At 34.9% G+C, this 72,089-nt stretch overlaps 3 protein-coding genes across 3 annotated transcripts in view; all 3 read left to right on the plus strand.

The window, feature by feature from the left end:
- Positions 1-19,791: 19,791 nt before the first annotated feature.
- LOC127867150 (uncharacterized) lies at positions 19,792-44,416 on the plus strand. Its single transcript, XM_052408197.1, has 5 exons — positions 19,792-19,887; positions 40,216-40,383; positions 40,718-40,868; positions 42,281-42,409; positions 42,599-44,416. Exons 2-5 carry the CDS (start codon positions 40,242-40,244, stop codon positions 42,720-42,722), a joined length of 546 nt encoding a protein of 181 aa, XP_052264157.1. The 5' UTR covers positions 19,792-19,887; positions 40,216-40,241; the 3' UTR covers positions 42,723-44,416.
- LOC127869745 (uncharacterized) lies at positions 30,976-39,569 on the plus strand. Its single transcript, XM_052412404.1, has 6 exons — positions 30,976-31,021; positions 33,375-33,628; positions 35,733-35,906; positions 36,176-36,286; positions 36,844-36,930; positions 38,006-39,569. The coding sequence occupies exons 1-6, from the start codon at positions 30,976-30,978 to the stop codon at positions 38,336-38,338; spliced, it is 1,005 nt and encodes a 334-aa protein (XP_052268364.1). The 3' UTR covers positions 38,339-39,569.
- Positions 44,417-54,098: 9,682 nt separating the features above from the next.
- The window catches only part of LOC127869746 (probable serine/threonine-protein kinase pats1), a 24,107-nt gene continuing 6,116 nt past the window's right edge, over positions 54,099-72,089 (plus strand). Inside the window, exons 1-4 of the mRNA XM_052412406.1 lie at positions 54,099-54,113; positions 54,296-54,478; positions 67,939-68,017; positions 69,558-69,715. Of these exons, the coding sequence (XP_052268366.1) occupies positions 54,099-54,113; positions 54,296-54,478; positions 67,939-68,017; positions 69,558-69,715 (435 nt within the window). The remainder of the gene's footprint in view (positions 54,114-54,295; positions 54,479-67,938; positions 68,018-69,557; positions 69,716-72,089) is intronic.

The raw sequence follows: 72,089 nt of genomic DNA on the forward strand, positions 1-72,089 counted from the left end.
GACATATTGTTTTTGCCCTGTCTGTTGGTCTGTTGGTTGGTTGGTCTGTTGGTTGGTTGGTTGGTTTGCGCCAACTTTAACATTTTGCAATAACTTTTGCTATATTGAATATATCAACTTGATATTTGGCATGCATGTGTATCTCATGGAGCTGCACATTTTGAGTGGAGAAAGGTCAAGGTCATCCTTCAAGGTCAGAGGTCAAATATATGTGGCCAAAATCGCTCATTTTATGAATACTTTTGCAATATTGAAGATAGCAACTTGATATTTGGCATGCATGTGTATCTCATGGAGCTGCACATTTTGAGTGGTGAAAGGTCAAGGTCATCCTTCAAGGTCAGAGGTCAAATATATGTGGCCCAAAATCGCTTATTTTATGAATACTTTTTTTTCTTGTAATTGACAGCAAAAATTCGTTAAATGTCTATATTATAGTTGAACAAGTGCGGTGTTTTCAAATTTCGTCGGAATGTAATGCGACCTTCTCGCGGTAGATGTTAATAGCACGCACATGCGAAGAAATCCCTTACTGAACCCCGAATTATCTCTGTGCTTGAGGTCTTCGTTCGTCTACTGCAATAGATCAGGTTTCAATTATTTGTATTACATTCTTTAATGTTCAATGAGAAAGTTATGAATGTCGCCGTACTCGATCATCGGCCACTTGGTGGGGTAATTTTTCCAACATCCAGCTTGCAATTTGTACGGACATTCATTAAGCCCTATTAGCTTTATTTTCATATCGGGCTTTCGAAGTGCAATCTAACCCTTCATAATAGTCAAAGACATTTTAAACACCAATAAGAACAAATTTAATTACCAATCAACTTCCCAATAGGAAGACAATTGGTGAAATGTCAGCAGAGGTTGCTCAATCAGCGTAGTCAATCGTGCGTTACTAGGGCATTTTTTCACCGTCGCTAAGGAATCGCCTCTGCTCTGACGTCACTGCGATATCCCCAATTCTCTACCTAGAATATTCATCATATTAAAATATCCAAGATGGCTAACAATCGGTTTTGCTTGGGCATGCGCATTGCAAGCCTATTTGGTTTGGTCCCGCCTTTTTCTCCATATATGGTCATTTGATCTTGTGGACGGCCGTGGACCATCCACCTACAGCATTCTATACATAAATGGTGACGTCACTACGTTATTGTCACCTCTATACTTAGACGCATCACGCACCTTCATTTGGAGGCATTTATGACTACGACACAAAGAAGTCCGCGGATGAATGAAGAATTTGCTTTATAAGTAAACTTTCATGTTATGATTTAAAAGTTAAGTATAATTTTGTTCAGTCTTACGGTCTTATGTTAGAAGCAATTAAAATTTTCGTAAGTTTTCAACAATTTCGCTCTTTATTCATTTTTATAAACTGTACTTTCACTTTCGGTTGTATAACAACATGTGTCCTTTATTGACGAAAGTTTGCAATAAAATAGCGTTTTCAAAACCGCTTAAAAAGTTTCAGAAGGTGTATCTGATGCGTGTTATGAATAGACACAATATCATAGCTATATTGTCGACTAGTATGGGAACAATTTGGTATTTCAAGTGGCTCCATTTGCATTGCAAGAGAAGTTCAAATTGACTTGTTCAGTTTGTTAAATCGAGGGCTTAACGGAAAACTGCAGTATCTCCTTCTTTATTTAATATGAGTTACAACAGTCATCCGTTAACCCCTCGAAATTTTGACACCCTAATTATATATTTTTTAAAAGTGCCTGAGATATTTTTTTCTTTAAATAAACGAGATCAATGAAAATTTTAGTAAAAGCACAGCATTGATGTTCTATGATGGTCATTTTTTAGTGGAATAGTATGTTACAATAAAACAATTATAACTATTGTATTAATGAATTTAGATTAGGTGTCATCTTTAAATGGGGTAGTTATTCATTATATGAGATTAGCACATTATATAGTTGAAAAATAAATAACACTTAAATGACTTACCATATTAAAATAAAGTAGCATAGAATATGTTGCAGGTCATAAAATGTAAAACTGAAATTGAAGAAGCTTTACAAATCTTTTACACTGACAACACTGTTGGTTTTCCAAAAAAAATCCTTCCTATCTACCTGCCCTAGTTTTTTGGGGCAAATTTAAATATTATTAATATCATTGAATTAAATTATAAAAATATCAATATGTTTTGATTACATTAGCTTATTTTATTATTAATAATAAATACTTTGCAAGGAAAGTCCAATTCTGTTTTAATTAGTCTTAATTAGGTACTAGTAAAATTGAAAATATCAGTGACATCCAACACTTGGCTTATATGCGTATGAATGCATATTTTCTTTGACAGTTACATAGTACCCTATGTAATTGGATTAAAAACAACAAATAACTATAGTTCCACAACCCAGCCCATGTTGACTCAAGCTGAATAAATCAACAATTGATCCTATTTAATTATATAAAAAACAACATGTGTAAGATTTTGAGAATATCCCATGTATTCCCCTAGTATTCCTCTAGTACACCAACATGCGGGTCTTACTAATGATTTACATGCACTCCTTAAACAGTTTAACAAAAATAATGAATGATTAATCCAAAGAAAACAACAAACAAGCTGCTTCATATAAAAATATTACATAAGCAAAATAATCATTTTATAATAAATCAAGATTATACTTCAACCAAACCATTATAAATTTATTGTGGGGTGGGGGGGGGGGTAATGTAAGCACTAAAACTAAAATGGGGGAAATGTCTGGGGAGGGAACATCTTAGGGGGGGGGCATCCGGAATTCCTGCTAAGAGCGACAGTGTTGTTAATGTGTCTTTAGAAGAAATAACTGAAGGAAAGTACTCATTGGTGTATGCCCATCCAGAAGCATTTCTGAGCATATCAATTGGAACAGCAATATTGAGTGCATTTGAAAGAGATATAACTGTTTCATGGATTGCTTTTGATGAAGCCCACAAGTCATGGTCCTTTAATGGTAGCTTTCTTATTAGGGAATTTTATACTTATTTTTTACTCTACAATCTAGCTCTTTTGTCATAAAATGAGAAGTTTTATTATCCAACAGGTTTTGTGTTTGAACCTCACAAATTTTATAATACCAAAGTCCCATCATATAATCATCATCACAATCAGCAGCAGCATTATCATATCATCATCATCATCGTTAGCAGCAGCATCATTGTGTTGTATTATCAGAATTAAAAACAAATACAAACACAGCCATTACAACTCTTACTACTACTGCTACTAATTAATTAATTATCTACTACTACAACAAGAACAGCAACTACTACTACTGATCTTACTTCTACTACCACTAGTCTACTACTACTACTAATACTACTACTACTACAACTGCTACTACTTCTACTGCTACTACTACTACTACTACTACCACCACCACCACCACAACCACCACCACTACTACTACTACTACTACTACTACTTGGTACACCAGAACGTGTTGTCCATGGAGACGATAATGAGAACTTCTAGAGTATTGATTGAACCCACGCCCAGCGGACATCATTCTCTATACCATAGCGACCATGAATTAATATTTGACGCCATGTACAACATAATTCACCTTATTACAAAAAACATGGAATTCACAAAATGACTTAAAATGCTTTAAAATAAATGCAAATTTGAAATTTGAAACAAAACAACCTAAGCAATACATAATAAGAAACACTACATTATTGAAACACTGATACCATGAACATTTTAGGGTGTAACACCTTATGTACATGTACCAGACCTTTTATGTACTACCGGTACTTTGAAACTTTATGTACCACCTACATAAAATATAGGTGTTATTGTCCATTTATTCATAGCAGTCCTAATGAATTAAGGTCATTCTCTAAACATGATTAAAGTCTAAAGAAGGAAATAATTTGATTTTTTTACAGTTTGAACATTATGGTCATTCTCTCTACTCTTCAAAGTATCACATTTCAATTATACAATATAATACAAACATTTTAGACTTTATAATCCTTAGTCAGGATAAGATAAGAGACAAATGAATTTTTATAATTTACTTCAATTTCAGGTAAGACTAATAAATCATTTATTAAGTACTACATGTACTTGGGCTAATAAATTAAACTTAGACACTAAGTGACACTTAGACAATCTGACAAAATATAAAATCTATGGCCAATATATAAGTCTTAATTCATAAATACTATCACACAAAATACATTTTATCAATAACACACATTCATATTAAATTAGTTATCTCTTTATATTATAAATATGGTACATAAAGTGTCAGATAGTGGTACATAAAGTGTCGGTACATAAACGGACTGGTACGTAATGTGTGACATTCAACATTTTAAAAATCAGTTAACAATATATGGACTTCATTGTTTTGCATATACGCAATCAAAGCATATTTATTAAAAATTAAAACACACTGTTCATGGCTGTATCTTTTTATTTATACATGCATAAACTATTCTGGTTATTAATACATTTTTAAAATTATATATAAACAAGAGCACCACATTATGGGTGCCAAGCTAGGCTGCGGTGCAGTTTTGAATAAATGAAATTTATTAAAAGAATTTTTAGAGGTTAGTGACCTTGACCTTTGACCGAGTGACCCCAAAATAGGTGTGGTGTGTAGAAATCATCACGGTGCATATACATGTGAGGTTTCAATGTTATAGGTGGAAGCACTTTGATTTTAGAGCCGATGTAAAGATTTTAGCACGACGCGGACATCTGACGACGAGCTATGACAATACCTAGGGTTTTCCCCGAGCTAAAATTGAGCGCCATTAGTCCAAATTTTTGACGCTCTTAAATATTAAGCTACTTTTTATATGGGTAATATTTGGAGCAAAGAATTTAGCCCATATAAAAAGTATCTCTAAATTCTTTGCGCGACTTATAAATAAGACTAGAGCGCCATATAAATTAAATGGAAAACATACAACATTATGTCAAGAAGAATAAAGCTGTGTAGTGTTTTCACCCGGTTAGCTATTCGTGGGTTTTAATGCAATTATCACAACCGCTAGCAAAGATAATATACTAGACTACTCACATGGGCATCGACTGGAATCCACGTCTGGACGGCACCAATCGTCCTCGTCGTCTTCGAGGGAACTTGTCGGCTTCACGCGTCGGCTCGTCGGGTACACTTGTCGGCTCGTCCACGTCACGAAATGGCACTATACATGTACTTCTGGGAATACACTTCCAGGCAAACACGTACTTAAACACACAGTCACCGGCTTACATACACAGTCACAGACTCACTTATATCTTCTGGGAATGGCCTTCCAGGTAAATACGTGTTGAACGCACATAAAATACAATATAATACAATACACACAGGCTCACAGCTAGACACTGGCTTACATACACAGGCTAAACCCCCTGGAACTACTTACGTACTCAGGGTTACACGCACAGGTTCACAATTACAGGCTCACAGTTACCGACACACATATACAATACAATACCATATAATACAATATAAACTATACGCAGGCTCACTATTTCACACACAATACTCACATAGGGACATAGGCACATAAACACATCTACTCACCTCAACGTCCCGTGCACAAGAGACCGTACAAACTCGTGCTGCCCAGCATGCACTATATCGATTTGTCGCTGGTTCCCAGTCACGAGGTATGTGCGCGTTTTGTAGGCCGGGCACCGGCACAACACTCCTCCCACTTTTCTCCTTTTGGGACGACGCCACACAGCGAAGGAATCGTACCGGAGCTACCGATGAAGTAATAGTGCCCCTCGCGTAAGCACCTTGACCTAACACCTCAAAGTCAGGTCTGCATGCCGGCCAGCTTTCGTCCGACCTCTCTTTCTGCGCAACGTCTGCAATATACAACAACTAAAATTAATTCATCTCCATTAAATGTCAATAACAATGTCAATTTTAAGTTTTTTGATAACCATGTATTTTTAGTAAATATATGGACATGATTGTGTTCAAAATATTATAATTGTTGCAATAATTAAGTAACGCATCAAAAAAAAAAATCAATCTTAAAACGAGTTACATGTTCTTAGCTTAAAGATCTAGCATCTTTTTTGTTTTTGTTTTCTAGCCACAGGAATTTGAAGCTGGTTCGGTGGCTGTGGTATAGTGTATGGGGTGTCTGCTAACTGGTTTAGTCACTGGGACTGGGAGGTCTCTGTTTTGATCCCTTAAGTGGGAGCATTCTTAAGATAACCCTAAAAACATACTATGGCGTACCATTTGGGTTGAAAGTCAAGAAGACCTACAAGGTAAAAAGAGAAATGTACGTCGAAGTACAATAATTGTACGTCGGCATACACATATAAAATACACTTCGTAGTATATATTTGTACGTCAAAGTACAATTTGTACTTCTACATACATGTTTGTACTTCGACGTACACATTTTCTTAACAGCCAATCAAAACATTTGTCTCTTGAGCCGCTTTTCCTTCAGATTTATTCATAATAAATGTTTAAAATCTCTTTTAATTGAGGACAAAATGAATAAAAATATCAGAATGGCAAAAAAAACACATAGAAATTTCAAGTATTTAATGCCTTGAAATAGATTACATACACATTTTAAGAAGATTAAACTGTTACCTTTTTAAAATAAAATTATTCAGCATATTGTGAGTATTTATTGATCATGCGGGGCGGAGTATCACGACTGTCCAGCGCATTACTGTGTAGGAAATTACCAACGGTAACCAAACAGTTGCCAAACATTAACGGGATAAATAATGTATAATAACCTCCCCGTTGGTCGTATTTTGTGATAACCATAACGTGCATAAGTCAGAGGTTAATTCCGCCACGCCAGGTCAATAAATACGCACAATATCTATGAGTTAGCAGTTGAGTTAGCGCATAATTTGGTATAAATTATAATAATAATAATGTTTAATAAATGCGCACAATATGTATGAGTAAGCGCTCGATAGTCGCATAATTTTGTATAAATAATAATAGCAATATAGTTAAAAATTTAGCTATGTTTATTTTTAAAGCATGGGAAATAAGAAATACTTATAATACGTATTATGATTAGGGTAGGACTTTTGTATATACTTATGCACAGCCTCTTGCTGTATATTGTCTTATAAAATATCCAATACTTTGCTTTACATTGTACCGATGTATTTTTGATGTCTATGATTCGAATGACCTGTGACTTTGTGTTTTTGCTTATTGTATTTGATATTTCATGTATACTCATGGGCATATTGCCTACTGTGCGCACAATATAGCGATTGTGTTTTCAAGTCTCAAAAAAAAAGAGACGGGAAAACAGAACTTGTGTTTTCCGCTCCAAAAAAAGGGACGTGAAAACAGAACTTTTGTTTTCCCGTCGCCCAAAAAAGGATAACGCCTGAAAACAGACTTATTTTGTGTTTCCCCGACTTAATTTTTTTTGGCGACGGGAGGGCATAACTTGTGTTTTACCGATTTTTTTTTTGGAGCGGTGATGTCACCTTAGTGCCACCGTAAAAAAGCAGCCGTTGGCAGCCATTTTAAACATCAGCTAATATTTTCTGACTTACGCAACACCAGTTACCTAAGTACGGAAGGGTATATGGTACACACAAATAATATGGTCGTGCCGGATTAATTTATATCGACTTACTGTGAAATAACATGGTATGTCGACATAGTTATGTAGCTTTTTCCTACTTAATTTTACCCGCCATAACGAAATTAAGTTAAAGTCTCGACATAAATGTTTCCGACTTTTCCCGAAAAAATATTTGGTCGACATGATATAAGTCGACAAATCAACATAATTTTTGGCGTCATGCTCTTATGAAAATGACTTGCCATTATAGTTTTAGTCGACACGATGAGTTATTTTTAACAGCACGACACCTTTTTCATATCATGCCGTCATCGAATGTTGACATCATCACAGCATCAGGGTGTACTATATACGCTTCCATACCTAAGAACGATCTACCCCATGCTTAAATATGTTTAAATCTTCCTTGTATAAAACATTACAAAATACAGTCAAATAGGAAGAATAGAGTCCACCGCTGCTTTTAACAAATCAGTATGCGATTTTATGTTCATCTGGGATACTTGGTTGTTATTATCACAAGGACAATTTTCGGGAAAGGTAGGAACATTGTTCTGTAACATTTTGTGGTAGACCGATGTTGCATTATTTATGTTTGAATCTTTTGTTAATGTAAATTATTAATTTAATATAATAAGATCCACACAAAATATGCACTTAAATATTATAATAAATACTTGAATGTATATCGATAATGAAGCCGAATAGATATACGTTTATTCGCAAATGTATATATTATAAGCCACTTATATGAAACTATAGCAGGTTTTAGTAATATTTTCCGTTCATACTCATAGAAATAATGAATAATGTATTGGAATAATGGACATGGTATAAAGCGCAATATATTTTATATAAACCCGCGTTGTATATAAAACTGAATTGATGCACATATAAGTCGCATGCATGGAATTTATAATTATCATGGATAAATGTAGTTTAACTTGTACGAAAAAGTAACAAACGTACATTTATGTACAAGTAATTGCATATCTAAGTAATAGTAAAAACATATTTATCACTTATGTTTTCATACGAATACAAAATAAGTAACGCTTTATAAAAAATTTCCGACATTAAAATTTAATAGAGATTAACGTCCCTCCTGTAAGCAGCTATAGCGAATGATTGTATACGTCGAGATCTATGACGGCAAAACTATTAAAGGTCTGTTCATTTAGCTTTGGATCATAGGTAAAATATATTTGCAATTGTTTTGCATACTGTAATAATACATATTATTATTTTACAAATAAATACAATGATGCGCTGAATTTATATGGGATTGCAGAAAATTGCTATTTTCGATTTCAACTATCCTAAATTCATTAATAATTAATACATATTAATATACATATTTTTTTATATTAATTGTTGGCTCTGTGACCATTTCGCAGGGGCCTACTGCTGACGGATATACAGGGTATACATGGGTCATTTGATAGCGAGGCTGAGTAATTTGGAAATATAGGAGGCAACTTTTAGTTGTACCTGTCGGTCGTACTGGCATCTAGACGTACCGTGCGTGTGTTTGTGTGTGTGTGGGAGGGAAGGGGTCGGTAATAAAATCCATTATCGTTCAATCCAATCATTTGTTCATTCGTTCTTTCATAACAGAAAAACAATATAAAAAAACCGGTTATCTCTAATCGAACAAAATCCAGATTTAGTTTCCCTATTACTGACCCTTTCAAAAGTCTGTTTGTGCTCCTGTTAACGTGTTACCGAAACCATAAATATTCCGGCTGCAGATAACATTTTGATTTCTCATTCTGACTTCTCATCTTGAAATCTCTCCGAAATCATTTAACAGCGTTTACTTCGCGGTTACACAACGTGCACACGAATTTGGATTTTCAGAAAACATTATATTCCGCCCTTAATTTTCATATTGAGGCCGCACCCAGGCATTTGTAATAACATAACTATGTTGTTATGTAAGGTTAATGGGCTGTAGTTACATATAACATATCCTATACCGCGATATCAGGGCAAAACACACACGAACTAGTAAGAAGATGCGTAATTCGCACATAATACCGCATTGGAAGGATCCAAACTGATATTTATTTGTTTTATGATACAACCTTTGAAGTCAAAGTATAATGTCTTATGTTTTAATTCCCCCCCCCCCCAAAAAAAAAACAACGAAAAAATATTATGATTCGTCATTTACATCAGCCTATAAACCTATGGTTTAAGACCTATGGTCTTAAAACATGATTCTCGAAACAACAGAATGATAAATCGTAATTAAAATACAAATTGAACTTACCTTATACCTATTTCTGTCGCAAGTAAAATTTTGTTGACGATGTTTACTAAATATCAAATACAGTCGAACAAAGACTAGTCAAGGGGGTTTGTAAAATGTTCGTGCGTGTAGTATTTCGTAGTTGCGCATCTTTCGAAGTTCCGCATCTTTTAGATTTTAAAATAATCGTGTAACATTACGGTATGTCGTAATAATACTACTCTTAAAAAGTTGTTTTTTAAACATATAATATATGTTTTTATAGAAAGAACCCTGAGTAAATAAAGAACATCACACAAATGTGTTATTTACACGTTAATTATTAATTATGTGGACAAATAACCCATATACATTTAGGTCCAAATATACAGATATTACACGGAGCAGTGATTGCACACAATTTTACGCAGAAAAAATCTTTATTTAGGAACATTTAAATTGAAGCTTGTTCGTACTAAATTACTTTTTGGAATTTAACGTCTTCATTCATCACGGAACATTAATACGAGATTTGACTTTTGCTCTTCGTTGAAATGCTGCGGCATAACCAATTGCATGAACTGTTAAGTTATTGTGATGCTTTGTTTCGCAATTTGCGTGTTCACAACGTTTTTTGATAAGTAAAGTGCTTAGCTAATTACTTCTTTCTTTATGGCTTATACTATTTCATTAGTATAAGTGATAATAAACAGGCTTGTTGTTTACCAATCTTTTGTCAATGATCGATTATTCAATACATGTATTGTAAAGCAAATAACCAATTAGGTTTGTTGGGAATATTTGTATTGGAAATGTAAAGAAGTGTAATACATTCGTTAAATCGCATCTTCCGTTCTATAAAGGTTATCGTTAAATCTCATGTTGTTGTTTTAAAGTTTATTCTATAAAGAATTACAACCATTTCTGTGAAAGGAGACAGACAGCCCTTATTTTCATCGCGTTTCGACTTTCCAATCTGATGTTTTTTAATATCAGAAGTATTATGCAGTCATAACTCATTAGTTCGGTTTTTAATTAGCGGTTTCGTTGAGACTTCTGATGGTTATTTTTAACAGATCAATGTATAGTTCAGTTCAGCTTTTATCATTAAAACTGACGAGTCAAAATTTAAACCTAAACTTTGCTGCAATCGTACAGTAAGCCGAGATAAGTACTAAATAAACCAACCTAAATACCCGGAAGTCCTAGTTTATCAGAATATAATTGGTTATAGCAACTTCATTTAATTTTTGGAGATATCCCAAGTTCAATGGACGAGATAAATCAATTGTAATCGGTTTATTCCTTCAATCGTCTTAACATTTACTTTTAATGTGATTTTGCAAATACAACGTAGGAAAAAGACGGTTAATCCATCCATACAGTAGTACCATATAACGAAACTAATTCAACATGTTTATGTTTTTGCCAACGATTTTATCAATCGCGCCTTGAAATCCTCCATTCTAAAATATCTTAGAGTCATGTGTACCCGAAAACTATGTTTATTATCAGTTACACCATTTTGGTCGGGGAAACAATAGCCTAATGACATACATCTGTTCTGTAAGTGCGTTATAAGATATGAGAATATACAATGTGCCATGATGCAAATGAATGTTGGATCCCCTTATAAGCATTAGGCACGGAAAGCAAGTTATTTAGTCTCATCTTTGGCATAGAACTCACTACTGATCCTTCTTTGCTTACAGTATTGAAATTCAAAATCACTATTTTCTTTCTCAATTGTTAAAAAATGACCGCACATTGCATCGCTTTTAGCAAAATTTGACCAAATACGTTGAAAATAATTACAATAAATATTTTTGTATTCAACGCTTTGATTAAATGCATTCAGTAAATTAAAAAGTGAGATTGGTTCAAAATACCCAGTGCAGTTTGAGATATGTCCACTTCTCACCACCGTCTTCACAGAACCTATCCGAAATGAGTCACGCGTCACGCTTCGTATATATTTTTTTATCTAGTCTGCATATGGTATGATATGGAAATGCTTTCATATAAACATGCGTTATACATACGGAATATTACGCTAATCAAATGTTCAACGTGTTTGTATCAGTCGAGTGGCTTGTGTGATGAAGTATCTCACGAGAGGCGGAGTAACACTTTACTTAAGTAATATTCCTTTATTATATACAACTTTGAATCATTTAAGTTTAAAAAAACAACAGTTTAAGCGTTCATAATTAACCAAGAATGCTCTTATAATTTTCTGCGTTCAAAGTGACGTCATTAAAAGTAGTCCGGCTAGTATGGTAATACGGAATTGGAAAACTAGCGAGTAGCATAATACGGAAATTATTTCTGTGCAGTTGTATTTAACCGATTGATGCAACTCGTATTATTTGGGGAACATAAAGCAGGTATATAATAAATGTTTAAATCTAGTTTATACTTCATGTTTATCCAGCTTCATGCGTGTTTTCTGTATAAAAAAACGCGCGCGCACATACAAAACATATACAGAGTAAAGCGTATACAAGCAGTAGCATAACACTTGATTTAGGTACCATAGACCCGCGTAATGCAAAAATGTGTCTAATGCTATATACGACCTGCGTAGCCCCAGACCATCCGGCCCTGTCCGCTATACAGTCGCACACGGTTTCGCGGTCTCATTTACGAACAAGGTAGCTCCAGGCCAGACTGGCCGAATATGGCATAAGCTGGTCTGAGATACGCTGGTCACATATAGATGAGACCCATTTTCGCATGAAGCGGGTCAATTTATACCCAGCTGATGAACACTCTCCACTAATTTTGCATAAACTATCAGCCAGTATTGTCCTATTTTACAGAAGAGGTTGTTAAATGCCTTACAACCAGAACAGAAAGAATCAAGTTGTCATGCCCCAAAGGACTAGTTCTCTATTCACCTTCCATTATTGCGGGTGTCAGTGCGCATGCGCAAGGTTGCAAACGCGAAGAGAATGATTGCACGGGCGTTCCTCTTGCCCTCGAAAAGCACGTGCAATCGTGCTACTGGCGAAGTTCATGCGAGGTAACTCTCCGACGAGACTATACGCTTAAGTGCGACGGTGTGGATAGAAATATAACGTATGTGGTGTTTGGGAACATGTACTGTGTTTCCAAAGGTAAGCATTGCATAAGATAAAATTCATTTTCATAGACATTTTGGGTTTCACCTGAAAAGTGTTATGTAGTATGTCTACAGTACATTGTAGTGTTTTCACCCGGTTAGCTATTCGTGGGTTTTAATGCAATTATCACAACCGCTAGCAAAGATAATATACTAGACTACTCACATGGGCATCGACTGGAATCCACGTCTGGACGGCACCAATCGTCCTCGTCGTCTTCGAGGGAACTTGTCGGCTTCACGCGTCGGCTCGTCGGGTACACTTGTCGGCTCGTCCACGTCACGAAATGGCACTATACATGTACTTCTGGGAATACACTTCCAGGCAAACACGTACTTAAACACACAGTCACCGGCTTACATACACAGTCACAGACTCACTTATATCTTCTGGGAATGGCCTTCCAGGTAAATACGTGTTGAACGCACATAAAATACAATATAATACAATACACACAGGCTCACAGCTAGACACTGGCTTACATACACAGGCTAAACCCCCTGGAACTACTTACGTACTCAGGGTTACATGCACAGGTTCACAATTACAGGCTCACAGTTACCGACACACATATACAATACAATACCATATAATACAATATAAACTATACGCAGGCTCACTATTTCACACACAATACTCACATAGGGACATAGGCACATAAACACATCTACTCACCTCAACGTCCCGTGCACAAGAGACCGTACAAACTCGTGCTGCCCAGCATGCACTATATCGATTTGTCGCTGGTTCCCAGTCACGAGGTATGTGCGCGTTTTGTAGGCCGGGCACCGGCACAACAGCTGTAAAAATCTCACCTGCTTGTCTTTGATGTTGCAATTAGCACATTCAGCATTTTCAGTATCTACTAAATAAATATATGAAAGTGCCAAATGTCCAAGATACCATGACGTCCTCCTTAAAATGTTAGATCCTTTGAACTCCATTTATTTTATCCCTGATTAATCCTCTCACACATGAGGCCTTCATGTAAGATTCCTTGTAATGTTCACAGCGTTTATTTTAAATCGTTTACGTTCTCAAATTTCAGCAGGTATTTAATTATAAATATTAATGATTTTGATTTATTTACTATTTCGAAGATACAGTCTTGCAACGTGTTTAGTTAGTCTAAGTTACGTGTTTAGTGATTCTTACAAACAATAGACTGACATGAAAAGTGGCTCCTTTTGAAGCATAAACTGCATCCATGTATATATTACAGCTGGTCCGGTTTGATGGGGCCTGTTTTTGATAATAATTAATTACCATTTTTCACTTCCGTGTTTATTATGTTTACCAACGCCATGATGGAAAAAAGTCCGTTTCCCACAATGCTTAGCGCGGTACTCGGATGTTTCGCCACCAAGACGTTTCCGCCCTCGTCGTTTCGCACCTGGTCGTTTCGCCCCCAATTAGCGCAATGTTCAAATGTAGAATGTTTTGTCACATATCATTATTGTGTAGTTTGTTCATCGATGGTATTTAAATAAAATGTGTAACAGTTTAGTTGGTGATAATAATATATTCATCAAAGAAAGTATCCTGAATCAATAAGTATTGCTTTATTGTAATATATAATAATTACGACTCATTCAGTTTATAATTGTGATTTGCTGTATATCCTTATTGTGTATAATGTATACTCGAATAAACGAAATGATCTGTAATATTCACAAAAGAAGTTAATGGTAAAAAGGTAATGAAATGATAAGTTTTAGAACAATATCAGTGAAATGCAACAATTTGGTAAAAAAAAAACACTCTTTAGGGGTGAAGGAATATAGTATCGCTAATCAGATATGGTTTAAATGATTTTAGAACTCCGGAACTCCTCATGTTTTTTTTAACAGATTTTTGTTTATTTACCTATGAAAAAACTAGAACATATTTATGTACTGCAATTTCATATTTAATAAATAATAATTTAAGTCGTAAGACATTATTAAACATATTAAATGCGTTAAATTCCTTTGATTAACTTGACACCTTACGCACAAATTGGTGCTTGGACAACAATCAATTAATGACACACGCTTTCAATTGTCAATCAAACAATGCAGTGCTCCCACAATTGGTATTTGATTAACAGTCTGAACAAGTGTCATAAGCATGCCACTCAATGCGGGCATCTTATCTTTGAGAACAATATACCGCTAATCCGATGTAAAATAGATAACGATCGGCATATGGAGTGGCGGTTCTGAAATATTCCTTTTATGAATGTCTAATATATTAAGTGTATTGACAAATATATGATTTAAATATGTTAATTTTCAAATGCACATTTGTTCGTCAACAAGACCAATGCGGGGAATCACGTGGTCAGATTTGAGAAAAAATGGCCGCCGACGCCTCGATTCGATGGAGAAATTTAGTCTTTTGACGGTTCAGGAAATCGCGAAATATTCTATGAGTTATCTCCACACTCAGACCAACCAGCGGAAAACGGCTGATACTCGCTGAAACCGCTTCCGGCTGGCCCTATGATAGTCGTTATCCGATTATGAACAAGTAAGTAATAAGGTAGATGTACCTGTTTGAAGACTCAATTTCTCCATCGAATCGAGGCATCGGCTGCCATTTTTTTCTCAAATCTGACCACGTGATTCGCCGCATTGAAGACTTTTGCGAAAAATATACGAATAGATAATTGACTTATATGAAATTTTGAAGGTGTCTCAACCGATGCATTATAAATCATTTTGATATAAAACTGTTCAATCATACAAAAATGCAAATGAAACTGTGTTTACGAAGCATATTACAACCGTTTCTTTCATATTTCTGTCTTCCTAATTATTGAGTAATAGCGTATTATTAATTATTAAAATGAAAGGACAAATAAACTCGTCTTTCTATGTACTTTATTTACTTATAAAACGATATACATTTGAAAGGACAAATAAACTTGTTTTTCTATGTACTTGATTTACTTACATTTTTGCATTTCAAACCATCTACTTATCGCGAATGGTAGACTTGGTGAAGATAAAAAGTATGGGCATTTTACGTTTGTTAACGCCAATGGCAAAAGTGTCATTGATTATGCCATTTTGTCTGAATATTTGTTCAACGAGGTCATACATTTTCGAATCGGCGAGCGAACGGAGTCATGTCATGTCATTTCCCGCTAGAAATCAAATTTAAAAGTAAAGTAGAAAAAACCAATGATATGCCGAACCCCAGGAAGAACCGCAAAACATATTGTTTTGAGCAAAACAACTTAAGTTTTTTCATGGGTTCGCTACAAGATACGTTTACAATCGAGTTTATGTCTCGGACACTCAGCTTTATAAATGACAATTCCAATAATATCAATAGTATCGTTAGTCATATTGTTGGTATCTTTCAACAATGTTCATCTGTTTGCCTCAAAGAATCAAAAGACAAAGTATCCACGCTCCGACCACAATGGTTTGACAACAAATGTCGCGATTATAAACGGGCGAAACTTTCGTGTTTGCATAATTTTCGCGTTAACTCGTCGGAAACTAATTTGAATAAATACGTTCAGTCGAAAAAAGAATTCAAGGATTGTTGTAACCATAAGAAACGTCTTTTTTATAAGACCAAGCTTGATGACTTATGCGCAAATATCAATAACCCTAAATCCTTTTGGAAGAAACTCAAGAATCTGTCCGGAACAAATAATAACGAAAATTCAATTTGCTCTGACGACTGGAAATTGCATTTTGAAACGCTGTTTACGGCAAATGCGAACGCTGACAATATACCGTCTGACCATAATATTACCAGTCACTTGTCCGAAGTAGAAGAAGAACTATTCAATGGTGAAATTACCGATGAAGAAATTATATTAAGTATAAAAGCTCTTCATGAATCCAAGTGCCCAGGTCAAGATGAAATTCCCCCTGCATTCTTTAAATATTCGCATACATTTATTTTACCAATAGTAGTGCATTTATTTAACCGAATATTTAATACAGGCTATTTTCCATCGGACTGGAGCTCCGCTATAATAGTTCCAATACATAAAAAGGGTGATCCTAACTCGCCTCAAAACTATCGAGGCATTTCATTGTTGGATATATTTGGTAAATTCTTTACTAGTGTGATTAATAGACGATTAACGTTCTTTGCTAACGCGTTTGCTAAAATACACGAGAGTCAATCCGGATTTCGAGTTGGTTATTCGACAATAGATAACGCGTTCGTACTTCAAACGCTTATTTCAAAAATATTGTCCAAAAAACGCGGGAAACTTTACGTAGGTTTTATTGATTTTAAAACTGCTTATGACTCAGTAGACCGCAACGTTCTATGGCAAATCTTACAAGAAGCTAACATACAGGGTAAACTTTTTAATATACTAAAAGCTATGTACGAAAACGTCAAGGCTCGTGTCCGATGCAGTAACGGGTACACGGACTACATTGATTGCAAAATCGGTCTAAAACAAGGGTGTTTGGTCTCACCACAATTATTTTCCTTTTTTATCAACGAATTGGTACAAGAACTATTAAATAGCGGCGTGAGGGGGATACAAATTGCACCAAATGATGCTGAAATTCTACTGCTTATGTTTGCAGACGATGTTGCTCTTTTAGCTGATACAGTTTTGGGTTTACAGCGCAAACTCGATTCATTGCAACAATTCTGCACAAGAACAGGATTACAGGTGAACATACCGAAATCAAAAATTATGGTCTTCAGAAAGGGGGGAAAACTAGCTAGGAATGAACAATGGAGTTATGCGGGTTCTTTAATTGACGTTGTGCAGTCCTTTACCTACGTTGGTGTCTGCTTCTTTTCTTCTCTTTCATTAACTAAAATGGCTAATGAAAATGCAACTAAGGGGAAACGTGCCTTGAATGGCATATTATCGTCCCTGTATAAATATGGTCAACTATCTAATTCAGTCTTTTTTAAACTGTTCGACAGCAAAATAAGTCCTGTTTTATTACATGGCAGCGAAATTTGGGGTTATCAAGAATTACCATGTATCGAATCGGTCCACCGACACGCCTGTAAAAGGTACCTTTGTGTCGGTGAAAAAACATCAAATATCACGAGTCTCGGAGATTGTGGCCGATACCCTATTGTTATAACGTCACAAATTCGATGTCTAAAATATTGGCTAAAAATAATAGGCATGCCCGACACCAGATACGTAAAAAAATGCTACAATTTCTTATTGAACACAAACATAAATCTCTTCTTTAATTGGGCCAATGAAATTAAGGACTTACTAAGCAAAAATGGATTTCAGTACATTTGGATGAACCAGCATGTCTCAAACCCACTCAAATTTATAAATGAATTTAGAGAACGGGCTAAGTCCCAATACTTACAGAACTGGTGGAGTATAGTACATACATCTCCCAAATTGGAACTTTACAAACATATTAAGTCCCAATACGAACATGAAGCATACCTAGACATCCTATCTGTGCGCAAATTTAGGCGCAGTTTTGCACAACTTCGTTCCGGAACTCTTCCGATAGAAATTGAAACTGGCAGATATCGCGGTATAACTAGAGAACAACGGTTTTGCCCAATTTGCAATACTGGTGAAGTAGAAAACGAATTACATTTCATATTGAAGTGCCCTGTATTGCATGACATCCGAAAAACATATATACAACGTAAATTTTTCATAAACCCAAGTATACTCAAATTGGGCATACTGTTGTCAAGTAAAAATGAACAGACAATAAAACAAACTGCTCCTTACATCGTTAACGCCCTTGAAACGCGAACATTAATTCTTGAGCTTTGATATAGCCTAGTTATGTGGGTTACCACAAGACTTGGCTCTGTGTTAAATAATTGTAAAAGTGTACTTATGTTTAAAATGTTGTTCCTACCGACAAAGTCCTATATTTTGTTTCGATAGGGCCTACTACTCGGTATACCATTTATGTCAATTTATTATAGGCCCTACCCATATAACCTAAATTCCGCTATACATGTTTTAGAATACTATTCGAAAGTCTCTTTTATTGTGTAGGTTATATGCAGGGACTATATACGTTGTATATTTACTTTATAACATGTTTATATTTATATGTATGATATATTTAATTATATATATATGTGTATATGTATGTATATGTATATGTTTGTGAATGTATGTGTATATCTATATATAATATACATTTCCGCTCTACTAAATGCAAATGTTGTACAATCTTTAAGCATGTTATTGTAAGAATCGTTTACCACTCGCTTATATGCTTACATGTTATGCCAACCAATTGTGCACACACCATTGTTTTGCATGGATTGTAATATATATGTGTCAGGGGCCGGAGGCCTATATCACAAATAAACAAACTTGAAACTTGAAACTATAAAACGATATACGTTTACTTATTATAAAAAAAAGTTATAATATAATCCAGCGATATAGTGTATGGATAATCTGATAAACAATACTTCCGTAATTGCACTGGTATTAATTTCTCTTGAGGAATACAAAGCCACTGTGAAGTCAGGATGCTAGCTTGACTTCGTATGCAGCCCTTATTCAAAGGAACAGACATGTAGAACAGAGGCCACCGATATTGATGCCGACTACGGACTTTTCTTCATGTTGCTTGTACGCTGTTATGCTTTCATTGTCGTTAAGTACTGAATGATCGTATGTGTTCATCACGTTGTTTAACACTGTTATCTAACGTTATTTTATGTCAAATAAATGAATAAATAGATTAGAAAATTATTTCTTTTTTTGTCGCTTCTCTAGACTATAAGTTAAATTATTGACGTGATAAATATCCTCTTATTCAAATTAAAATTGGGGGCGAAACGACGAGGGCGGAAACGTCTTGGGGGCGAAAAAACTAGGATGCGAAAATACTTGGGCGCGAAACGTCTGGAATCCCTTAGCGCGCATTCACACAGGTCAGTAAGACCGGTGTGACACAATGCCACCTACAGTAAATGGAATCGGATAACGAAATTCACGGTCTACCAAACATAAACGTAAGACTTTTAAATTATATTACTACGCAAAGGCACCACAATTGCTAACGACCGATGTAATATTAATTAGCGGATTTTTACCGGCGGCCCGATTTTTACATAATATGTTAAATATATAATAATTACCCCACCCACTTGCTTCAACTTAAAGTGATATTATTATGGGCATCTTACAGTGTCTATCGCAACCGTTGTTTATTTTTTGATGTTTTCACTTCATATACACTTATATTTGTTAATGCAGCATCAACATACCAAAACAATATCCCGGAAAGAGAAAAATAATACATTTGAATATCAAGTTATCAACCGTACTTTCGTTTTGACAACTGACGACAGAAAGGGCGACGCGAATTACCCAAATCTACCCACATCTACATCAATCTTTGTAAAAATAATTATTTTGCATCATGTTTGTGTGATGGGCACTATTGTTTTATGTTATGCTTCATCTTTACTCGAGACAATATGTAATTTCCTAATAAAATTGCTTTAATAAATATAGGTTACACACCACTTACTAATTGATTTCGATTCTGGCCATTATGGTTTATTTATTTTGGTCATAAATGTTATCGATGTAGTATATGTTACTGTCCTTTAGATCAAACTTGTTTCACATTTTTAGCGAGGCTGTTTTCGGAGAAAACCCGAGCTATTGTCATAGCCAGCTCGTCGTCCGCCGTCTGCCGTCCGCCGTAGGCGTCGTGCTAAAACCTTAACATTGGCCATAACTTTTGAAAATAGCACCTTGATATTTGGCATGCATGTGTATCTCATGGAGCTTCACATTTTGAGTGGTAAAATTTCAAGGTGAACATCATCCTTCAAGTTCAAGGGTGCAAAAAACAAAGTCACGGGAAGTTTAAATGGACATAGTTATCTGACCCGCCCACGTATATATTTTTAACCAGGTTTTCCGAAGGAAAAAACTGGTTATTAGATTGGCGAATGCGGGCGGGCGGGCTGGCTGGCGGGCGGGCGGAACAAGCTTGTCCGGGCCATAACTATGTTGTTCATTGTCATATTTTAAAATCATTTGGCACATTTGTTCACCATCATTGGACGGTGTGTCGCGCGAAATAATTACATCGATATCTCCAAGGTCAAGGTCACACTTTGAGTTCAAAGGTCAAAATTGGCAATAAATGAGCTTGTCTGGGCCATAACTATGTCATTCATTGTGAGATTTTACAATTATTTGGCACATTTGTTCACCATCATGGGACGGTGTGTCGCACGAAAGAATCACGTCAATATCTCCAATGTCAAGGTCACCACAACTTAAAATAGATTTATTTTGAAACAAACTTACAAAGGGGGTTAATTTAGTTTGTTCATTTCAAAAGTTCAGTTTGAGTTGTCTCCCTTAATCAGATTTTTTTTCACAATGAAAACCTGGTTTTGTGACAATTTTGTCCCTTGTTGTTAAATAAATCAAAGCGGCGCAGTAGGCGACATTGTGTTTCTGACAAACACATTGTGGTAAAAGGTCAAGGTCATCCTTTACGGTCTACGGTAAAAAATACAGATTAAGGGAAGTAATAAGCTTTAAAAAGGGAGAAAATTATTCAATATTGAACATAGCCACTTTATATATTTGGCATGCATGTGTATCTCATGGAGCTGCACATTTTGAGTGGTGAATCTAGTATTCTACAGTCACGGTAGTGGCTTTAAATTATTTGCTACTAAAAAAGAGATTTGTTACAGACAATTATTTTCAAGGGAAGTAATTTATATAATTATAAATCTCATATTATATATATTTCCTTACCAAAAATTGAAGTTCTTTTCACAGTTACTGTACAGATTTATTATTTTGATTATTTATAACCCAAATTATTGATTTGTCAAAGTTTTTGTTTATGATATAATTATACAGGGTTTTTTTTCCACTCTTGGGAAGATAGCCCATGGCTTTGGAATTGGGAATTGTATCGGCATTTTCATGAAATTGGGAAAATAAATTCATTAGCCTTTTTTTCCACATGAAAAGTCCACTGATTAGGGAAATACTAAATTTGATATATCTCTTTATAATCATTCAAATTAAAAGAACAAAATCATATAATACTTTTTTAGATGTAATTGAATTGAAATTGAGATAAAATACACATAAGACTTCTTAAAAAAAAAAAAAAAAAAAAAAAAATTTTTTTTTTTTTTTTTTGGAAATTGGGAATTTTTTGCCACATTTTGGGAAAAAAGTATACTTTTTGGGATTGGGAACATAGCCGAATTTCGGCTATAAAATCGGGCCAAAAAAAACCCTGTTATAATTTCTTTGATGTTCATTACATACCTGTGGACTTATGTCCATAGATACATGATCTCTGGCTATGATCTCTTTTAAATAGGGATGGCATCGAATACCAATATCGGTATTCGAATGTTCGCAAATTCATTCAATCGAATATTCGAATATTCGCATAAAACGGCTGGTTTTTTTAATGCTTCATCTTTACTGACCAGGGCAACAGATAAGGATCGTTGTATCGTTTTTTTGAATTGAAATAAAAAATCGATCGTTCAATAAACGATTACGAAATTGGAAAACGAATTGCAATAGAATTATATATTATTTGTCGTTATATTTTACCGATTCCCTACGTACTGTGTTCGATTTGAATTAGTATATTTTTTACCTTTAGTGCGGTCGTAACATTATCGAAAAGTATTTATGAACACCGGTTCAGAATGGTGTCTACATAAAAAAATTCTTCCGTCGAAAAAAGTATGCGAAAATGTCAGCATCTAAACGCGGAAGTGCTAAGACAATGTTATAAGCGGCGTGGGCGCCTAATATGTTTCAATTTGTAACGCGAAACGAACCGTCGGGTAAATACGTTGTACAGAGTGTTTAATCGGAATTATTATCACAGGTTGTGACAGAAAAGAAAAAATTAAGTGCAAAACACTTCTCTGAAACTGAAACACAGCCTGACAGGATTGTTAAAAAACCTCATCATATATGCTTTGTCTATAGACAATTATATGAATTTATAAATATAAACAAACAAACATTGACAATATAAATACATAATTACTTTAGTTAATTTATTGCAATAAGAATTGCTACAAATTGTCATAGCCGAAAATTAAAGAGCTCATCTCATCGGAAAATAAAGGTAAGTTTGGTTATCAACTGTAAAAAACTTTTTGACAAATTGATATGAGGGAAAAAACTAATTGTTTCAAAAAGCTTGCAGTGAAAAATAATTCACATGAAATTTTATCTGTTGCCCTTCTCGTGACAGTATGTTATTTCCCAATAAAAAATACTTTAAATCAAAACATGTTAAAAATAAGCACAATTGATTCTCCCTCTGCTTTTCAAGGCAGATGTCACTTTACTTATGACATGTAACATAAGGGCTTTGTACCTTCTAGCTTTTATATCAGCAAAACACAAATGAATAAATCACTGTGTAATGCTCAATAAAAGCTAGGCAGCATTAAGATGATTTTTTTTCTTGTTACTTAAGTTGTTATTAATTATGTTGTTGTTTATAGTCCAAAGCACAGTGCCCGATGATTAAGGCCAGAATTTTTTTATTAAAATGATTTTCGGACCCGCCGACTCCAATTTTTGACGAAACCAAAAAAAAAAAAATAAAACTTAAAATCTTTTTTTTTCGGATGCCAAAAGGTGGCTTTTAAACACGAAACGCTTGCCGGGTTTTAGAAAAAGTTAAAATGAGTTATAAATCATCATAATAAACCCAGTTTTAATTACCCACATTAATACGCGAACCTCCTTTATCGTGTACATGTGCTGGAATTTACCAACAGCTACGCCATCATTGTTTGTGCAAGAAGTTGATGAACGCTCAGGGGTTTTTTTTAGAGAAAGGGGAAGACGCTGGACGCTGGGTGAAAGGGGAAAAAAGAGTGCGAAAGAGACATATTAGGGGAAAAAATAAAAACTGTTCATTTCAATGTCTATAACTCATCAAAAGAGGCTTGTCTCCGTCCTTTTTGTTCTAAAACACATTTAACACGTATTCAAGTCAAAGTCCTTAATTAAGTTGCAGGTGTAGATCTAATTATGGGAAATGTTTTCAACTACATTTCTGTACTGGGGCCGGGGGACGATGTCAATGTTGTGATTTCAATTTCATGATGAATGGGTTGACTATCTTGATCTGCTACCGTATTGGAAGGGAAAGGAGCGGCAGCTGCCGATTGTCTACTTTCACTTTCACAATGTTCGATGTTGATTACCTCAAAATCCTGCTGGGTTATAACGGTTTTCGATGATTCTTTCTCGATGCGTTCAGTATCTTCAGAGTCCGAATGTTTTATTTTGTTTTTGTAAGAACGCCAATTGTGAGACATTTTTTTCTGTTTTCACGTTTATATCTTGGCTTGCACATAGCCCGGATGAAAATTCGACTGGTTTCCGGTAATTTATTGACGAGACACCCTTCTTGCGCAAGACCGGTATCCAGTAAAATAGTCACATGATTATTACGATTAGTTGCCCAGTTTACATGACGTAATTTAAGAACTATATTTAGAATAACTGGGATTCCCAGATTTTTTGTGTTCGTCTGGAGAGAGAGAAAGATCGTTGTACATGGTGTAAATTGGATAATTGTCGAATGCCCAAAGGATAAATAAACATTTCTTTGAGAGAAAATATTATATTTTGGTGAAAAATGATATTTTTGGTGGGGAAATTGTATTTTGAGGGGAAAAATTCTGGTAGGGGAAGACGCCGAATATCGGCATCACTTTCTTAGTAAAAAAAAACCCTGACGCTACAACGCTTTCATCAGCAAAGTCTGCTAATTTCCCAATAATTATGCAACCGTCAAATAAAATCCTGAATGGAATCGATTTGTAAGTAAATATTTATTATTTCTTTACAATTTTATAAAATTGATAGTATTAAAATGACTAAAAAATATTATGAAAGCAATAAGAAAAGAACGATTTTAATTTAAAAGGTGCTCGAAATGCGAAACCCATGTACGCCTATCAACTTTAAACATTCCATATTTTACGCACAAATACGGTCATGTGTTAGAGAATAAAATTTTATGTGTTGTTAAATGTATTTGTAGTGACTAATGTTTGCATATAATATGTGTTTTTTCGTTATTTTCAATGGGTACGAAACTTTGGTTTTGTTCCGAACTGGTTCGTACCAAAAGTTCAAAAATCGCAAAATCAACAGTTTCTAAAACGATTTCAAACCATGAATGTGACTGTCCAAATAAAATAGTCAAGTTTATGGGGGTTATTATCGGATTAACAGCTCCTTTATGACATTGAACTATCAATTATGTTATCCTGGGATAAACTGTCACGAAGATCATAATTATAACGATTATTAGGTACGCTATTTCTTTAATCAACAACAACAACAACAACATTTATTTCAGCAAATAAAGCTTATACAAGCTCTTAGCCTACACATATACATTTTATATATACAAGTAATACAAGTCATGGCAGATGTGGATTAAGTGTTAAATTGAACACATGGTGTTAGTGCAATAAATATATAATATATTCGTTTCAAAAAAAAAATTCAACATTGGTCACAGCAATGTAATGTTAAGAAGTACAGTATTCATTCACTGAAAATTAAGTAAGTATCCAGCAACAAGTTATAGAAATAATTAAAAATCAAATTATTTCAATACGAGGATTATGGTTATAGTTATTTATAAAAAATAACAATTTCTGAAAGTTGATATAATATCATAAATTATTAATAGCTTAGCCATTAAAAATAAATAAATAAATTCAAAATGAAACAACAAGTTGAGCGGAAACAAATTAGTATTGTTTATAATGCTATTCAAATTTATAAGGAATGAGAAATTGAATTTGTTACGTTCTAAAAGACTAATTAGTAATTACGTATCTAGTAGGCGTCGTAAATTTGAAGCTTCGTATATAAGCTTTGCTAGACTAATAAGCAAAGTTTTATTTTCACTGGACATCAGACTTTGAAATTTTGAAATTGTTGGCCATCTGCAGTACTGTGACTTTATAAGTTTTCTTCTTAGGTGCGTATATATGGGGCAAACTAGTATCTAGTAGGCGTCGTAAATTTGAAGCTTCGTATATAAGCTTTGCTAGACTAATAAGCAAAGTTTTATTTTCACTGGACATCAGACTTTGAAATTTTGAAATTGTTGGCCATCTGCAGTACTGTGACTTTATAAGTTTTCTTCTTAGGTGCGTATATATGGGGCAAACTAGTAAGAAATGGTACTCAGTTTCTACAGTATTCATATTACATAATTTGCACTTACGGTTTTCTTTTTCAATATTATTGTATCGCCCCCTTTCTATTTCTAGGTTATGCGATGATAAACGGAATCTGCTTAGGGCAATTTTATATTTTGGTTCATTAATTTTGTCTAAATAACTTTCTAACGATAAACTATGTTTGAATAAACAGTACGTAGAGAGATGGGTAGAGCTGTTAATATCGGGGTGCCATGTTTGAGTATAAGTGTCTAATATTCGTTGTTTGCATTGTATAAATTGAGATTCGGTTATGTTTTGGTTTATCCATAATTCGGACATGCCGATGCTGTCGAGAATGGATTTAACATGGTATGCCCAGTTTTGATTGTTGTATGTATGTCCATTGTTCGTATCGTGTTTTAGCATATTGTATGTAATTTTGATTAAGCTATTCTCATTTGATGATAGAAGTTTAAACCAGTATTTAATAATGTTTATTTTTCGTATTTCATTAAAAGGTATTCTTCCTAATTCTGCATACAACGCGCTAAGGTTGGTTGATATATTTACATACAGTAATTTCCTTAAAAATTTTGTGTGTACGGCTTCAATATCTTTCGCCTGTGTAGTACCCCATATTTCAGACGAGTAATTCAAAATTGATGCTACTAAGATATCAAAGAGTTTGAGTTTGCTTTTTGTGCTGAATTCATACATGTTGACCACTAGAGAAAAGTCGGTGCATTGCAGATTTTGACGCATGGTCTGCTATGCATTTTTGCGTTCTGTTAAAGTTACCGTTTTTAAATAAGTATACCCCCAGATATTTAAAGGAAGTAACGACTTCCTAGTTTTTCACCATACAGAAAGATATCGATGTTTGTGTAATATGTTCCTTTTTCGAAGATAAGCACTTTTGTTTTAGCTGTATTTATTTTTAATTTCGATGCATTACAGTATGCTTCTATGTCTGTTAGCATGTGTTGTAGTGAGTTTGGTGACGTTGCGAATAAAATTTGGTCATCAGCATATAAAATAAGAAATAATTTCAACTCTTCTATAGTGAATAAACCATCTAAATCTGTATTTATGTTCTTCAGCATGTCATTAACGAACATCATGAAGAGCATTGATGAACTGGAATCGCCTTGTTTCACTCCTTGGTGTATCGAGAATGGGTCGGACAAGTTATGATAGAATTTAATTACTGATTTTACGATACTTACAGGGCTCGCGCAAGAGGGCGACATGAGCGACTTTGTCGCTTTCTTACGCAAAATGTCGCCTAAAACTAAAGAAATTGTAGATAAAAAGCGACATCCAGTCTCCCTCTTACTGGAATTTGTTTACATCCGGTTTCCTCGATGTCAAGGTCTGATTCAATTTTCAATACACAATCAAAATGTCGCACCCTGGAGCTTGTCGCAATTAAGCGACAGGTAATTTAAACCCCGCATCCGATTCTCCCAACTTCCGAACTTATCCAATCGGCGATCGATATTCATCAAGTCAGCGTTCAAGTCACATTGTAGCTTGCCAATCAACATTGAGTTCGCTCACACATAATTTTTGGTAATTCATGCGCAGACGCTGTATAAAGTTAGTTGGAAATACACAGTTGATATTGTCGTCTGCCAACACGGCCGATGGCAAGCGTCATATTTAAAGATAAAAAAATAAAATCGAGCGTAACAATAAATAAATTATTTCTAAGCTGATCACTTTACACCTTTCTACTGACTATCGATCTGAATTAACAAAAGGATGATAATTAAATTATTAGATCTATGTCGATGATGTTACACCTTTCTGCCGATTATCGTTTGATAAAAAGATAATTACATTAAGTTGTTTTTTAGCGACAAACTATGCTATTGTAAAGCAATATGTCAATTAAATTGTATATTAATTACGTATTTGCTAGGCTACTGGTTTTCTTTTATGCAGTCAAAAGATATGCACATTTTATTTCATTTACAAAACGCGTACAATTTTTCGGACGGTCGTTTTCGGATACATTATTTTTCGTCCATTATAATTTATTTTAGAAGTTGACATGGGGTGATACGGACGGTGTGGTTTATAATATTTCGAATTGTATTCATCAGATATTGAAATTGGAGAGACTATAAAAATAACAAATAATAGTTAACAAAGCATATGTTAAATGTCATATTTCAAACATAAATATTTATCTGGTCTGAGCTTATGTTGGCTACTGCTTCATATACATTTTATCTTCGAATTACTTTAGTCTTTATAATATCATATATATATATATATATATATATATATATATATATATACATCAAAATGGATTGAATATTGAGCTAGTAAACTTATAGTTATTAGTTATGTATACTACAGTGGTATACTGCAATAATGTGATACACATGTATATATGTGTGTTGTAACCCCCTACACGCAAACCCTTGTACGTGTCCGAGTCTCTCCACTTCTCCCTAAAGTCTCCTCACTTCTCCCTAAATCAGTGTCCAGGGAGAAGTCACTTCTCCCTAAAATTTGAGCCCAGCGTGAGCCCTGTACTATACATCGCTTTTAGAGCGTTTATCATTTTTGAACTCACATTTTCCGATATCATTTTTTGCCAAAGTAGTGTGTGATTTTATCACAGCACTGTTGATAGTAGATAAAAATGGTGCATAATTTTTTACCTGAGTTTATTATTTTTGATATAATTGCGTTTAGTATAAATATACAATCTGTTGTGCTTTTGCCCTTTTGATAACCAAACTGGCAGTTAATGATTTTTTGGTGTTTGTTTGTCCAGTTTGTTAAACGGTTGAGTAGCAATTGTGAGTATATTTTTGCTAGGATATTATTTAAGGTTATACCCCTATAGTTTTTTGTTTCATTTAATTTTCCGCCCTTATATATAGGGACGATGTATCCGAGGCCCCAGTCTTCCGGGTATTCGGCATGGTTGAAAAGTTTGTTGTATATTGCTAGGAGGTGTGGTCCTAATACACTAAACGATGATTTAATTAGTTCTGATGATATATTATCAGGCCCACAAGACTTGTTATTTTTTATGGAAGACGGCTGCCTTGAGTTCATGCAATGTGAATTCTTTATCTAAATCAATATCCGTAGATTCGGTGGTGGCAACATTTTCATTTATTTGTTCGGGTTGTTCGCCTAATAAGTTTTTAAAGTGCGTATAAAAGTCTGCTACTGTTATACTGTCATCCTTGTTTGGTGCTTGTTTATAGCATTTTTTTAAGGATTTCCAGAAATGTTTTGGATCTGATTTTGCTATGTCTTCAAGTTTTTTTCCTTCTGATTTTTTGTATTTTGCCTTAGATTTCTTTCGTATTTTGTTGTACTTTGTTCTCATATTTACAAAGTGTGTTTTGTTTTCATCTGTTTTTAATTTATTGAATATGTTTCGTGCGCGTTTGAATTCTTTTTTAGCTATGTTGCTGTTATAATCAAACCATTTCTGGGAATCTGCTTTATTTCGAAATTTTTTGACGTGGTTAATATTTACTTTTTTTCCAAAAATTGTTACTGCATTGTCATAAATATAGCTAGTTAAATGTTTTATTTCACAATTAATGTTTTTCTTGTTTTCATTTAACAAATTGATATTTTCTTTCAATGAGTCTTGAAAATTTTCAACAAAACTTGAGTTAAAAACAAGCTTAGTTTCCTCTTTGTATTCACCGGTTGTAATATGTCTAGTTTTGGTGTTACATTTTAAAGAAAAGTAAACACCTGCGTGATCAGAAAAGTTTTGCCAATTGAGTATTTGAAATTCGTTTATATTATCAACATAGTTTGCATTTATAATAAGATAATCTGTTATACTCAAGCCTCTATTTGAGACGAAAGTAAATTGATTGTCCTGTTCTTTGCTGAGACGACCATTAACGATAATATGATTAGTAGCTCTGCATAGATTATTTAGCCTTTTACCGTTACAATCAATTACCTTGTCCGGATTGTTGCGTATTACTGGGAAATGTGTATTTATATTTTCTGTATCTAATTCTTCAAAACAGTCAAGGTACTTATCGTACTCTAGTATATCTGATAAGTTACCTGTTCGGGAATTGAGGTCACCCGTTATGCATGTTTTTCCGAGCTTCCCATATTTCTCAACCCCTTTCTAAATGTTTCAGAATTATTTATTAAAACCTAGAATCACACAAATATATATCATCTGAAAGGAAAAATAAATCAAACATCAGGGGTGGTATTCCAGTAGCTTCTTAAAAGATGAGGATAAGAAATAATCTTATCTTATTTTTTTTCTTAACTAAGGATAAAATTGAGATATTTCTTAAGTGGAATTCCGAGGAAAATCTTAAGTTAATCTTTATTAAGATTTGCCTTAAATCTATTTTTAACCTCAAGCGGAACGAATGCTAATTTGCATAAATTTTCGGTTTTTACCGTTCTAAATAAAGTAACGGAAGTTTCATCTGCGCATGGGCGAACATTTGTTGCCAGACGATATGTCAACAAAGATGGCTGAAATAGAAAGCAAGAAGAAGCGGTCGGAAAACTTCAGCGCCAACGACTGCTTGTTGCTGGCTCAAATTATAAATGAGCCGGTTAAAGAAGGGTCTATTTTGACCCGTTATGCTTATCTAAAAAGCAGATTCAATCCATGTAAGTATTAACAAACGTTATTTTTCATTATTCGTTAGGCCACAACAAATTGATAAAATGTTCGTCGGATTTGCCGCACCTAAAAATCTTAAAACTAAATAAAAATATTTTTATTTTTATTTCGCGCCCGCAGCAACAATTTTGCTCCGCATGTATTTGTTTACAGATTTAGTTTAATTTAGCCTACGTATTTTAGGACTTTTATAACGCTTTGCGAGATTGGTTTATGGTAAAATAATGGCGGCGCTCGTCTGCATAGTCGTGTCGGCGAAAGACACCAATGGTAATTCAATTTTTTCTCCTGTGGCAATGTGTCACCGGATTACGGATGATTTTAGCGATTTCTTTATCGCAGCCGCATCATCATCAGGCCTCGAAATGTCGCCCGAATGCGTGAAGTCTGTAAATATCTGCAGTAAAGTTGGTAGTAGCGATAGAATAAAAATTTCGAACATCAACATGCAACTAAATGCCGCAGTAGAACTTGACAAAAAAATGGTCGAATATACAATTAATTCTGCACGACTTCCATCAACAAGTTCAAACTCCAATGCATTCACAGTTTTAATGAACAAGTCCAAGGTATACATTATGCCCCAAAAATATGAAGTAAACACAAGGCTTGAAGCTCAAAAGTAAAGAAACTTTCTGGTCCACAACAACTGTACTGCGACTTGATTGATTGGGCCCAGAGTACTGGGTGTGGATGGCCATCTGATATTGTCGAGGACAGTGGAAAACAAGCCCTTAAATCTCTCAGCAATGCCTTGTGGTACGTAGATCACTGCCATGCAAGACTGAAAGATGCCGGTTGTCATGTTCCAACTGAATTAAACAAATTTCAAAATTACAACAACTACAAATTACCACCTATTGTAAAGGCAGCCAGACTTGGCGAATTGGTTGGTGATCTATACTCTGCCCTTAGTTTGCCATCATTGAGTGATAAACGAAACACAGTGTTAGCCAAAATCATGGATGAATTAGCAGAATCTCTAAAACAATACAAAGACAGACTTGAAAATGATAACCAAAAACACCAAAACATAAGTCATAAAAGAGAAACAGCTAACTGCGGTGACTCGAACTCGGTTTGCATAGATCCTGTAACACCGTCCAATGTTAAAGAAGAATATAGTCATTTAAACGAGACAGTAGTGAAAACATCAGATTATTCCTATGTGCACCTTGACAAGTTTTGTACCAATAATCGTATTGAACGTCGCAAATTCATCAAAAACCTTCGTTTGTCCAAACCGATTATGTTGTATAGGGTTGCTTATGGAGGAAGCAAAGGAACATTAAACTTCATTTGGAGTGTTCCAGTAGGTCAAACAGAAGACAAAACATCCCGCAACATGAAAGTTATCTCTCAAATTTCAGAAGATCTTCCGACGTTCTCAAGCAGGGCTATGAGACAAGAATTTATTGACAAGTTTATAAGTTATGTGAAATGCCCAAAGTCAGTCATTAGACACATGTATTTTAGCCTAACAGGGCATGAAGAAAGTGCCAATTCTTCCAGTGAAAAAGAAATTAATGAAAGGGTGTCGAAGATCATAGGAGCAGATGACTCTCAGTTATTGATTGATTTACGAGCAACTAATGGCTCTGATACATATTATGATGCCATTTTTGAAGAAATGGGAAAGTTCTTTGAAGAACAGGTTTTACAGGTCAGTGAAAGACGAAAATTTGATGAAATGTATTTGCCATTGGCAATTTCAATAGAGACTTTAAAGTATGACATTTGTAAAAGAGTGCCTGATGGAACACCCATTCCTAGCAATGAAACGATACGACTGCAGTTTTGTCCCAGTAATCCATTTCATTAAACTGCTCTAAGGTACACTGGTCAGTTCAATGTAAAATTCCGTGTGCAGACACGCCAGGCAAGAGTTTCACATCCTGATTCACACTATGCTGTAAAATACTTTCAGTATATGAAAGAATTTTGTGTGATGTTTAGAGACAGTGCTATGTTCTTATGCATGGAGGACAAGGCAATAGTTCCAGTGGGAGAACCAAGAATCCCTATATCAACTGGAGTAAGAGGGCATAACAAGGTTCTAACACCTTCAGAGGGACCTGTATTAGTTGCAACTGACCATGATTTTCATCTTTGCGGTCTTGTTCCTTCAGTTGTTCTTGTCACAGAAATTACTAGGGACTCCAAAGACAGCTTCTTCTCAGGGGACATGCATCTGACAACAAAAGAAACGGTATTCAGCCCATCTAGCCCATTTAGACATGCTGCTGAAGTTATTGAACTCGTAAGATTAAATGATGCCTTCCTTCTCTTCAGATGGATTAAATTTGAGAACCCCAATCATGTGCCTTTATACTGATGGAGGACCGGATCATAGAGTCACTTATTAAACGGTTAAGTTGTCGCTCACTCTTATCTTCATGCATTTAGATTTGGACATGCAAATTGCACTCCGAACAGCAACATCACATAGTTGGACCAACCCAGCTGAACGTTGCATGTCCATTTTAAATTTGGCCTTGCAGCATATTGCGCTAGACAGAAATGAAATGGAAGAGAAGTATGAACAGATGGATAAAAACCTGTCTTCTCTAACTGCAGTAAGAAACCAAGCCGATTGATAAAAACTTGTCTTCTCTAACTGCAGTAAGAAACCAAGCCAGACTAAAAGATGGTCTGAAAGAGGCTTTCAAGAAAAGTATGAAACCAGTGGTTGATCTTGTGAACAAACGTTTCTCACAAATGAGCTTGAAAGGAAACCCTGTTAAAACTTTGAAAGGGGTATCAGATGAAGAGATCACATCCATCTTAGATATCACTGGTGTTGGCTTTGGAGCAGATAGTCCAGTAGCCACAGCTGACACAAAAAGCGCTGAATTAAAGACAAGCAAACATCTGCAGGTAAAACAAACTAAATTTATTTTTTTAAGAAAAATGCATAATGTCCTGCTTGTCTGGAAAGGATATAATAATTGTTGTTCTCAGTAAAATTATATTGATATAACTATATATTGCCCTCTACTAAAATTGCTTATGGTCACTGATTACATAATACATATTTATATTAGTTTTTAATATGTCACTTCCAATTTAAGTACAGTCCAACCTGCCAATAACGACCACTCAAGGGATTTGGTCGTTGTGGTCTTTGTTCACAGGTGATCTTTATTCGCAGGGTCGATTGAAACTTTGCAAAATATGCTTGTAGGTTTTTAACTGGTACCGTATCTGTGTATGTGCTCTTTTGTTTAATTGCGTGAATACTAATGCATGTATAATGTAAAAAGGATTGAAACACAGTTTGTTTTATATTTACATGTATTATTTCAATTCACGTCATGAACTTTCACTTAGATGCCATAATGGTTAACTTTAACTGACAATTTACTTATCTATAATCTATGCATGTCGTATCACGGAGAAATGTTAAGAAAGGAATGAATAAAAAAATGTATGTGCGTAATTGGCATCGTAATTGTAACGAAACCATAAATTTCATTAATAAGTTGATATAAGCTCCAATCTTTTCTTTGATATTTTTGGCAACTATTACATAAATAATAGCGAGCCACTAAAATAAATTGGCAGCGTCTTACACCTTCGACAAAATGTCAAATGCATAAAAGAAGCAGGCGGCTAACAATTAGCAAAGTGTGTTAAATAAACAAAAACAGCTATCAAATTAAGTAAACTGTCACTTGCCAATATCTTTATAGCGACCGACCAGTGATCTGGTAAGATGTTTATCACGTGACTATCACAGCATCATGGCGGCCATTGTTTTAAGAAGAGAATGACTATCAAAATGTTTGTCTTTAATATGCATCGTTAATGATATGAAACCGTTAATTTCCTTAATGAGTTTATGAAAGCCCCAAATTTGTCTTTGATATTTTCGGCAATTAGTACATTAATCGCGAGTCACTTAAATACAAAGGCAAATTTTTACACTTTTGACAAACTGTCAAATGCATAAAAGAAGAAGGCGACTACCAATTAGCAATGCATGTTAAATAAACAAACAACTGCAATGGAGTGCAATAAACTGTCACTTGCCAATATCTCCATAGCGACCGACGAATCCACTGGTAAGATGTGTATCACATGACTACGCAGCGTCCTGGCGGCCATTTTGTTTTTTAAAAGTTGCGAAATCGTTGATTTTTATGATTGCAGTGGTCGTTGTAAGCTATCAAAATGGAGATTTGGGAATGTAAAAGGGTGGTCGTTGGTCTTTGTTGACAGGTGGGCTTTATTCGCAGGTTCAATATATAGTGAAATCGTTCGGGAGAAAATCAGTGTGGTCGTTATTGACTGTTGGTCGCTATTAACAGGCGGTCGCTCGGGCAGGTTGAACTGTATTTGTTTCGCATTAAATTAATATGAGCCAGTGCGTATACTATTATCTGACAGAAAAACAAATAAAGGTTTTTAACATTCAACCTTAAAATATGCATCTGGCACAGGCAAGCAATTTGTCTAGGTTATGGAAAGTTTAATTGTGTCGCTTTCTGAGAAAACTGGTCATAATGCATGTGCGTAAAATGTCGTCCCAGATAAGCCTGTGCAATCCGCACAGGCTAATCAGGGACGACATTTTCCGCCTATACTTGATTTTTGCTAAGAAGAGACATTATTTAAACGAAAAATTCCATAAAAGCGGAAATTGTCGTCCCTGATTAGCCTGTGTGGACTGCACATGCTAATCTGGGATGACAATTTATGCACAAGCATTATGTCCAGTTTTCTCAGAACAATACACAATTATTCAATTTTAAAAGTTAAATGTTTACCGGGTAACATTATTAATTTTTTTATTAAATATTGGATATTGTAAAGACTATGCTGTCTTATTAACAATATTAATGAAAACGTGTGTTTATTATATTTTATAATGAAAAATCAACCTATGTATAAAGATAAAAAATGAAAAAAAACAACATGTTATTAATATGGAAGAGCGTCTATAAACATCAGTGTCCTTTCTTCTAAAGGATTTCTTTGAGAGGCATGCAGAATCAAGCCACTACTGCTTCCAGTGTTAAAGAAGTGTTCATCCGATGAATGTGGCTACTGCTCAGTCAACCCAGTCCGAGATCAGGATGTTTTTGACCGCCTCAGGTTCCTCCCTGAACCAAAGCCGGTCGAAAATGGTGAACACTACCTACCATTCAGTGAGGTATATTTATCGCATTTGCATTCCATTGTATGACATATAATTATGAATGGATGAAGTTGTGTAAATTACAAATATATTTTGGAAACTTACTTTGGCGTTTGAAGATTGTGTACCTGTGCAAATGGTCAATAGCTACAATTAAATTTGAATAATCAATTTACTCATGTTTACTTCATTGATCTGACAACATACTATGTTCTGCCTTTTGTTTAATAAAAAGGCATATATTATAAATTATATAAATTATAATAACATAATAATAATTCCAGTTGTTTGGGAAAGCCCTGACCCGTGACAAGTACAGACCCTCAACCAGACCATGTGGAACCTATGATGAGGAATTACAAAATCATGATAAAGAGAATCGAGAAATTTTGAGGGTAATAATGATTATAATATTTTAGAAGCTCGCAAATCACTTAACACTTTATTTCATGTTTATATTATTACATTTAGGTCAAACTGTCAAACCTCATTGTAATGTCGCCGGGGCAAAGTAGATATGGTGTCCGCCTAGCGACCGAGAGGTCACGGGTTCGATCCCCATAGTAGGAGCGTGCTTTAGATCTCCCCATAGACACCAAGTACTGGTTCTAGTCCCAGGAAAAGGACTCTAGAGCGTTTCAAAAAAGCCTAAGGCTTTCAATGCAATCAAGCTAAAATAAATAGGTTTAAACTAAACCTCATTGAATTACAACTGTGATATTAAAATAAAAATCAGAGAAATATTCCAAGTGCATTTTTGTTGCAGTATACATCCTTTCCTTCTACCACCTGGCAATTGGCAACACCAAGAGAAAAAGTGATTATGTCAAAATGATGATATCATGGTGCCAACATTTTTGCAGGCTGGAAAGTGAAGCGGGCATCTTGCCATAAAAAGCATTTTTTAAATATTTTTGCTATCATTACACTATATCTTTCCATGTTGTTTTAGAATGAGAAGCTTCGAGATGCTGTCCTTTGCGGAGAATGTAGCAGGCCAAGATGTGTCTTCAGTCCAAACAAGCTTGACCGACAACAGGTAAACATTTTGTAAAAATACAATCTACAGCGTGTTTCAACATTATAGGATCATAACATGTTGCTTACATAATTTTTAAGAGTCTAAATTAACATTTAAACATCACAGTTATACACAGTGAGGCAGGATTATTAAAAGACACATATTGATCCAATAAATTGATATGAATGATACATATTCTTACAGATCAGAAAAAAGCTCTTTGGCTTGTTGGTTTGCAACTTAGAGCCCGAATATTTTTTGTTAATGTCTGACCAAACACGGTATGTGTTAATATATCACCAGATTGACATTGCAAAACATTGTTTTTTATTTCATACCATCAAAGGCCCATTCAAGATATAAATATTTGTAAAACAAAAAATGCATTGGTAAATGATAATCTTAATATGAAGGAAATGCATTCGTTTTTGCTTTGATTTGAATAGGTTTCAAGTCTAATACTGCTGCAAACACAAAGGTTGGGAGGCAGTTTATTGGAGTCACTCTGTCGGTCAATCCTTCTGGCAATTTGTTTGCATGCGAATCACCATAAAGTGTAGATTAACATGACACAATTTTCACACATATTGATTCACTTATTCCTTAGTTACATGTATGTGCTCTTGAACTTATCCAAGACATAGCTGCCATCAATTCCATGTCTATGAAGAGGCTTTGGAGAAGTATTACAGTAATAGAAATTTAGTAATATGAGAAATTTTACTAGCCGGAGTCAGAATTTTCGAGCGCAGCCATTTGTGTACATTTTGTTCAAAATAACAGACACATTTTTTTATTAATTAATCCTTCGAATACATGGCAATTTTCTTCGTACTTTTATCATTCTGAATGTAAGCTTCTAATGGCAGTTGATTAAAGTTGCTCAAATTCTTTTTGGAAAAAAAAATAGCGAAAATAAAATTAGAAATTGTTTAATATCTGTTTTATGAATTGTACAAGCACTTCAGGCTGGTAAAATTGGGAATTTCTATAAGCCTAAAAAAAGACCATAGATTTTTTTCTGTTTGGATAGGGCAAATAATGATGACTGTCAATTTTGTGAAAAGCTCCATAACATTTCACTTCCTTGCAGGAGGAATTCTTGCGGAACATTAAGGCATGCCATTCGTACATCTGTGGAGATCAGTTGGAAGATGCACCTGACCTGTATGTTCGGAGATGCGTGACCTGCAGCTCTGAGGTGGAAACAGCTTATTACTCAGCCAAGTGTCGGCATTACCTACCACCAGTGTGCATCCACTGTGGAACTCCTGACAGTCTGTTAGATGACAACGATGCATATGTTGCAGATTTGTATACAAAATATTCCATAGTCAGGCCAATTTGTGTGTCTTGTCGACATTCTGGAAAAGAGGCAAAAACATGGGGCGCCAAGAAGTTTGTAAAAAAACAAAAAGTCAAGTGAACTCATTCAAGCCTTCAAACGTTCCTACTTTGATTTGGTTTGTAAATGAGACCAAAGCAAAAGTATGTGTTTATAATGACCATCATCATCATGTTTATAAATGTTAACATGTTGTGATTGAAAATGAAAAATCATGGATTGGAATAAAGAGCAAATGCTTTAACTTTAAAAAATATTAGTGTTTCGTATTTGCCAGTTTAATTTCTATTTCTACAGATTTTAATTGTTTTGTGTTAAGATTAAGGTTGATACTAGTCATTTGTGATTGCACTTTGTTTTATTGTAAATTGATGTGTTTTTTAAATAGTCACGCTAAATATTGTTCTACTACTATTGTTCTAAATATATATTATAGTACAAGTCATTTAATAAGTATACTAGAACTGATACTAGTCTTTTTATGCCCCCAGTAGGGTGGCATATAGCAGTTGATCTGTCCGTCTGTCAGTCCGAAAACTTTAACATTGGCCATACTTTTTACAATATTGAAGATAGCAACTTGATATTTGGCATGCATGTGTATCTCATGGAGCTGCACATTTTGAGTGGTGAAAGGTCAAGTTCATGTAAATTTTTTTATATATTTTCAAAGTGGCGCAGTAGGGGGCATTGTGTTTCTGACAAACACATCTCTTGTTTGGCACTCAAATTAGACAAATATATGTCACTGTGCTATGTTAAAATAAAGGGCTCCTACTAATTACATCTATAAATAGTTTTGATTAAAAGGCATGTGTTTTATATTAAAATAAAAAACTTTAACTATCCATTTCTTATTGTTCTTTCATTAGGAAGTTATGTTTTTTTTTACTTTACAAAACTTAAACTTCTCATTTCTAATTTTTACATTGCTAATCTAACCAAAGTAATGCATTTGAGTATTATGTATACTACTATAACCTATGATATTTAGAACTAATACAGATTCAAGATATTTCTTATGCTTGATGTTTAGCATATTAATTATTGTCATGTTATTTAACTTTCATTGACAGAAGACTGAGCTCCTTATATAACTTTGCTAGTGAAAAGTACAGTGTACCATGTTAACATTAAGTAGTCACTACCTGTTGTGAATAAGCAGGATAACTATTCGAGAATATTTTGTTTATCATACTTTTACAAACATTGGACTAGAGTTAAACATAGTTAGTACTACTAAATGACTTTGTGTTTGTATTTTGAAGATATCATGCATTTATTTGGCAACAAATATCAATTTACAGAGACAATATATCTATTTTTTATTTTTCGCTCTTCGCTCGCCTGTGATTTAAAAAAAAATAGAATAAAAATTTATTTATTTTTATTTCGCTCGCTCGCTCCAATTTTTTTTGGCTAAAATCCGTAGAACAAATCATCAATTTGTTGTGGCCTTATGGTGCAGCTGTCAATTTTGACATATATTAATTATGATATTTGGCCTCTTGTTTTGTACACACATATTTTTTTAGTCGACAAAGTTCTTAAATTTGACACGATCATGCATTAACACTTTCTTTTTATATAAAATATACTTATTATAAAAAATGATTTTTAAACTGGTTAACTAAAATATGTCACAATTAGGCTATTTGACAGATGAAAGTAGTAAATGTTTATGACAAACAGACACATAACAGTTTTGCTTACAAGCATGTTGTGGAATCATTAAGTTGACAAATGTCAGCTATTTTGTAGCATTACTTAAGTCTATTATTCATGATAAAAGATAGTTTGATTTCATATTTTCTAGCCTTAAAATATTAAACCTCAAGTTTATTTATTGTTAGCCATAGTTTGCAGTGTGGTACAACTGTCATGTTTGATTGTGTCTAAATACATACATTTAAAATTAAACTCTATTACAGTTTGATATGCAAATATCATATTTTCAGCAATTACTTCTGCATCAAAGAAGATTATGTGGGAGACTGTCTCTTCCATTTTCAATGTGAGGGCAGAGTATCCGAGGGAATGTATTGTCCTGCAGAAAAAGTGGGACAATCTGGTACAGACCCACAGGGCCAAATATCAAGACCATCTGTTGGCACAAAACAGAACAGGTTTGTACTTGTATAAATAATCAATTTTTAAATAAATTTTAGGAAAGCAACCAATCCTCAAGGTTTGGTTTATGTAATATAAGGAGTTAAATTCTTTTTTGTTTAACAGTAAAATTGTTTGGACCTTATTGTATACATAAAAAATCTGTCTTATGAGCAATAATTCAATAGTTTTTTATCAAGTCATCATTATATTTAATTATTCAACATTTTTTGTTTTAGAGTAATTGATAAAATATCAAATACTTGTTCAAAAATATTAAACATATATAAAATATGCCATAAAACCCTTAATTAATCACCCAATATACACAAAAGAAATACTATAATGCAGGTGGGGGAGCTGTCAACACTGTCCTAGGGCCTGTAACAGAGGCAATCATTGACGTTGTGGGCAGAGGTTCATCCAACATTGTTGGAATTGGCGAACACACATTGGACAGCGGGTTCCTTCAACTGGATGCATTTGATGCATTTGGCGATAGGTAATTTAATTTAAAAAAAAATGAAGGGTGGGGGGGGGGGGGGTAACAGTTATAAAATTTCATTTTGTCTGACCTTTTCCTACAGTTCCTGCTTGTTAGACCCATTACCAATTTTTCCAATTTGTAAAAAAAAACAATTATAGAATAATAGCAGAAAAGTAGTAAACAACACTATTCTTCAGTCTCTATCATATCCTAGTATACAATACAAATTGACTAACACAAACAATCCATAATGCACCTAGGTTCTTTTTTCCCCTAAAAGGTCAAAAAAGGCCTGTTTCTTCACATGTTTTACACGTTTATTATCTTATCCATGACATGTAAAATATATACAGATACAAAACAATATGACAAACATGCATGGCCAATCTTTACAGATTTGTTATACCAATAGACATTTTTTTAAATATGTAACAAATTAACAATTATTTTTCTTATCATAAGTGTTGATTTATATGACACATCATAAAAACCAGATTGCCAATGCCAACCTTTGATTAAACAACTGCAATAAAATAATACACATTCACAAAATACTGAATATTGTAGATCAAGGCACTAATGCGCGTATTGAAAAATATTTTAAAAGAGCAAATACCAGCTAGAATTAGATCCTAAGTGGACTGGTTGGCAATGACCTTCTGTATTAAAGTTAAAATATATGTTCAGGTACTGTAAGAAACTTGACATTATTGACAGTGATAAAATATATTTTTTTTTTAAGACAAGAAGCAGAAATGTATTTCTTTTAAGACAAGAAGCAGACTGCAGTGCAGTTAATATTCATTATGTCTAATCAATAACCTGAATTATAAATATTGACCAAAAGACTCAAGTAAAAAATACTTAGATATCACCCTGACAATATTAGCTACTTCTTTTTTGCAAAGGGGATAACTCCACAGATCTTGATACAGTTTGCTGTCAACAAGCACTGTAGATTAATCTCCCTTTATAACAAGTTTAGCGATAGATTTTGACCTAAAGATATAGGAAACTTCATTGCTGCAAATGATATATTATCATGTAAGAAATAATAAATATTTTATGAATGCAATTGTAGAAGTATTAACCCGGAACTTTATAATACAGTGTACTAGATATCTATATTGTAAATGCTAACTAAATGATAATTTTTATTATGCAGCCATGACATATCCTTATAGAGCTATATACACATAATTATCTGTACAACAAATTATTCCTAGATTTCAAAATTAAATAGCAGGTTTTGGCAGTAATATTGAATAAATCAGTGTTGGAGAGCGCAAAATTTAACTTCTCCGGTTTGGTAAAATTGACAAAGTTATTTTCAACATCAAAGTTATTTTCAACATCATAAGCTTATATGCAATATGTTGACAAAGCAGTTAATTATAATATTATTTTTTTTAATTGTTCGATCACAGTCCTGGGGCGTCACAAGGAACACAAACATCTTCTGCAGTCCATCTGACAACTGCAGCGCTAAACAGTTTTAATCGTCCTTCGCCAGTTACTGGTAGTGCATCGGCAACCTTTGCGAATGATGACACAAGGTACTTACATGTATCTTGTACACATTATGAATAACAAACTATTCCAAAACATTAATCATGCACTCAGACACTATAGCTTTGCCATAGATATTTTAGTTTTGTCCCCAATATGTTAAAACATTGTGAAATTGTTATCCTGGTTAAAATGTTATGAAATCCCTCAGTCACTTGTTATGATTTTTATTACAGTAATGCTACAATAGAAACTGTCTGCTGCAGTTGCGGTTGCCACACTCGAGTTAAAAAACTCAAAGAAGAAAAATTAATCCTACAAATAAAACTTCTAAAGAAGCAGCTAAAGCATGAGGAATGAAGTTGAATTTGTGGCACATTTATTAACTTTGTTATGAACTTTTTGATATTTAAAGGGGCATATCAATGGCCACAACAGCATTTCATAATCAGAAATAAATTGTTACATAAAAGAACTTATTTCTTATAACACTGATTTGGTAATGATAAATATTCTCTATATGTATTTTAATAATTATAACCGGTTTTCCCCGGACACTTTTCGCACTTGCTGGAAAATCGTAATAGTTGAATATTTAAGTTATGATAAAATGTACATACGTATTACAAAATGCGCATGCTCAGTGACAATTATAGACATTTAACATTACTTCGGTGTAGAAAAAACTCATCCAAGCTTGTGAGTTCTAAGTTTAGACCATTGGGTCCATGTTGGGAACAATATTTTAGGCTTTAGCTATATTTTTTCTTAACAATTTCACCAAGCAAGTATTGTTCCTCACGATTTATAATCATAAAAAAAGGAACTTTAAATTTAACTATAAAAAAAAATACTGAAGATATGCCCCTTTAATGCAGCATCAAAAAATAAACTGTTGAACATGTTACCATTATGTTATTATTTGCTGCTGTATATTTGTTACCAATAACCTGTAATATTTTTATTTAATAGTGGCCAAGGCTTGTGTGTCTAGTTTTCTAAGCCTCACATGAAACTTCAAATAATATCTAAAAGTATGTATTAGCAATTTGATCCCGGTATCGCAGTCCATTTTGTGCAACTCCTGCATTCATATTGTTGTTATCATCGTTCTGATCATCTTCCTGTATTACTGGATAATCATCAGGTATGGGAATGTTCAGGTCTTTGCAGATGTTATGCAACACTGCACAGGAGATGATAATCCTTAAATTAATTAAAAAAACAACTGATTGTTTGCCATGTTGCAATAGTTTACAGTAAGCACAGTGTTTGCATTACAAACTTGTTGGCTGTGTATACAAAAAGATATTTAACTGATGTATTTATTTTTTCCTTGCATTTTTCACATGTGAACAGTGTTGTTGTCACATATCCAGCACTAAGTATATTATGTATTAGCAGTATTTACTTAAGTTACAAAACTTATTTTAAATGTTTTCTTCTAGCTTTTGGCTATGCAATATTTATTTTAGTTTATTTCACAGCTTCTTACTTGCAGACTCTTTCTGGTTTCATTCTAACTTCACCATGTAACACACCCCACCTTCTTTTCAGTTGTCCGATTCCTCTTTCTACTTTTGCCCGTGTAATCTTCAATGATCTGTTTCAACATAATATTAAAAATAAAAGAGTTTTAATTACTTAACTTATGTATGTCTAGAAAGTAATATAAATTAATCTGTATGTACACATGTAAAGAAGCAAGTTACAAATGTACTATAAATCTGTTTTACATGGTTATAAAACTTATTACATGCAAGAAAATGTTTTTGTAAACAGAGCAAAATACATATGTAAAAAAACTAATTAAACTCCATTATTGGTAGGTACTGTTTTTTTCTTCATCAAGATACTTTACCATTACAACCTATTGATTTGATTTAATATTTACACATTGAAGCACTAATTAATTTAAACTTTCAATCTTCACATTCCTAAGAAAATTCATCTGCTTTTTATTGCGCTATATAAAATTATTCATGCAGATGTGTTAGAAATAACTGTTTTGTCAATAAATTGTATGCACACTTAAATAAATTATATTGTTATAATGTGTTCGTCATTCATGCTATAAACTGTTCATATAAGTTAAATTTTTAGACAAACATTTTTTTTAAATTATTTTTTTATAAATGGATACCTGTTGTAGGCACTCTGACTACCTGGCTGTGGATTCAGATATGGTGTAAGCAGCCATTCTGAACATGCATATCCACTGTCGCCCAGCATGTGATATCTGCCTCTAAAGGGAATATGCCCGTCCGCAAACATCTGGCGTAGACCACAGTTATTAAGAATTCTACTGTCATGCACACTTCCAGGCCAACGTGCAACAATATTTGTTATTTTGTCAAAAGCATCAATGACAATTTGAACATTTATACTGTGAAAACCTTTTCGATTCACATACACTGCTTCATCTTCTGATGGCGCCTTTATTCGAACATGAGTTCCATCAATTAATCCTACCACTCTTGGAAATCGGGCAATTCCATGAAAATGTTCTACCTGAACATCTAGCTCTTGAATGGTGGTTGGAAATTTAATAAATCTGTTTACAAACCGTTGAGATGAAAGTTGTTGTGTAACCTCGTTAATTACTTTAGAAACGGTGGACTGTGAAACATTGTGTATGTCGGCATCATTCAATTGTATGCCACCAGTGGCCAAGAATCTTAAGGTCCAAAGGATTTTTTCCATGGCAGAGAGACTATTATGTCGGTGAGTTGCTGGCTGTATTCTTGGGCCAAGTAATTGTTCCAGAAACATCAACCCATTTCTATCAAATCTGTACCGTTCTTATAGTTGACCATTTGTAAGAAGATCAACTATATTTTCTATTACTTGCATGATTGTCTACAAAAAAAGACAATTAAACTTTATTATTAAATAACGATAAAATATATAAATCACTTACCTGCATTTCATTTAAAATCCAATGGAGTTTTTGAACAATTCTCTGAAGTGCCAGTGCTTACTTGTATGTAAAGCACGTCACTTTCTGAGAATGCATTCATTCATTTATATCCATTATCCTTCAGTTATATCACAAATCACACAATTTCAATACACGACAGTTAAATCCTTCCAATCTTTGTACAAAAACGTGTATTATTATCAACCACCATTTCAAAATGGGTGGGGTAATTTATTGAAGAAAAATTAAATATACAATTCCAATGTCTTTTTAACTTACAAACACCATCAGTACAACAATATCTAACCATTATGTTGAGATGTTTTTCATATTTTCCTGAATATTGAACGATGGGAAACGTTATTTTCGCAATAAACCATAACGCATTTATAACTTTCACAGTTTTACAAAGTGCATTTATCACAACACAGTATTGATTTAACAAGCGGATACAACCGACTATCTATAAATAAACTCGAGTTGTTGAGGCTACTTACCAATAGAACATCGCTCTTTATAAAATGTTCTCCAAAATTGCACGTCAATATTAAAATACGTTTAAATAAATGGGTACCGTAAATAAACAATGGACGCGTTTGTGTTTTTAACTTTAAGGACGAGTTTAAGGGAATAATTTTGTCTCTTAAATTTTAAGGAAAAAACGAACAGTTTTAAGGAATTTCTTAATATAAGAAATTTATGGAATACCACTTAAGAAATTTCTTAAATATTAAGGAAAAAACTGCTATTTGAAGTGAAAACTTATTATTTAAGGAAACTTCCACAAGATAAGAAGCTACTGGAATACCACCCCAGAAAATAAAGCATCTCAATTCAAATTGTTAAACAGTTTATACATTTGGTCATTTGGACATGGTATACATCAACTTCTGTTTATTATCAAATTTCAAAAATTCTAAAACAACACCTTTTGTTAAAAGGTTTTCTGTTAGTTGTGGTGGTTGATTTCCAGGTTCAATTAAATGAAATTTTTTTTCACATCTTTTTCTTGACAGAAAGACCCAGGATAATTGCCACCATCCATTCTTGTTGTCTGAAATAACACAAAACATATTTATACAAACTATATACAACAAATCAACACATAAATGTCACTATCTTTATATATGTCCGAATTCTAACATATCCGAAATATAGTACATCGAATGAAGGACCTACTTTTGATTTCAAAAATAGTTGGTATGTTAATTAAAATATATCGTTCCCAGAACATTTTAATAATGGAACTGTTAAACACAAAATTTAATGCCTGTTGAAACAAGTTAACATGTGTTTTTGTCATGGTTAAAGAAATAGCGTCCCTAATAATCGTTATAATTATGATCTTCGTGACAGTTTATCCCAGGATGACATAATTGATAGTTCAATGTCATAAAGGAGCTGTTAATCCGATAATAACCCCCATAAACTTGACTATTTTATTTGGACATTCATGGTTTGAAATCGTTTTAGAAACTTTTGAACTTTTGGTACGAACCAGTTTGGAACAAAACCAAAGTTTCGTACCCATTGAAAATAACCAAAAAACACTTAGTATATGCACACATTCGTCACTACAAATACATTTAACAACACATAAAATTTTATTCTCTAAAATATGACCGTATTTGTGCGTAAAATATGGAATGTTTAAAGTTGATAGGCGTAAATGGGTTTCGCATATCGAGCACCTGTTAAATTAAAATCGTTCTTTTCTTATTGCTTTCATAATATTTTTTAGTCATTTTAATACTATCAATTTTATAAAATTGTAAAGAAATAATAAATATTTACTTACAAATCGATTCCATTCAGGATTCTATTTGACGGTTGCATAATTATTGGGAAATTAGCAGACTTTGCTGATGAAAGCGTTGTAGCGTTCATCAACTTCTTGCACAAACAATAACGGCGTAGCTGTTGGTAAATTCCAGCACATGTATACGATGAAGGAGGTTCGCGTATTAATGTGGGTAATTAAAACTGGGTTTATTATAATGATTTATAACTCATTTTAACTTTTTCTTAAACCCGGCAAGCGTTTCGTGTTTAAATGCCACCTTTTGGCATCCGAAAAAAAAAAGATTTAAATTTTTTTTTTTTTGGTTTCTTAAAAAATTGGAGTCGGCGGGTCCGAAAATCATTTTATTAAAAAATTCTGGCCTTATTATATTATGTAGGTTATCTGGTTTATCAAGTGGAAATATTGTTAGTTATATAAAAATAAAGCTTTTAATATTAAGACTTATGAAGGTACTTATTGTTATTTATGTATTAACATACTTCTCAGAGTAATAAAAAAATAGTAAATTCCATTATTCATTAATGTAGTATGGTTCCTTAAATGATTGTCCTTATTGATTAAGTTTGAATTACGGGCGGTTTTCACACCGCGATAAAGTGGCAACAACATTTTTTGGGCCAGTTAAACCCCTGAAAAGCGTTTTTTAGCTCACCTGAGCGATAGCTCGAGGTGAGCTATTGTGATCACTCAGCGTCCGGCGTCCGTCCGTCCGTCTGTAAACAATTTGTAAACATCTTCTTCTACTAAACCATTGGGCCAATTTCAACTTAATTTCATGTGGAGCATCCCTAGGTCATGGGACAAAAGAATTGTTAAAAAAAATTTGATCACATAACCAAGATGGCCGCCATGACCATATATGGTAATAACCATAAAAAATCTTCTTGTCAGAAACCGCTCATCAGATTTTCAAAAAATTTCACAGGGATGACCTTTGAGGGCTCCCCTGAAAAGTTGTTCAAAGAAATTTGATTCGTCAAAAAACATGGCCGCAGGAGCTCGTTGAACTTTGAATGTTTATTCGATTTTGCCTATTTTGTGAAAAGTTTCAAAAATCTTCCACATTTTTTGTCCGATCCTTTCCAAATTTGCACAGTGTCTTTATATCAATGAGGACACGAACCCTACAAAAAATGAGCATTATTGGTCCATGAAGTACAGAATTACCTCCCCTTGAATTGAGAAAATGGTGTTTATGCAATAAAGTTCAAATTATTCATCCAATTCTTTCCAAACTTGTAAGGATTTAGCATGGTTCAAACAAGGGAAACAACTACGGTTTATGCATGTTCTTTTTATTACAGATTTGCCTCCCTTTAATTCATTCAAAATCTCATTTTACAGCAGAGATTCCAAATCTGAACTGTAAATGAGCCCCATATTTACTGCCGGTGCTATGTTACCTTTTCCCATTTGATCATTCTTAAGTATTGGTCTTGTAATGCTGCTACTGCTACTGCTACTGCTACTACTACTACTACTACTACTACTACTACTACTACGACTACTACTACTTCTACTACTACTACTACTACTACTTCTACTACTACTACCACTACTACTACTACTACTACTACTACTACTACTACTACTACTACTACTACTACTACTAGTACTACTAGTACTACTACCACCACCACCACCACCACCACCACCACCACCACCACCACCACGACGTCTACTATTACTACTTCTACTACTACTGCCACTACTACAACTACTATTACTACTACTACTACTACTACTACTACTACTACTACTACCACTACTTCTACTACTACTACTACTACTACTACTTCTACTACTACTTCTACTACTACTACTACTACTACTTCTACTACTACTACTACTACTACTACTACTACTACAACTACTATTACTACTACTACTACTACTACTACTACTACTACTACTACTACTACTACTACACCACCACCACCACCACCATTCACAGTGACAAAAAACGTATTCACACAATGGCAGCTACTACAACTTATAGCCCATATAGGGGGGCATGCATGTTTTACAAACAGCCCTTGTTTCTATGGGATTTTAACCACAACTGTTCATGTTTATCTCCGACACATATTTTTAGGTCACCTGTCATGAAGTGACACTGTGAGCTTATGTGATCGTGTGATGTCCGGCGTCCGTTGTGCGTGCCTGCATGTGTCCGTGCGTCCGTCCGTCAACAATTTGTTTGTGCAGACAGTAGAGGTCACAGTTTGCATCCAATCTCGATGAAATTTGGTCAAAATGTTTATCTTGATGAAATCCGGTTTGGGATTGTATTTGGGTCATCTGGGGTTAAAAACAAGGTCACTAGGTCAAATAATAGAACAACCTTCTGTAGACAATAGAGGTCACAGTTTTCATCCAATCTTTATGAAATTTGGTCAGAATGTTTATCTTGATGAAATCTGGGTTGGGATTTTATTCGGGTCATCTGGGGTCAAAAACTAGGTCACTAGGTCAAATAATAGAAAAACCTTGTGTAGACATTAGAGATCACAGTTTTCATCCAACCTTTATGAAATTTGGTCAGAATTCTTGATGAAATCTGGGTGGGATTGTATTTGGGTCATCTGGGGTAAAAATCTAGGTCAAATAAATAGAAAAACCTTGTGTTGACAATAGAGGTCACAGTTTTCATCCAATATTTATGAACTGTGGTCAGAATGTTTATCTTGATGAAATCTTGATTGGGACTGTATTTGGGTCATCTAGAGTCAGGAACTAGGTCACTAGGTCAAATCATAGAAAAACATTGTGTAGACAATAGAGGTCATAGTTTTCATCTGATCTTAATGAGTCAGGTGAGCGATTCAGGGACATCATGGCCCTCTTGTTATGCTATTTGTATTGGTCTGCGCTATTGATTTTTACTGGACAATAAACTATAAATGTTTCTTTTAAACCTCAATAGCTTATTGGTTGTTTGTGGAGATAAAGTATTTTTTAATGCAACATATGGATTCCTTGTGAAAAAAACGATAAAAAAATCACCAAAAAGTTTATTATAGACAAGTGTAAAGATTGCATAACTTTTGAACTTACATCAGGGTTCGCCAAAACCGTCGGTCCGCCGGTCCTGACCGGCACATTTTTCTAAGGACCGACAAGTGATTTAAGATTATCGGTCCTACTGACCGACACAATCGGATGAAAAATGGTTTAAAAAAGATCCTCAAAGTGTATAATATGCTATTGGATTAATAGAAGGTAAATGCTTTTTGTTCAACTTCTGTCAAAATCCTTTTTTTCTTACCTTCATTTTGATGTTTTGATGTTTAAAGTTGGATTAGAATTGACTATCATATTCACATGCGAGTTCAAAATCAACGGTCTTTGTTAAAAACAGCAACCGTGTGCGTCCGCCATTTTATTTGTTCCATTTAATTTCTCCACAACAAAAAACCGCATGAAAACTTGTTTCAACAGGCATTTGTGAGCATTTCTGTTAAATAGTTTCATTTTTATATTGTTCTGGGAAGGATATATTTTAATTTACACACCAATAATTTCTGAAATCAAAATTAGATTTTTCACCCGATGTACTATATTTCGGATATTTTAAAATTCGGACATAGGGATATTTATGTTTTGATTTGTTGTTGATAGTTTGTAGCAATATGTTTTGTGTTATTTCAGACAAAAAGAATGGATGGTGGTAATTATCATGGGCCTTTCAGTCAAGAAATAGGTGTGAAAGACATTCATTTAATTGAACCTGGAAATCAACCACCTCAGCTAAGAGAAAATATTTTAACAATAGGTGTTGTTTTAGAACTTGTGAAATCGGCTAATAAACAGAAATTGAAGTCATCCAAATTTGTGTGAATGGGTGTGTGCAATTAAGTCAAACTTGATTGGATGTCACCCTAACTTTTGCAAGAACACGGATTTGTAGAGCTGTGCAGGCTAAAAACAGTTTGACAAAAAGAAGTCTAAAAAGATACCTTTGGTTTATATGTGGTTTATTATTTATATAATAATTGTTTAATTATATCGACTTTGGACATGTTTTTATGTATTTTAATGTGATCAAAACCAATAAACATCAAAAAGGTACTCTCTTTTGTTGTGTTTTGCTGTTATAGTTTAGTCGGACAGTGGGACTGACAGAAACTGAATCGGACTGACAAAAATTTCAAGTCTGTCAGTCCGAATGACTGACAGATTTTTAAAGTTTTGGCGAACCCTGTTACATATATATAGTTAAGATATTTTTAAAATTCAAACTAATTTAAAAACTGCACATCAAAACCTACAGTCTGATTATGATCATTTTGCACATCAACATGTTTGAAAAAAATCACTGTGGTTGCTTAGTAAAAAGAACTTCATACCATAACTTTTTTTAAAATGAGTGCATATTTGGTCACCCATCTTTTTTTTCCGTCCTCCTACCCGACACTTTTAGGAAAAAAAATCCGAAAATCATTTTAATAAAAAATTATGGCCTAAGTCCAGATATTGTTTAACTGTTATGAATGTCCATCTAGTTATGTTTAACTTTTTTTCAGTTTTCTTCTTTCCATAGCTCTTCACCTTAAGGGCATCTTTTCAATGTTCATAAATTTATGGACTTATAGAGACACCAAAAAAGTCCTTAATATTGTTTATGACCACCTGTATTTTTAAAGTAATTTTATTAGGAAATTATAAATTATATATTGTCTCGAGTAAAGATAAAGAACAAAACAAAATAATAGTGCCCATCACACAAACATGATGCAAAATAATTATTTTTACAAAGTTTGACGAAGATTTGGGTAAATTTGGGTAATTCATATCGAATATAGTATATATTTTTTATGAACAACTGGTAGCAAGATGAGTTGCAGATAATTGGTCAGTAACCACATTTTAACTAACTCTTTTAACCTGTTAATTATTTTCAGCTCAATTCAACAGTGAAAAATGCCCATAATATCACTTTCAAGTTACCAAATCACAATCGACTTTAAAACTTTAGTGAAATAAAAAACTATTGTTGAAGTTTCTTGACAAGATTAACAAGATTATATCTTAAATGAAAGTTTGACTGTGTGGTTTCCATGATTATCCAATAAGTTTTAAACTGTCAACTAACACACACTAGTTATTGAAAGCCATACCTGAAGCTTTCGTCCGTGTACTACGGACATCATCAGCAGAATGAATGTCTTCTGTTGGGAAACGTTAACACCGCTAATTGTCGGGGTGAGCGATGTTAATGTATGGTCCCAGGTGTGCGAGAGTTGGAAACGGCCCCGTTCTTGTATAAGTTTGGTCATGTTGTGGTTTCACTAACTGTAGTGTCTTCTTTACAACATAGAAATATTTACTTTGTCCGAGAAGTCAAAACTAATACCGTTTAAACGAAGATTACCTGATAACCCTTGTTTTGGGTTTTGCTATCATTGGCTGATAACCCTGTTTATGGGTTCTACTGTGATGGGAAAATATATACGAACCTTCCCACCGAAGCTGCAAAATCAGCTTTGGATAGCAGGTCAGTATTTATGACATTAAAACAAAATTTTTAAGTAAAATTCATTTAAATTATTAAATACTTACCTGCTATCGGTTAATATTTTTATGTCCCCCACTATAGTAGTGGGGGACATATTGTTTTTGCCCTGTTGGTCTGTTGGTCTGTCTGTCTGTTTGCGCCAACTTTAACATTTTGCAATAACTTTTGCTATATTGAAGATAGCAACTTCATATTTGGCATGCATGTGTATCTCATGAAGCTGCACATTTTGAGTGGTGAAAGGTCAAGGTCAAGGTCATCCTTCAAGGTCAGAGGTCAAATATATGTGGCCAAAATCGCTCATTTTATGAATACTTTTGCAATATTGAAGATAGCAACTTGATATTTGGCATGCATGTGTATCTCATGGAGCTGCACATTTTGAGTGGTGAAAGGTCAAGGTCAAGGTCATCCTTCAAGGTCAGAGGTCAATTATATGTGGCCAAAATCGCTCATTTTATGAATACTTTTGCAATATTGAAGATAGCAACTTGATATTTGGCATGCATGTGCATCTCATGGAGCTGCTCATTTTGAGTGGTGAAAGGTCAAGGTCAAGGTCATCCTTCAAGGTCAGAGGTAAAATATATGTGGCCCAAATCGCTTATTTTATGAATACTTTTGCAATATTGAAGATAGCAACTTGATATTTGGCATGCATGTGTATCTCATGGAGCTGCACATTTTGATTGGTGAAAGGTCAAGGTCATCCTTCACAAGGTCAAGGTCATCATACAATGTCAAACATCATATAGGGGGACATTGTGTTTCACAAACACATCTTTTTGTATATATATTGAAAGAATGTTGAGGATTGGTTACCGATTTTTGCCTAGGTTGTATTGCACTAAGTTTAGGTCGGTCAAAAGCTATACATAGCTTATGTTATATACATGTTATTCTCATACCGACAATAAATAAATTCAGGGCCCTCAATCTATCAAATCTGCCGCCGAATTTCGGCGGCAGTCCCCCACCTGAAAAGTATACTTTTTTCCCCTTTTGGTGGGAAAAATTCCCCCCCGCAAAAAAAAATAAAAAATTATTATTATTTTTTTTTTTTTATAGAAAGATGTGTCTCATGATTATTATATCTCAATTCTATTTCAATTTAATCTTTTCAAACATACTAAATTATGAAAAATGCAATGAATATAGTGCAAACATGTACAAATGAAATAATGAGAGAGTAAGTAAAAAATTCCCCCAAAAAGGGAAATGCCGCGAAAATTCCCCCTCCTAAGGGCTGCGGACCCCTACCCCCAAAGTAGTGTGAGGGCCCTGAAATTTTGATTTGATTTGATTTGAAGTTTAACCTGGCCTTTATTATGGTATTGAGGTGGCCGATTCCAATTTAAAATTCCGGATGATTTAATTCCCCTTGGAAAGGAGAAAGCTATGGATAGCAGGTAAGTATTTAATAATTAATATGAATTTTAATTAAAAAAATTGTTTTATTACTAGCAAAAAAATATTTTTTGCTTAAACGAATAAATGTTATCTATAGCAGTCTGCACAGGCTAATCAGGGCTACACTCTCGGCTTTAATTGTATTTTTAGTTTTCAATGTAATATCTTCAAAACCCAAAATTTAGTTTAGGCAAAAAGTGTTGTACCTGATAAGCATGTGCAGATTGCACAGGCTAATCTTGGACAAAACTTTAAGAAGATGCATTAAATGTGTTTTGCAGTCGGAGGAGGAGGTAAAGTACGGTCCGTGGTGTGAGTACCAGGTGTACGTGAGGACGGGGGACCGGGTCGCCGCGGGAACCAAAGCCGATATCAAGATCCAACTGTACGGGGAGAAAGGTCGCACCAAGGAGGTCACACTGGGAAAGTTATCCCAGAACAAGGTCAAGAACCAGAGGGGACAGGTTAGTCATGCTTGTCACATTGCAAATGTAGTAGATGAATAAGTATAGTTAAGTATAAGTTATTTTTAATCAATTGAATCTTTTAACCAGGTTTTTTTTTCCGCTTTTTGGGAAGATAGCCCATGGCTTTGGAATTGGGAATTTTATCGGCATTTTCATGAAATTGGGAAAATAAATTCATTAGCCTTTTTTCCACACGAAAAGTCCACTAATTAGGGAAATACTAAATTGAATTAACTCTTTATAATCATTCAAATTAAAAGACAAAAATCATATAATACTTTGTTAGATATAATTTAATAAAAATTGAGATAAAATACACATGAGACTTCTTTCTAAAAAAAAAATAAAAAAAAAAAAATTTTTTTTTTTTTTTTTTTTTTTTTTTTTGGGAATTGGGAATTTTTTGCCACGTTTTGGGAAAAAAGTGTACTTTTTGGGATTGGGAACATAGCCGAATTTCGGCTATAAAATCGGGCCAAAAAAAACCCTGGTTAACATATTATCAGGTATGCCTTTCACAAGAATCAAACTTTGATATTTTCTACTTGGCAATAACATTTTTATGCCATCATGGAGTGGGAGCTATAAGGGATTGCCCCGTATCCGTCTATGTGGATGTATGTATGTCACCAAGCTTGTGCTTTGAACTACTGGTTGGATCTTGATCAAAGGTTCGCATTAGAACGGCCTCAATGAGTAGATAATGCTTTCATAAGGAAGGTAAAATTATGGCTCCATGCCTCATGCCTGTGTTTTTTAACACTAAGTGACATGGTGAGCTTATGTGACCGTGTGATGTCCGGCGTGCGTGTGTGTGTGCGTGTGTCCGTCAACAATTTGTTTGTGTAGACAGTAGAGGTCACAGTTTTCATCCAATCTTTATGAAATTTTGTCAGAATGTTTATCTTGATGAAATCTGGGTTGGGATTGTATTTGGTTCATCTGGGGTCAAAAACTAGGTCACTAGGTCAAAAACTAGGTCACATAATAGGTCAAAAAATAGAAAAACCTTGTGTCGACAATAGAGGTCGCAGTTTTCATCCAATCTTTATGAAATTTGGTCAGAATGTTAATCTTGGTAAAATCTGGGTTGGGATTGTATTTGGGTCATCTGGGGTAAAAAACTAGGTCACTAGGTCAAAAACTAGGTCAAATAATAGAAAAACCTTGTGTAGACAGTAGAGGTCACAGTTTTCATCCACTCTTTATGAAATTTGGTCAGAATGTTTATCTTGATAAAATCTGGGTTGGGATTGTATTTGGGTCGTCTGGGGTCAAAAACTAGGTCACTAGGTCAAAAGCTAGGTCAAATAATAAAAAACCTTGTGTAGACAGTAGAGGTCACAGTTTTCATCCAATCTTTATGAAATTTGGTCAGAATGTTTATCTTGATAAAATCTAGGTTGGGATTGTATTTGGGTCATCTGGTGTCAAAAACTAGGTCACTAGGTCAAAAGCTAGGTAAAATAATAGAAAAACCTTGTGTAGACAGTAGAGGTCACAGTTTTCATCCAATCTTTATGAAATTTTTTCAGAATGTTTATCTTGATAAAATCTAGGTTGGGATTGTATTTGGGTCATCTGGTGTCAAAAACTAGGTCACTAGGTCAAAAGCTAGGTCAAATAATAGAAAAACCTTGTGTAGACAGTAGAGGTCACAGTTTTCATCCAATCTTTATGAAATTTGGTCAGAATGTTTATCTTGATAAAATCTAGGTTGGGATTGTATTTGGGTCATCTGGTGTCAAAAACTAGGTCACTAGGTCAAAAACTAGGTGCAATAATAGAAAAACCTTGTGTAGGCAATAGAGGTCGCGGTACCCGCCCTGCAAATAAGAAACACGTTCGGCTTGCCAGGACCCCCGCGAAACTCAAAGGGGCCTGTGCAGGCCACAAACTAGGAGTTAAATCTCCTCACCACTCAATAAATCAGATTAAACGCAAGTTAATTTCGCACCACTATGGACAGTAACCTGCAAATAATATCATTCAATGTTGGTGGTCTTTCCGCCAACAAATTTACTGAATTAAAATATTTTATTGACTGCAACCCTAATACCCATATTATATGTTTACAGGAAACTAAATTTTCAAATATTTCTGTAAAGCAAATACCAGGGTATAACTGCGAATTTAAGAATTATGTTACTTCAAACCAAAATATTGCTGGTGGTCTTGCCATATATGTTAAAAATACAATTAATTATGAACACCTGGGAGTGAACAACCAATTCAAATCTGATGGTAGCACTGCTATTGAGGCATTAGCAATTAAATTGGTTATTGACAAGAACCGGCCTCTTATCCTGGTCAACTTATATTCAAGAGGATGTGATCTTGAAACTCTGAACGGCCTCTTTAAGGAATTAAGGACCATTAAAGGACCCTTTGATGTAATATTCACAGGCGACTTTAATGCACATCACCCTGCTTGGGGTTCCATAAATTCAGATGCAGAAGGTCGGGCGGTAATAGAATGGTTGGACGAGCAAGATCTTATACTGCTCAATGACGGTTCTCCAACCAGGCTAAACCCCACTGGTTTAAACTCCCACATTGACCTTACTGCTGTTAATGCCAGGATGGCAAGTGCGTCTGCATGGGCAACTGTTAAAGATACCATGGGATCTGATCACCTCCCACAACAGGTTACCCTGCTCAACTATATTGCACAGGGAACTGAGGCCCAATGCTCAGGGGAGCAAAAGTTCTTATTGGATAAAGCTAATTGGGCTCAGTTTAGGGACCTCTGCTCAGATCTCTCCCTTGCAGATGTTCACTCCCAGGATCCTAATCTGTTTTGTATTAACTTAACCAGCAGGATACTGTCCATGGCGGAATGTAGCATACCGGTCTCCTCCGGCAAGGTCAAAGCCAGAAATAGGGTCCCGTGGTGGAATGAGGCGTGCTCCAATGCGGTACAGGATCGTAAAAATGCTTTAAAAATCCTTAAAAAGAACCCCGCTGAGCATAATCTTCTTAATTATAGGTCCCTCGAAAATCAGGCAAAGCGGGTTATTTTGGACGCAAAAACTCAAAATTGGAAAGAATTCTGTGATTCAGCTATCATTAATAAGAAAAATACTAGGGATTTTTGGCAAAAAATTCACAGAATTAAAGGAAATTCATTCACTTCTGTACCGCTACTTAAATACAAAGGCGAAATTGCCACAACCCCAAGGGACAAGGCTCAATTTTTGGTACGACATTTCCAATCTGTCTCCAGTGACTCAAACCTTCCCGTTGAAACTCTGAATTATCAAAAGCGGTTTGAGACTGAGCACCGAAATATTTTAAATGAGCCTGGGGATAATAGCACGCCTCTCAATTTACCTTTCACTATTACAGAATTATTAAGTGCCATTAACAGCAGGAGCAACACCGCCACGGGGCCTGACAAAATAGCATATTTAATGTTTAAAAATATGCCAGCCATAACTCTAAAAATCTGGCTTAACCTATTCAATCAGGTGTATAGGACAGGCAGGATACCACCCGAGTGGAAGCAGGCCACAGTGATTCCAATTCCTAAACCTGGTAAAGACAAAAATGATCCAAACTCATATCGACCAATAAGTCTAACATCACATGCAGGTAAATTACTAGAAATAATGGTCAAAAATAGATTAGAACACTTATTGGAATCAAATAACATACTAAACCCCTTCCAGTCTGGCTTTAGGAAGGGGCGATCTACTCTTGATCAGCTAGCTAGATTACAACATGATATTCTTTCTGCAAAAAATCAAGGGCAATCAGTATTAGCAATTTTTTTGGACCTTCAGGCTGCCTTTGATTTAACATGGACCTTCGGCATACTAAAAAAGCTAGCTGACTATGGAATCACTGGATACTGTTTCCACTACCTCAGAGCATTCCTAGAGGGCCGTAAAATCCAGGTCAGGGTCGATGGGGAGTTATCAGAGGTAGCCATAACTGATCGCGGAACCCCTCAGGGGTCCGTAATATCCCCAACTCTGTTCTCCCTCATCGTAAACGGTCTACCTGATGCCGTAAAAGACTCAGGAATGGTTATCTCCCAGTTTGCCGATGACTCAGGCACTTGGTTAAAGGGGTCTAACATGTTACGCCTGCAAAAGAGGGCTCAAGCAGGCTTAGACTCCATATGGAAATGGGCAATTGAATGGGGATTCAAAATTTCTCCAACCAAAACAGTAGGAGTACTATTTGGCGAACAATTTCAGCACTCTTTGGACTTAAATTTAGGCGGCACCAAAATTATCTTTGAAAAAGTGGTGAAATTTCTAGGTATGTACCTAGATAAACAGTTAACTTTTACTCACCACTTTAAATATTTGGCAGAAAGGTGCGAAAGGGACCTAAATTTAATGAGAATGTTAAGAGGCACAGGTTTCGGATCAGATAAAAATAGCCTCTTAACACTCTACAAGTCCCTTATACGTCCAAAGCTAGATTATGGAGCCCAAATCTATGCATGTGCTAAGCCAAACGCCCTAAAAATGGTTGATGCCATTCAACACAAGGCCCTAAGGATAGCTCTGAGAGCCCTAAACTGTACACCGGGTGCACTGCTAGAGGAGGAGGCCGGTGTGTTACCTCTTGACTTGCGTAGAAAACAACAGTCCCTCAATTTCTGGGCCAGGGTTAAGTCTCGGCATGGTTCAAACCCCGTAAACAAACTTGTCGGGACTGGCACCTTCGTCAAGGGGAAAATACTTAAGCGTAAGCATGTCGCCCTACCTTTTGGTGCGAGTATTAGGACCCTGGTTGAGGATGCCGGTCTCGACAAGGTACATGTAGCAGACCTGAGGCCCTCCAAGGCCCCCCCCTGGACGCTTGGACCCATTGATGTTGACCTATCACTCTCTAATAAAATAACGAAATCTGACTTGCCACAACTCATCAAGTCAGAAGCTCTCTCTCTTATAGATAATATGTATGCTGAGCATCTAAAAATCTACACTGACGGCTCCAAATGCCCTAACTCTGGTTTGGTAGCCAACTCTTTTGTAATCCCTTCAAAAAACATTAGTAAAACGCACAGGCTCAGCAACAATCTCTCTATTTTTACAGCAGAACTTTTGGCAATTAAATTCTCTCTGTGCTGGATATTGGTCAATAAACCTACTAAAACTGCTATTTTATCAGACTCAATGTCATCTCTTGAGTCCATAAAAAACAGAAATAGCAGATCTAGGCCTGATATTTTAGCTAGCATTTTGGAACTTCATCAACAGTGCCTAGATAAATCTTTAAAGGTCACATTAGTATGGTGTCCAGCACATGTCAACATCAGTGGGAATGAACAGGCCGACAGGGGGGCCAAAGAGGGCCTCTTGAGGGGGGCCGTAGATGTTGGGGAACCCCTGGCACCTTCTGAGATCTACTCCCTGACAAAGAAATTTGTTTTGGGCGAGTGGAATCTCCGGACCGACAATTTGTCTTCCCGTCGACATACTTTTACTAGACCTGCGAAAACCCTCAGGCCGCCTGACAGATACTCAGCAAGCATTGTGCTTGACAGAGCCATCACGCGCCTGAGGATGGGAACCACCCTATTACCCGGTGGCGCAGGAAAGTATGTCCTCGGTATAGACCCTGCATGTCCTAGGTGCCAGGAACCTCTCACTGCGCCCCACATGCTGCTACACTGTCCTAACCATAAGGCGCAGAGGGACCACCTTGAAGCTGCATTGCACTCCCATGGACTAGTTTTTAACCTTACCAACGTGCTAGACCCCAAGGGAGCAGCTAGGGGCCCGGTCTTCTCTGCCCTCTCCAAATACTTACTAGATTGTCAAATAACTGACAAAATCTAGGTCATTGGGGGAGGGAGAGCAGCCAACACCCACCTAATTATACAGTCTTGTGACTGTTTTCTTTTAAAAATGTGTAATCTCTGCACAAACCTGATGTAATCAAATAATTGTGTTGGATTTGTGTCGCTTTTACACAACCTTTATTTTAGTTTTTAATGGGTTTATTGTTCTACCCCGCCCTTTCTAAATCAGGCCAATGGCATTGACCTGGTCTTCTTTATTTTAATACATTTTTTATGAGAGCATGACGTTAGTCCACCATTTACATTTTTCAGTTTTTTAATACAATCATATTTTATGGCATTTCTTACTACAAGAAAGGACGAGGCTGTCCAGTAACCTGGGATTGTTGGCTGCATTGCACCCCCTCCCTTCCTCTTTGACACCCCACCCTTTCTCCTTCAAACTCGAAGAACCATGTCGGACTGGAGTGCACGGTGCAGGGCCTTATACCATTATAAACACCTATTTAGCCCTATCTAGGACAAAGTATTGTCGACCTTGTTGAAAGTACTAATCTTGTACCTTGGAGTACATTAAGGATTACTATAACTGCTATCTTGTGTAGCAATTTCCTTATTTTTGTGAAAACTGCTATTTTATATAGCAAATTGCCTTAATTTTATTATTATTGCATTAACTCATGTTAAAATTGCTATTTTTATAGCAAATATCCTAATTTTTATATTACATTGCTATTTTATATAGCAAATTGCCTCCGTTTTACTGTCTAATTGTTAATTGTTAAAATTGCTACTTTTATAGCAAATATCCTAATTTTTATATTAAATTGCTATTTTATATAGCAAATTGCCTCGGTTTTACTGTCTAATTGTCATCTTGGATACCATATAAGGTACTTTAGTACTATTTCTTCCAATGTTATCATCAGTATACTAATAATATTGGATAGATTAGAGCTTTTAGGGTTTATCTTAACGTATCTAGGTAATATTTGGTCTTTTTACCATTTTACATCTTACCATTATCAATTTTCCTTCAATAGTATACAAACTATTTTTTATTGACCGTGCACTCCCTCTGGTCCAGGGGAAACAACCATTGTAGACTTCATCATCATAATTACCTCCCTTGTACAACTGAGTGACACCACCCCTGCTGGCTCTTCTTTTCCCCCACCCATATCGGCCTACACTTCCATAAAATCTCTCCTTCTTTCAACCCTCCAGGGTGGCAACATGTATTTTAAATATATAAATGCATATAGTCCTGTACATATTGTAAATAATGTACATCTTGTACAAATTTAGCTGTCTGTCTTATTTTTAACTGTAAAGTACATTGTCTTACCCTTAATTTTTATGTGGCCCTATGAAGGTGACCGTTTGGAGACACGTAAGTTATTGCCCTTAACATAAGGGTTTATTACTAAACCCACTTTTAAAATATTGTTTTATTGCCACTCTGGGGGGATCTCTCTTTCCTATAGCCCAATCCTCCTTAAGTTCCATACAGACAGGGTCTTATGTTGGAGCATTACGGCTATATTCCCTGTCTGCAAGTGTTCAACATTGAGCCACATACATAAACTTGTACTCATTAATTTTTTAATAACTCAATACTTAATTGCAATATTAATATATAATTGAGAGTTACACGCTCTATGTGACATCATATATTGTCTTTTTTTTTCCTTTCCTTCTCATATAATTGCATTTTCACATGCAACTTCACTCTACACTTGAGAGCTGTTAAATCAGGCTCTGGCATCCCTATTAAAAAATGTTCTTAGATATAAACATATCTCTCTTATGATTAGATCTTGTTGTTTGGCATTTAGTTTAAACTTTAAACATACACATAAAAATGGTACTTGACTATGCATGTAAACATATTGTGGCAATGTTCAACCACTTTGTGATCTGGAAAACCCTCAAATATTATTATATTGTTACACAAACATATTACACATCTGTGTATTCCTTTTTCTATAATTAATATATTAAATAGTCCTGTTTGGATTCAAATTTTTAAACTACAGATCACAAAGTCTAAAGACTCCAACAAACCCATTGCAGTATATACTGAACAATGGGTCTGGTAATGATGCTGCCACATACAACAGTATGTGTGTTTTCACCATCTTTACTTATAAAAATTGGGCTATTCTTTCTCTCTCTCCTCCTTAAAAAACAATACAAAGAATAACATACAATAACAACATCATATGAATGATATAAATTAATAATAAGCACAGTAATGTAACAAAAAACATAGTAATCTAATACTATAAAACAAATCCAAGTTCTTTTGGATTAACTCATTCTTGTTCTTTCATTTATATTTTTGCATATCAACCATCATTGTTTACTTTTTCTTAAAAGTACAAAGTCAGCCGTGGGAAAATCTATTTTAAAACGGATTGACCTACTGGCAATCCTTAATAAGAAATTTCGGCCAATCAGCGCCATCGTTATATAGGCGCATCAACCAATTAAAACGCCGCTTTTTAACCGCGTTAGGCCTATTCACTGTATAGCACTGCGTCTTTTTAACGCTTCATATAAAGGTTATATATTTTTAAACCAATAGATTTTTATTAAGGCACCGCACCAACACTGCAAAGTTTTATATTTATACCAATGGTACAGCCCAGTAAAATCGGGCTGTCCATTTTATGGCCGTTTTCGGCTTTTTATGCAGAGTTCTATGTTAAGCAGTGTGCTCGGGCAATGGTTTTTAACCGAAGTCCCGAGGGTAAATAACCCCAATAGTAGTAGAGGTCGCAGTTTTCATCCAATCTTAATGAAATTTGGTCAGAATGTTTATATTGATGAAATCTGGGTTGGGATTGTATTTGGGTCATCTGGTGTCAAAAACTAGGTCACTAGGTCAAATAATAGAAAAAACTTGTGTATGCAATACAGGGGTGGCGAAATCTCAAAAAACTATACTTGTCCACGGACAACCATTTAGGAAATTTAACTTGCCCGTTGCTGAACTACACTTGTCCGTTAATGTTTATATAAATTATAAACGCATTTATTGATTAATGTTAAATAATGTGGAATATATCAAAATGAGTATGATTTGCTTGTTTTGTTTAAAATTGTATTTCAATGGTACATTCATTATAGCAGTATATGATAAACAATATAAAGACTTTCTCAAACTTTAAATCTTGCGAAGCTAGTGTTATAAAAACATGTGCTGAACATAAGTACATTGTAATCTTAACAAATTAAATTAGTCCAATATGTGGACCTCATCAGACTGAGGCTCCGCTACTGGTAGCAATTTGATTATATAAACTGGTAACCATTGAAAATCGGTTAGCCAAGTTTCTTGAAAAGTTCTGGTGCGTTAACTTAGATAATATTTTTTATCATAATCTTTCTTAGTTTTTTGGAGCTTCGGGTTTCTGCTCCGTTGTTGAAGAATTAAAAAAAAAGTTTCATCTTTACCATTAAAGTCGTCTTAAATAACAAGGTACAGTACAGCCAAAGCGGAACAAACGTATTTCGCGATCCGCGGCGGCAAGGCGAAACGAGTCGATGCCGCGTCAGTCGTTGAAGCCGCGTCAGTATGCGGCGGCAAGTCGCATTTCGCCGCGAAACTTCGCATCTGTCCGCCGAGGCATGCCGCGGTCCGCGACATGATGCCGAGTCGATGCGATCATGAAATATTTTATTTTTTTAATTATTAGTTACATGTAGTTAACAAATTTTGAAAGAACAATTATAATAATAATTAAAATCATAATAAATTTATTGTGCGCGGATTGTATTAGCATATACATGTAAGCATAGTTAATGTGTCTGGCCAATTATTAAGTTTGTTTCCCGCCCGTAGCGTATGTATTTCACACATAAACAAGGTCACGTAATTATGTTTTCGCACATACAAGTGGTCAAGGCTCCAGCATATGGTGGATTTATAAATTAATTGCATGTTGATTCCGCTATTATATTTTAGCTGAGAAAATTAGCAGTTTGAAGCCACATCAATAATCAAGACGGTGAAGACGTATTTGTAGTTTTGTTAATTATCAGCTTATTATAACTATTGTTTGAATATGCGTATATAAACACGTTTTATTTTGTTCATATTATACAGTTAATATCGCTACTAATTACCCGATAATCCCGTATATTCCAGTTTTAAAGCAAATGCTGGTAAATATTTACGATACACAAACATTCTCGATATTTCCTTAAGTATCAAATACATTTTGGCATTTGTTACTATTTATAGAGATGATGAAATAACGTCTAATCGGGGCGTTTTTTTTTCTCCACTGAACACGCGATTTACGCCTGACGTGATGTTCATATATTTATACAACACAAAATACACCCAAACTTTCCAAACGACGTTCTACATGTCTGCATAATTTTCGCGCGCTTTTTATGAAACAAAGGATATTTTAGCACTGTTTATTTGACGCTAGAATTTGCCAAAGGACGCGTTAGCATTAAAATTCGGAAGTGTGTTTCGGATTACAAATTTAATGATGATAATCGAACGAAACATAAACAGTTGCGCGTAATTAATTCTACGCTACACATACATGTACATGTATGTACATGTAGGTGGATATCTTTTCACTCGATCCGCCGCGTACGTATGCGGCGGATTTACTCCGCGAAAGTACGCGTGGTTAATACAGACTCGGCGTCGTTGCGCGGATCGATGCCGAGTGCCACGGCGATACGCCGCGTGAACACACGATTCGGCCGCCGCGGACTAATAATCTGGCCGTGGCGTAGCCGCGGATTATGTTTGTGCCGCTTTGGCTGTACTGTAGACCGTGTTTTGATTATCTTAGATTGATACTTTTTATTTCCGTCTGATTGTAAAAATAAAGAAACCAGTCTGTACACTGTCTAACAGTCGGGCCGAATGTTGAAAATGTGGCATGCTCCCGGTCTCATATAGAATAAGGGAGATCACTGCGCAGGAAAGTGCACGTATTTTAGCTTGATTGCTCTGCAAATAGCACTGACAATGTAATCGCGTGTCAACATATGGTTTTGTAAAACTTAATTACGGCTTTAATACAATGTATTTTTGTATACCTGGACGCGACTTTTAAAAAACTTGTTGTCCACGGACAATTTAATTGAAAAAAGTCAGTTGCCCAGACAAGCAAATGTACAACTCTCGGGCAACTCGGACATTTGATTTCGCCACCCCTGCAATAGAGGTCACAGTTTTTTATCTAATCTTTATGAAATGTGGTCAGAATGTTTATCTTGATGAAATCTGGGTTGGTATTGTATTTGGTTAGTAAGGTGGGCGATTCAGGGCCATCGTGGCCCTCTTGTTTTAGAGTATATAGCTTTTGGTTTCATCTCCTATTTAACTACTGGGTGGATCATGCTTAAACTAACAGTTGAATGACCTAAATGTGTAGATAATCCAAAAGAAATCATTTTTGGGCTGTGTTAATTTTTGGCAGAATTATCGCCATTTGTCTGTTTTTCATTTGTAGAATAAATAATTGCCTGAAGCTTGTGTTTTCAACTCCTCTTTAACCCTTTCCCACTAAGAAGCAAAGTGAAAATGGCTATGTGCAAACAGCATAAAACCAGAACAAACTGCAAGTAACTTGCAGTCTGTTCAGGTTTTATGCTGTTTGCTGCTCATCAGTATCTTAGGTTTAGAGATGAAGCCTTAAAAACTTGAATCTAGTAAGAAAGGTCTTTAATTATATTTAACTTTCTAAGGGACTACACATGCGTGAAAATACGTATCTAAGTGGTAAAGGGTCAGCGTTTTTTTTCCTTCTTTAACTAGTACCGGGGAACGGTACCTTTCCCAAAGCCTACCGGAGGCTTCCCAATTTTAGCACCGGACCTTTCCCAATCTCGATATCTACCGATCCGAACGATTTTAGGTGCCGTTCCCAATAGCTAGTGCCTTTTATTTTCGCTGGAAATATCTTTTGATATTGTCGAGCCTTTCATGTTCTGCCATTTATTTTCGCCGGACATTGTTGCGTAGAAAGTAAACAAAACTTTTCACATGGGGCGCAATTCTAACCGCTGTGTAAAATGTGAATGGATTCTATAACCGCGACGAGTGATCGAATCGATTCGATATTTCCCGTGAAAGTATTCCATCGCTAAGACCAGTCTTCCTTACATCAATAAACTTTCTCAACACTAATTTTTCGTTGACATTAAAAAAAAACGTAACCGTATTGAGTTAAATGCGCATATTACTTCTATGTATAGTTTTTTAAGTGTCAAATCCGGACAGTAACTATTCGGATACGGATATAAACAAATAAAAATTTAACATAAATTTAAAAATAATGAGACATGGGTGTAAAATCCTATAGTTATTTACAACATATACATAAGCATTTAATGGCAGATGATCTTAATATCTTATTTGATGATTTGAAAAAAAATCCAAAACAAAATATAAAACTTACCTTTGAAAATTATTGTTAAAGCATTCCACTCTAAAAACTCATTTTGGTTACGTGTGACTATTCTCACTGTCTATTGTTAAAAGATGTCAAACCAGTACAAGATCCATTGTTGTTGTTTTTGTTTAGTTTTTAAGTTTTTAATTTAACTCACATGAAACATTGCAGGGCTTGTAAGACTTTTAAGGGCTAAAACAAAATTATTAATATTATTTTTTATGCAACCTCAGTGCTTATGCCTATCACTGGAAGATATTTTTTTCCAATTGACGGGCACATTCTAACTGAAGTGGCAATAACACAATTTCACATGACATGATAGGATAGTCAAAATATCATAACCGTACTGTAGTTTTTCTGTCAAAACCTAGAGTTTAAAATGCTTTGTGATGCAGAATATAGCCCCTAATGATAGATTACATGCATTTTAAAGGTTCCCAATTCATCAATTTTGCGACTCGAATTTTTCCCAATTCATTGATTTTGCGACTCGTTTTTTCCCAATTTGAAGATTTTACGACTCGAAAAATTCCCAATTGTAGGGGTACAGGTACCTTTCCCCTTTGGGGAAAAAAAACGCTGAGGGTTGACTACTTAGTGGATCTTGCTCAACCTTTCACAGTTGAATGATATCAGTGTGAAGATGATCGTTAAGAAATTAATATAGGCTGCAATAATTTTTGTCCGTTTTTCAAGCGAAGAATGTTAAATCCTAAAATTGTGAGTATTTGAGTATTTTTCTAATTTTGAGTGGATCTCACTGAAAATTTCACAGTTCAATGATCTTATATGTTGGCTGTGACTAGATTGGCTACCATAATGTGTATGTTTTTCAACTATAGCAAATATATACCCAAAATTGTGAGTATTCAACTCCTCTTAATGCTAAGAACATTTCTTTACCCATTCCCTGCCATGTTATCTTAATGTGATAATTGTTAAAGAAGGAACTTTGGCTGAGATTAGTTGTGGCTCAAATATGGTCCTATTTCCAATGTAGAATACTGACCGACCAAACATGTTGTGGGGTTATCAGTGTTTTTGACACACTTCTAGTTTGTACTATTGTTACTTCAGATGTGTTCATTATTTCAATTGCATTTTATCTCGAGGATATATTTGTATTGACTATTTGACAGGAGGATATATTTGTATTTACTATTTGACAGGAGGATATATTTGTATTTACTATTTTACAGGAGGATATATTCGTATTAACTATTTTACAGGATATATTCGTATTAACTATTTTACAGGAGGATATATTCGTATTCCCGGCACACCATGTTGGAAAACTGCGCAAAATCAAAATAGGCCATGATCGACCAGAACTCAGTAAGTGAAGTGAAGTGTGGTGTCATTGTATGAAGACCTTCAGTCCATGTTGGTGTTACATGTACTTTCCAAATTAACCTTGCTTTGGGAATATGGGGCTTAATGCATATTTTCCGTATAGACTTGATTTTCAGTTTTTAGGTATTTTGTGTTTAAAGGAAGTATCTGTTTAGAAAAAATCCAGATTTTGGTGTAAAGTGTTATCCCTGATTAGCCTGTGCAGACTGTACAGGCTTATCTGAAACAACAAGTAACCCACATGCATTAAGCCCAGTTTTCCCGGAACTCATCTTATATAGTGATTTTAATGACATGTTTATGTCTAAATGTGGGAGATTTACATTTTTATAAGTTAGAGGAGGGGAGCCTGCATTTTGTTCCAACATTTTATTGTTTGACAGGTTGCTGTTTACACTGATAATTAGATTATTCATGTAAATTAAAAACAGAAAAAAAACGGTTCCTTATGCAGATCGGGTAATCATGTGATAAACAAGATGGAGATGTCTATGTCGAGAAAGGTATTTTTCGACGTTTTGTACCCTTTATTACTTTTATAATTTTATTTATTGTTTAAATGCTGCTCATTTTCCAGCCATATCAGCAAGACAGTGATAAGCGTTTATTTCGTGTTACTATTTGTTGGATATCTCGACTTGGCTGGCTACAAATTCTTTCAGCGGGAGCTGTTATTGTGTGACCCCTGTAAGAAATTAAGCAGCGAGAAGAGTCAAGATATAGAGCGAATATTAAAACCAAATAAAAGTTTATGACTTTTTTGCTGATATGGCTGGAAAGTGAGCATCATTTAAACTGTTCATAAAAGTCAAAAGGTATAAAACCGCGAAAAATACCTGTCTCTGCTTGGAAATTCCCACCTTGTTTGTCACATGATTTCCCCGCCTGTGATAACAAAGCGTGAAATTTACAAAACTAATATTACAATGAGAAGGTTGGCATTCACTGGTATTCTCTTTAACCACATAGCATAAAATAAAAGACCTTGAATCTAGGAAAAATGGGTTTAATGCATGTGCGTAAAGTGTTTTATAGACAGCACAGGCTAATCAGGGACGACACTTTCCACCTTCACATGATTTCCTTTAAACAGAAAACATTTCCTGTAAACAAAAATGTCCATAAAAACGGAAAGTAATGTCCCTGATTAGCCTGTGCTGACTGTACAGGCTAATCTGGGACGACTATGCACATGCATTAAGCATGGTTTTCCCAGAGCAAGGCTCAAATTATTTCATTGTGTACATTAGCAGGCTATGTCTGGTATGAGGACAGTGTTTCTATATCAGACAAGCATGACCAGCAGATTTTTGACTTCCCTTGGCTTAATGTTCGTAAAGAGTTGCACGGCCTTATCAGGGATGACACTTTTTTTATTTGTGCTAAAAAAGAGTTTCTTTTGAACGAAAAATACCATCACAGCGGAAAGTGTAATCCCTGATTAGCCTGTGCAGACTGCACAGGCTAATCTGGGACAACACCTTACGCACATGCATTAAGCCTGGTTTTCCTTCATTTGCAGGCTATGCGTGGTATGTGGGCAGTGTGTCTGTATCGGACATGCATGACAAGCGGATATATGACTTCCCCTGTCATACTTGGCTGTCTGGGCGCGATGGCGACAAGAAAACATTCAAGGAGTTCACACTGGATGGAGAAAGAGCATTTGTTGAAGGTGTTGTAATGATCAGATTTTCAACTTGTTCCCGTACGATATCTAGGGAACGCTTTTACCTTCAACCATGGTATGATTGTGTGTTTATTTGGTAAGAATAGAAGACATCTATAGATTTTGATGTTATCATGTCAAAGGTCAAGGTCCCATGCTCTTGTAACTTATTGATTTTGAGGTCACCAGGTCTAAGGTAAAGGTATCATGAGCTTGTATCATATTGATTTTGAGGTCATCATGTCAAAAGTCAAGGTCACATGATCTTGTATCATTGATTTTGAGGTCACCAGGTCAAAAGTCAAGGTCCCATCAGCTTGTTATCCCCCGCCATAGGCGGAGAGATATTGTTTTGGCGCTGTCCGTCTTTCCGTACGTCCATCCGTCATAATTTTTGTCCAGAGCATAACTCCAAATCTATTAAACGGATTAACTGTAAACTTAGAATATAAACAGATGGCAACTAGGAGAAGTGCAGTGACCAAGAATCATAACTCTTATCTACCTAAGTTTTTGCATTATCTCCCTTTATATAATTTCAAAGTAAATATTTATCTGGAGCATAACTCTTAATCTACTGAAGGGATTTACTTGAAACTACAAATATTAACAGATGGTAACTATGAACTAGGAGAAGTGCAGTGAACATGAACCATAACTCTATCGGCAATAGTTTTTTAATTATCTCCCTTTATTTAATTTCATAGTAAATTTGTATCCGTTTTGTCCGGAGCACACCTCTAAATCTACTGAAGGGAATAATTCTAAATCTACTGAAGGGATTAACATCTCCCTTTATTTAATTGTCCCCTACCAGTTTCACCGGAGGGGACCTATGGTTTGCGCTCTGAGCGTCTTTGAGTCTGTCTGTCACACTTTTCTGGATCCTGCGATAACTTTACAAGTTCTTTATATTTTTTCATGAAACTTGAAACATGGATAGATGGCAATATGGACATAATGCACGTCATTTCATTTTGTTCCTACATCAAAAATTCTGGTTGCTATGGCGACAAGTAGACTAGAAATACTGCTGAAAATAGTGGGTTTCTGGATACTGCGATAACTTTAAAAGTTCTTAATTTTTTTTATGAAACTTGCAACATGGATAGATGGCAATAGGGACATTATGCATGTCATTTCATTTTGTTCCTACGTCAAAAAATATGGTTGCTATGGCACCTAAGTTAAAAAAAATGATCTGAAAATGGTGAAATTTCTGACAATGGTGGAGCCGGTAGGGGACCATATTGCTTGACAATATCCTTGTTTTACAATAATATTTTAATTCGAACACTTAAGTTTTCACTGTAAAATGAACAGATGAGTTTAAGGTAAAAATTCAGTGATCAAGAACAGTAACTGTTTATAGTTTTCTTTTTTAATTACCTTCATTTCTTTCATATATTTAATTCGCTACAGCATAACTCCAACACTATATAACTAATTGATCCTTGAAGTATAAATGGATGACACCTGTGCCATGTTTTACAAATATTATTCTAATCTCTAAAACAAATGTTCTCATACAAGCACACGCATTTCGGCGGGGATTGCCATGTTAACATGGCTCTTGTTCCCATTATTTTGGTAGATGGCCACAAAATGAACATTCACATTATGTTTTAGCGCCCCTGGGCACAATATGCTCAAGATGAGCTTTTGGGATTGTCATTTGTTTGTCGTCTTTCGTCGACATTCGCTTTGTTTACGCTCTAGAGGCCACATTTATTTCCCAGCTTCATGAAACTTGGTTAGAATATATAATTTGTTCTAATGATATCTCGTCTGAGTTCTAAAATAAATATGGTTCGTAGAAAATATGCCTGCCAGAGGGCTTGCAGTTTTCCTTATATGGCTTTAGTAAAACCTTGTTAACAAGGTTTGTCCCAATCTTGGCAGAGTTTGAAACTGGGCCATGTTAGGTCAAAACTAGGTCAGTAGGTCAAATTTATGAAAAGCTTGTTAACACTTTAGAAGTCAAATTTGTAGTCCAATCTTAATGAAAAACATTTTGTCTCAATAATATCTCAGAGTTCGAAAATAGTGCCAGTTTGTTAAAAAAAATGGGCCGGACATGGAGCGAAGCAGTTAACCTTCTTTTGATTTATTAAAACATTGTTAATACTCTTGAAATCACATTTATAATCCTATATTCATGAGACTTAGTCAGAACATTTGTTCTTTTGAGAGCTTGTTTGAGTTTGAAAATGGTTGTGGTTTGTTGAAAAACATGGCACCAGGGGTGGGGCAGTTTTCCTGAATTGGCTTTCTTAAACTCTTGTTAACACTCTAGAAGTGACATTGATTGTCCAATCTTCATGAAACTTGATCGGAACATTTTTATGCTCCCCGAAAATTTTCAGGGGAAGGGGCATATAGTTG

This window comes from Dreissena polymorpha, chromosome 2 (genome assembly GCF_020536995.1).
Source record: "Dreissena polymorpha isolate Duluth1 chromosome 2, UMN_Dpol_1.0, whole genome shotgun sequence".
In the NCBI taxonomy this organism is placed as follows: domain Eukaryota; kingdom Metazoa; phylum Mollusca; class Bivalvia; order Myida; family Dreissenidae; genus Dreissena; species Dreissena polymorpha.

What these genes read in the sequence shown, in the direction of transcription:
- LOC127869745 (XM_052412404.1), top strand. Translation starts at nt 30,976, where the DNA reads ATGGCGGCGCTCGTCTGCATAGTCGTGTCGGCGAAAGACACCAATG. An exon ending in GTCGGCGAAAGACACCAATG is followed by an intron (nt 31,022 to 33,374) that starts GTAATTCAATTT and finishes CTCTAACTGCAG; the next exon opens with TAAGAAACCAAGCCAGACTA. An exon ending in AGACAAGCAAACATCTGCAG is followed by an intron (nt 33,629 to 35,732) that starts GTAAAACAAACT and finishes GGATTTCTTTGA; the next exon opens with GAGGCATGCAGAATCAAGCC.
- LOC127867150 (XM_052408197.1), top strand. Translation starts at nt 40,242, where the DNA reads ATGTGGGAGACTGTCTCTTCCATTTTCAATGTGAGGGCAGAGTATCCG. An exon ending in TTTGATGCATTTGGCGATAG is followed by an intron (nt 40,869 to 42,280) that starts GTAATTTAATTT and finishes GTTCGATCACAG; the next exon opens with TCCTGGGGCGTCACAAGGAA. An exon ending in TTTGCGAATGATGACACAAG is followed by an intron (nt 42,410 to 42,598) that starts GTACTTACATGT and finishes TTTTTATTACAG; the next exon opens with TAATGCTACAATAGAAACTG.